The sequence below is a fragment of the Papaver somniferum genome, chromosome 7 (genome assembly GCF_003573695.1).
Source record: "Papaver somniferum cultivar HN1 chromosome 7, ASM357369v1, whole genome shotgun sequence".
Classification (NCBI taxonomy): Eukaryota; Viridiplantae; Streptophyta; class Magnoliopsida; order Ranunculales; family Papaveraceae; genus Papaver; species Papaver somniferum.
In genome coordinates, this window is record NC_039364.1 from 197091066 (window position 1) to 197163154 (window position 72089).

Here is a 72089-nt window from a genome sequence, read left to right on the forward strand (position 1 = left end):
ATCTCTTTCGATCTCATAGAATTTTTCTATCAGCTCTGGACAAGAGTCTTCAGCATAGTCTACTTTTTCTCTGAGAACTTCATTTTCCTCCCGTAGACGAGTGAGCTCAGCAGCAGTTGAAGTACTTGCAGAATTTCTGGTTGTAGGATTCCTCATCTACTCAATGCTTGACATACTCAGAAAAGTTGGTCCACCAACATCAGAGCCAAAAGGAGTAACTCTAAAGTGAGCAGAAATCCTTGAGATGAGACAAGGAAAGCCATGAGTTTTTTTTGAAGTGTGTTTCACGCTTATCATTTGATCAATAATAAGTCCACAGAAATCAATATTTATCCTTTCAACAATATAATAGATAAATTCAGTGAGACCCTTGGTCCATAAATTGTTGTCAATTTTGTTTGGCATCAAGTTTGCCACAATAAGTTTCGCAGCTATTTTGAGAAAAAATCCAGCCCCTTTAACATTGATCTTTCCATCACTCCGAGAAAGGTCTTTATTAAACAAACGGTCAGATAACACTTCTGAAGATAACCTTTCATTCTCAGGAGGAGGAAATCTAGTGCCTCCAACAGGCACATCCAGAAGGTAACCAATAATATAGCGATCAACTGTAAATGTCACGCCTCCTACAATAGTCTTGAAGGTGCAATTGGTAAAGTTTTCCTCATAGATATTACCATAGAATTGTGCAACCATCTAAAGTAATTGAAACTTAATATGACTTTCGTTATTAGTAAAGATGAACTTGGCCAAAGCGAAAGCTTACCAACACATATTTCGAGAAATAGATACGCGAGATAAACTCGGGTCGAAATAGCAAATATGTATAATCAAAGTTTATATAGCAATACGACTTTTGTCTCAAGATAGGAGATAGAGTAGATAGACTTTTGAGTGATAGATAAGTTCAAGTCTCCACATACCTTTTAGTCGATGAAGTTCCACAAGTTCCTTGAGTATTTCTTCGTCTTTGTATGATGATCGCCATGGAATCTTGAACTCAACTACACTTTTTATCCTAGTGCGAGACTTAGCTATAAGTAGACTAGAAATCAATACTTATAGTTTTGATCACTAACATTGACAAACATGCTTGAGATAGCAACGCATGCGAGTTCGACCGAGCAGTGCTCTAACAATGACTGATTCCAAGAATGTAAATCCATGTAAATATGAAATAAGGATTTACAGTGAAAAGATGTCAACATACTTTGAACACGTACAATAACTCTTATCATTTATTGTTCAAAGATATTCCTTAGTACTCAAGGAGATCATGTGCCGAAATAATTTGAGAATCTTTTAATTAAGATTTTTTGTTTTATATGCTTTAATTATCAGTAGTTAAATGCATATCTCCAGAGAATAAAAATTAGTAATGTGCATTTACTAATTGGAGATTTTTAATTGAGAGATTTTGGAAATAGTGGACAAGCTTTTATTGGAATTATGAAAAACGAATCTTGTTATTCATTGTATATCTTGAGAATATTTTCAGTTTTGGAAATTCCTTGATGTCCAAACATCCTTGGTCTATAAATACCTAAGTTTGCATTTCTAAGAAACTATCCTAAGATTCAGGCAAACTTCAATTCTTGTTATTTCTAGTGGAGCCGTCTATTTGAAGAGGACAGTATCCTAATTAGGTGAAATCTCTTACGACCGCTCGTTTAAATACTTCTGTGGGATCAAGAAGCTCTACGAGTATCTTTGGTGGGAAACTAGATAATTACAGTGTTATTAGTTTTCGATTGATTTGATCGACTAATGTTTGTTGAAACTTTGATTGCACCTAGTTTGTTTATTCTTGAGAATATTCTCTTCTGATATAAGATTCACTCAAATTGGATTGAAGTATCGACGGGATCTTTAGAATTGTTTGTATATCTAAACACATCTTATGAAAATCCATTGTTAAGAGACTCCGTTCTGTGTGTGATTGATGACAAGAGATTCAAGTGGTGTTGTGCAGATTATTTGAAGATTAAAGAAGATTTGAAGACGAAGAAGATTTCTTATTGGTTCCCATATCTTATTGTGCGCACAAACCTTGATTGGCTGGGATCCAACTAGAATCGGATTTATTCGATTGATTAGTCGCGTGAGATCGGCATCGCTTTATAGTTTCTCTTTGAGATCTATACTGATTGATTGCGAATCTATACTTAACTACTTTGGTAGTTATTGGATAGATTGATTTAACCAGGCAAAGGAGTTTATTAGATTAAACGGAAGAGCCTTTGCGTATGACTTGAGATATCTTTATCTTGAAAAGAATCAATAGAGTTGTTACCAAACATATTCGTTGTTCCTTTGCTGTTTGGAATACGATCCATAGAAATTGTACCAATGTGTGACCTTCGAAGTCGGAAGCGCACGGATACTAGGGAAACTAAGTGAACTAGGGGTTTTGGGGTCCTTGCTTTCACTACTTTAGGGGGATTGGTGGTGACAATATGGATTTTATGAAAAGGCTGCGAAATTACATGGCGAGTCATGATGCGAATGTCAAAGTAGGAGATTTCCTTTTCCATAGATTAGGAGTGGTCATTCAGAAAGGGATCGGAGCGTAGCTTGTGGCTCAGTTCCCATCCAATTTCTTGTAATTTTCTCCTTGTTTTTGTTTTCCATTCTTTTGAATAGTGATTGAGATTTATATTCATTCAATTTTAATCTAAAAAAAGGAAATGAAGATAAATAAATTAAAAAATGAAAACAAAACAAAACAAAAAGACGAAAAGATTTGCATTTAGGTTGTTATTTTTTCAATAAGGCCATGGGGAAACAAAATACATAAAGAAGTTTCAAGCAACAAGAAATTTGAGAAAGAGAGTATAAATTTTCAAGGTTCTACGAAGTTCAAGAGTTTATCATCAACAGTTGAAGCCGAAGACGAAGACCAAGAATGTGAAGAAGACGAGCCGAAGACGTTTCTATAGGATGATGTGAGAGTGGTGCTATCATTATTTACGGTCGGATGTGAAGGTGAATGATTACTCCCATCATTTCAATAGTGGTTGATTTTGTTTCTTAGAGATCATCATAAAAATATTTTTATTTTCCGCGATTTTTTGGAGTCTCCAAAAATAATTGAGAAGGTTTCCTTCCTACCATTCAACGTGTCCATGATTTCTATCTTCATTCCCTCCTGCTCACATGTGTAAGACTAGAAAAGCGGTCTTTTGAGTGCCATTATCATAAAACCCTATTGGTGAGATAGAAGTCGAAACATTCGATCAAACTCGAACATACATTCTCTCATCATGACATAGGATGACCGGTCACACTTTATTCTATTATTCGCATTTTACATGTTAATTTTCTCTTGTACTTCTGACTTCTTAACAATAGGTTGAGAACCATTATTTATTCTTAGCTCTTTGGATGTTTGGGGACGCTGGGACGCTTTGAAGATGGAGTAGGTTTTGTGGGTATACCTCTTGTAAGCCCTCACGAAACTATAACTCGTCCACTAGGGACACCTAGGGGTTTAAAGGCTTGTTGCATATGCTAAATGCAATTGAGTCCTCGACGAAGGGAGTTATAGCATTTAGTTTAATTTTGTGGTTTGCTCGAGGACTAGCAAAAGGAAAGTTTGGGGGAATTTTATAGGTAAAATCTTTTCACTAGTTAGGTACTCAAATGCTTTGCTTTTGATAGTTTTTATATCATTATGCTTTAATTTTGTTCGCTTTTGAGTTTCTTAGGTGTTTGAGGTCATCTTAACCAAAAGGAAGTGGAACTCGTTCAAATTCAGGATTTATTCTCATTATCTTGAAGAGAACGAAAATATGAAGTCAACGACGAAAGAATGAGGTCATTCCGACCTCGTATGAAGAAGTTAAGAGCACTGGAAGCGAATCAAAGTCGTTGAAAAGAGACAACAAAAATTGCTAAAGACAGACGCCTTATTCACTCGGGGCTGCCACAGTTTGAAAACTGTTAAAAATTCCTAACTTAGTCTCCCTGGGCACCACATTCTTCTTCTATTAGGCGACACTTTATTATTTCAACTCACAATCAGGGAAATACCAGGAGTTGTGGTTGAAGATTCAGTTCGTGGCTGATATGCTGGTGTTTGACAGAGGTGGTAGAGAACGTCAGGAAAATGGAGAAAATCAGATAGGTGTGTGATGCATACGAGATGGGAAGTGTTTATCAGAATCAGTGATGGAAAGATCGAGATATATCAGCTGTGGAGTATTGATTGTTTCCATTAGGAATGAATAGGTTTGTCGTAGCTTATGAATATCGACGATGGAGCATTGGTTGATGTTTTGATGGTGGATATCGACTGTTATGTTGTACTTGATAGTTGGTGGGGGTAGAATGAAGCTGTCTATTGATGGCAGAGTCGTAAACTCGAGAGATAACACATAGATTGAGTCTTTCGGCGATTAATGGAGTTTATGGAGGTTGCTGGTGATCGGAAATGGTGATGAGAAAGGAGATACTTCCATGACCGGTGATGGCTGGTGGCTGAGAATGATGTTGTTCGTGAGTGATGCCACTATAGTGCATGCTGGAAAAGATGACGGAGATGGAAGATCATGTCTCAATGATGGATGGTTAAGGTTTAGGAGAAGTGAAGTCAAACTTGGAAATAATGATTGGATATCGATGGTCGAGTCTGTGGTGAAGAGTAGGATACGATTTGTATAATGAGTTTGAGTTCCCAGAAAGTAACAAAACTGGTTTTGTTATATTATGAGAAAAGGAGGCTCGAGTAAGGAAGCCACAGAAATTCAGGATATATTATGGCTTGAAAGTTTGTATGGGTTTTACTTAGACGTAGAATAAAAGAAGAATTGACAAGAGTTTCCATGGAAACTCACGGCTAGAATAGCCGGATAATCTGGCTGTGAGTAATACAAAAGAATAGGCTGTCAGTTTCCTATTTTTGATGGTGGTTTTTAGCTTAGGGTTAAAATCGTAAAACCTTGCATCTGATGTGACGTCACTCTGTAAGGAAACAGAGCCATGAGTGTTAACCTCTCTATTGGCATATTTATTGATCCTTTCAATATATTTGCATGAAATTTATCTAGACTGGCGCATGTAGCAAAAATCCCAGATGCTCTGTAAATTTCGGCGTCTTGCCTACATTCACTTAATATAAGTTTCTTTGAATGCTTTCTATGCTATGTTCCCAGGCTGAACCCTTAATGTTGATATGACATGACAATTTATGTTCACTCGCAGCAGAGTAACACGAATTTCCAAATATCAAGGATAAGGTATTTGCATAAGGTATTCAATCAGAAAGCATGCTGCTCTTTGGCAATGAACTTAAACGAACTCTGTGTTAACACATAGAATTCAATCAATTACCCTGACGAACTTGCAAAAGTTAGGGTTTTGCGCCTTGCGCAGTATATTAGACCCGGCTTGTCGAAATTAAGCCCAGGCAAACTAGGTGATTAATCCTCCATTGATTAATAGGTGCAAAATCCTACCAAAAATCATAAAACAAGGAGGTGTGGCCATGCCTTAGGCCAAACCGGCGCCATTTTCCGTTGGCCACACCCCATGCCCAACCGGCCCTATTTCCCTCGACCAATCAGGTCACCTTAAACTCGCCACACACACATAATTCGTGGTTGGGCCCATACTTGCCGGCCCCATTTCTCATTGACCAATCAGGTCACTCTAAAGCCGCCACACTTACAATAGAACTGTAGCCATGCCCATGCTTGGCTGGTCCTCTCTTTTTCGACCAATCAGGTCGCTCTAAACTTGCCACACCCTCTTCTTGACCAATCAAATCGCTCTAAACTTTCCACCATACATAAAAGGCCAAACACACCTTGCGACGCCAACATACTATTCTGCCACAGCAACATGCCAACATGTCGTTCTGCCGCAGCAACATGCCAATGTGCCACAAATGACGCTAGTACGTGCTAATCCACTTTCTGTTCGTGGCCAATGCCATAACAGAGTCCAATTATAATTTCACGATGGAAACAAGACTTTTTCTTCAGTATCATTAGCCGAAACCCTAATTTTTGGTCATAGTCCACAACATGCCATGAGCCACTTTAGCTTTGGCCACGCCGCCAAGCCCGAGCCTTGGCCACGACGCCAAGCCCTAGCCTTGGCCACGCCGCCAAGCCCTAACTTTGGATACCGCGCCAAACCCTAGCCTTGGCTACGCCACGGCCATGCCACACGCACTAATTAGGTTTTCGACATGCCAAACCCTAATTAGGAAAAAATTGCTACGCCAACCAAGCCAAATAACGTTTCCTAGAGCGTTGAGATTGACGTGGCAACAAGGCCAACGTTGCCAGAGCCATATTTGGGTCTAAAACCAATATGCCAAAACAGCTGCCACGGCTACGCCACTGGCATGCTGCTATGCCACGGCTACGCCAGGCGTCACTATGCTAATGGCGCCACTTTCCTATACAACAAGATGTTTCCATAATCAACGGCTAGCATTCCTCATGAGATGCAATCTCAGCCATCCAAGTTCGCGACCGAACTAACGGACTTGCGGCAAGTTCCGGGAAACCAACTAGTGGACATGGCTACGCCAGGCGCCACTTACACCACCGTGCCACTGGCATACACGAGATATGCCAGTCATGCTGCAATGTCACTGCATACACCAAAAACGCCACTGTAACATTACCAGGCGCCAACAGAAAGTAGCCATAATCAACGACTACCCTTCTTCATGAGATGCAATCTCAGCCATTAAAGTTCGCTACCAAACTGACGGACTTGTGGTAAATCTTAGGCGGCCGGCCAAGGAAAGCCTAATAGCATCACATGTTATTTTCCTACGGCAAGTCTCTTGACTTTGACTTGCCACACATAGCAACCTGCTACACGTTTTCCACGAAAACACTCGAGACATCAAACATGTCACAAACTGGGGGATACTCATCAGGGTATTGGTCTGGCGGTTTACAGCGTGTGGCGTGCAATACACCTGTTATAATAAAGTGTCGTGAAGTGGTACAATTAGTGGTGATGAAAGTAACGGTGTAAACTAATTCATTTCCTTCATCATGGAAGCATAATGCCTGACGGTTACACGTTACTCTATTCTTCCACCACTCAATAGTTTCCATTTCCTACGAGACCATGGTACGTTTCAATATGACTTGTATAAATAGGTTTCACCTATTTACCACAAAACGACAAGTTTTGGTCGCAACAACACAGTATCCAGGAATCACCAAAGAACTGATAGCTTTCATTCCACAAGCCAGTTCTACTTTCAGATACAAGTCATAAACAACCACACCATCAGAATCAACGATTCTGGTCTCAACACTCTCTTCGCTTCTCTCCCTAAGACCAACCCTTCTCCTTCACTTTGTGGCCGAAGCAAGCCTGGAACGGCCATTTCTTGGTTTAGGCCGGGATTGTTCAGATTGATCTCTCGAATCAAAAGTACTCCCGCGCAGTGCATTGTTTAGGGTTTAGATTCATTTCTCATCCACACACCTGAAATTACCAAAATCAGCAGAAATGGTTTTCACCCATAAACACATATGATTGACAAGAAAATTAATAATAATCGTTGGAATTCTAAAGAATTGACAAGGGTCCATGTGCGGCTGTTACACTTAATCACACGCACAAGACTCTGTGACTCACTTTGGGATAACTTGGTGCATATTTTGGCTAATTGGATACCAGGATTCATGGCAATGGTACGTAATTTTATAATTTGCATACCTATATAAGAATTTTTCTATTCAATCTTGGATCACACTTTTGGAGACAAGAAGAAAAGCTAGGGTTTGGAGTTGCGATTGATCATCACAATTACCAGGGTTTGGTTGATTTGTTTTCCTCTATATGATGGGTTTTAAGAAATACATGAGTAACTAGACTTTCAGTTTGTTAAGGATGTAACCTATTGTGCAAGTTTTACTGCGCATAATAATTATTTGACTGTGTTCGAATAATATGATTAGTTGTTATGAATGTTTAAGTCACGAATTAAATATCTTAATAACTTGTCTACAGCTAAGAGTCTTAGGTATTTTTATCAGGAATCCTAATGAATAGTAGTAATTTGTGATTACTAGCGGTGTGAATTGTGAAGAACGTCACAAGTAGAATTTGACCTAGGTTTAATATGCCACGATTGTGTTTGTATTGCCTATGATTATCTCGTCTCAAAAACCTTAATGATTTCCTCAAGTTGAATATATTAGCAATGAGCACTAGGTTATTTGGTGAAAAATAATTCATGTATTAGCAATTGCAGTATGTGTTGGGATTAGGAGCCGTAACAAAGTATTACACCGATTGGGAAAACTTTAGAGTTATTGGTAACGAGAGAGATTAAATGATGATATTGTTGTTTGATAGAGTAACATGTGTACTGATGAAAGGCGAAATTCTTAACCAGCTTTCTCCTCTAATATTTTCTTAAACGTTTGATTGATTCAGTTTTAGTTTAAATTAATTTTGAACAGAATTCCCCCCCAGTTTACTTAAGTTTTCAACTGCGAATAACAACCCATATCTCCCCGTGGATCGAATCTCTTCTTAAAACTATACTATTTTTTATAATTGTGACGTGAAAGAACTTAAAATAATTTTTCTTGGTTGATAACCGACCATATACTAATACTTGCCAAATGTATCTCAATAACTGATCCTAAGTGCACATCTCATACCGCAACACACCGAGAATTCCCAAAGTTCACAGTTTAAAAAGAGTCATTGAATATGACAAGAAATTCTTAGTATAGTACTATGAGGACCAAACTCTAATACCAGAGCAGTTGGATGCAAGCCTGCCGTTGGCCAGCTTTCGCTGGTCTTCCGGATGTTAGTCGTAAGTTTGATGCTAGTACACCTTACAATGCACACCGTTACAGTTAATGTGTGTGGATGATCAGTCTCATTATCTACATATTGTTCCAAATGGTCTTATGAATCACCAAATATCTGGTGGGTCACTATTTAAGACCTAGAAACTCACAGTACTCGACTAAGTCTATCACGATTCCCGAAACAGTTGTCCTACTCTTACAACTGATTATTTCCATTTGAAGGAAAGTATCGTAGTCTCATTACAAAATGCTCGCTGAGGAGTTCATCACGCACAGTCCCTAGAGTATTTTCTCGGAACTTTCTTTGATATCAACTGTGATGGACCGGTTTATCACGCCTGTGCGTTCAGTCGCGGGTTGAAACTCCCGAAATAGGTCATTCATAAATGCAATGAGTGATCTTAAAACCTCAGTTCTCTCCTGGTTAAGACACCTTTTTTTTCCTTTGCAAGCATCATTCCCTAAACATAGCTTCAACATCATTCCAACTTAGCTTTGATTGGCGAATGGTTTCAAATCCATAAAGGCTAATGCTGATGTATTCTTGTATGCATCACTAGATTCCAAGTCTTTTGCAAGCATAGGGCCTGCCTTCGATTTGAAAGTAGGAAATTGCAAGCATATTCCCAGCTTTCTTACTTCGCTAAAACTTTCCTAAAATAGTAAAAACAGTTTTGAAATCCTTAAATGATGGAATCTGAAAAAATTCTGGTGACAAGTTTTAGATGAAGCATCATCTTGTTCGATGACGCATCATTGAGTATGCGTCATGCAAAAAGCACGAGTGTTACACTATCACCCCCTTTAAAGAAATTCGAGCCCGAAATTCAAAACAAAATTATTGTGGACAAACTTCATCGGTTTGGATTTCCTGAGCGTATGTCTCATACCAAATGATCAGAAATTGCAAAAGGTTACTTCAATTTTTTGTAAACAACAATTAAGACCTTATGAGCATCTTCCCATATCATTTACCTAAGAATCCTAAGAAAGTCCTAAGTACTACCGAGAATATCGATTTGGATCTCCTAAGCATGCGTCCTATACTACATACTCAGGATAACCAAAAGGATACCTCAATACAAGATCCCAATTACACGTCCCTTAATGCAACAATGATCTTCTGGGTTACCACTCTTAAGTGGGATGGTAGCTGTCATGACAACCCACATCATGACAATAACGGGTGCAGATGATTAGACCCATTATATACCTGCCTTTCCGAACAGTTTTCCAGGTCACCAACTATCAGCCAGGTCACCATTTAAGGCCTATAAACTCATATAAACAAACTAAGTCTAACACAATCCGCGTAACAGTTGGCCTACTCATCAACTGATTATTTACTTTTTAAAAGAAAATTGCATAGTTTCATTACAACATGCTCGCCAACGAGCCATAACACACAATCCACAATGTTATCTCGGAACTTGCTCTGATACCGACTGTGACAAAGTAGAATATTAAGCCCGCGCGCCCATCTGCGCAGGATGAAACTACCTGATGCGCCATTCTTATTCTAGTGACTGGGCCTTAGAGCTTCACTCGTTGGTTCATAAATACACGCCCATTTTTCCTTGAAAGCATGTTATGCGAGCAAGATGTATTGAATTAGCTTCCGTACCGTTCTAACTCACCCTTATCCTTTGAAGGGTGCAAATTCATAAAGCCTAATGCCGACGGGTTGTTACATGCAAAACTGTCTTCCAAATCGTGTCCAGGCATATGGCATTCCTTGTACTTTCAAATGCGCCATTGTAAGCCTATTTCTAGCTTCCTAACTTTGCTAAAACTTTATTAGAAAAAAAAACGGCTTCTGAATCCCTAAACGATGGAATTTAGATCTATTGTCACCAAAATTTTAAAAAAAACGGCTTCTGAATGCCATATGCCTGGACACGATTTGGAAGACAGTTTTGCATGTAACAACCCGTCGGCATTAGCCTTTATGAATTTGCACCCTTCGCAGGATACGGGTGAGTTAGAACGGTACGGAAGCTAATTCAACACATCGTGCTCGCATAACATGCTTTCAAGGAAAAATGGGCGTGTATTTATGATCTTTAGGTCGTTTTCAGTCAAAATGGACAAAGAAAAGGAATTATCTGCGGCTGAGGTGGAAATAGAAGAGCTGAAGAAAAGCCTCAAGGAGAAAGAAAGGATGGGTGAAGCGGAGGCCAGTATTCGTTCAGAGCTTGTTGCTACTCGCGCTGAGTTAGAGCAAACTCGCGGCCAAGTTTCAGCTTTCACAAGTTTGGTTCTTTTTTTCTCTTTTTCCCTCGCAGTGTGTCGTCATTCCTCTATTTCTTAGTTGTTCTGTCTGAGTCTCCCCACCCTATCTCCAGTGGGTGGTGTCCCCGAGCTGATATGGCTTCGAAATGAAAGGGAACGGCAGAAATCTCGTATTAAAGAACTTGTTCAGAAAATTAAAAGTGAAGCCAAGAAATAGGATGCTCGGGCTGAGGTATGGCGCGCAAGGCATGTTCAGATGGTCGACATGCAAAATCTGTATAACCATGACCGTGCTTTATTTAATGGTATGCTGTTGTGGACACGTGATAGTCTGCGGGAATCCCGTGAGCGTACTTCTTTGTTGGAGTCTAGGATACAACTGCTGGAAGAGGAATTACAAAAGGCTCGATCCCTCCCTTTTTTCAGGAGTTGAGGATAGTGCGATGTGTCTTATCAGAGAAAGGGACAATGCCCGTGCCGAAGCCCATGCTCTAAGCAAGGCCCTTGCCGCATCCCGCGTTGAAGTAGCTCGTCAGGCTGAGTCTGAGAGGAATCTTGAAGTGTGTATGTACAGATTGAGCAAGGGGGTATCAGAGATAAACAAAGAAGTTGACCACCTTCGTCACACGGATTCGATGAAGCAGGTAGAATTAGATGCCAGTCAATTTACTCTCACAAACCTTCAGCTATATTATAAGAAATTATCCGCAGAATATGATCATCTTGATGAAGCGCGAGATGCAGTTGTTAATGAGTATGAAGAGGCTTCGGCTTGTGTCGAAGGTATAACCCTATTCCATCGAGTGTGATTGTGTCTTTTCTGTGCTAACTCCCTGGTGTTGTCTTTTTCAGAACTCGAGGGACAACTTCGCGTTGCTAATGAAAAACTTGAAAAGGCTCAATCTTCCTTAGCGCAGCAGGAAGAACAAACTAAGCATTTTAAGAGTTTGGCGACATCCCGCGAAGAGGCCGTCGGTGCTGCTTCTAAAGAAGTGAGTCGTCTGTCTGCGTTGTTATCCCAAGCCCAACAACGGACGATAGTTATTAAGCACAAGGCTCGATGTCAATTGGATGAGGAGACGAACAAGATGCTAGAGAAGATAGAACTTGGCCTAAAGAACGAGCATGGTCTTGTGAAGAATTATCTGCGTCGTCCAGTTCCTGCTGCCTTGCCTGGCTCCTCGGGACCCGCATCTGGTGGGAGCGTCCCTTCAAGTCTTCGGAACGATCCTGCTGATGGGGCGACGTCATCTAGGTAGAGACCGCTGCATTTTGTAGAGACCGCAGCGTCATTATCCCTCTACTTTTTGTAATTATGTAAAAAGAATATTTTTTGCTAGTATCATATAAAAGGAATATTTTTTGATGTGTACTCTTCCTTGAATTGGCCCTTCACTTTTTGTAATCGTCCTTTATGAAATGGATCCTTTTCTTGATATACCTGCAATGTTGGTTTGTTTTTATTTTATGCATTGTGAAGAAAGACTCTAAAAATAAAAAAGGATTTTAAGTGTTCGGGTGCGATCCCGAAGGGAGGTACCTTCGTGATCGGCTTGAGACCTGTCTCCCCGCCGGCGAACCCTTGGCCAGAGGATCCCAGACGGTGGGGGCCGAGGCAACGTTCTAGGATATGGGGTTTAAAAAATTTACATACACCCAATCCGTCGACCCGTTGCCTTAAGATTGGTTGGGTATCTCTTTCTGCTGGGTGCCTTCCCCCTGGTCTTACACTTATGGACACTGACGGGGGAGCCCTGAGAGATTGTAGATTAACTACTTTCCCCAATATTGTCGATAGGTTTAGTGGATACATAGAAAGCTTGTTTGATTGATAGGTTGAGGCCTGCAATTCCTCGTCCAGAGATAGAAACATGTAGAGTGTTCACACTCCCTTCTTCTTCTGGTACCCTTCACGCAGTTGCAAGGCTGCGTTGCACCTATGGGAAGTATGGTTTGAGCTACTTAGCATTCCAAGGATGTCGGAGGACTTCGCCTTTCAGATTACGAAGGTAGTAGGAACCACCTCCCGCAATATCATGTATTATAAAAGGTCCTCCCCACATAGGTGCTAACTTTCCCCATCTCTTCTCTCGTTGATACTGTGGGATTGTTCTCAACACATACTGCCCTTCTACAAAATTCCGGAGCTTTACCTTTTTGTTGTACTCCCTTGCAAGTCTTCGTTGGTAATTTTCCATCTTCTGCAATGCTGCTTCCCTTCTTTCTTCTAGGTCGTCCAATCTCTCTAACATCATGTCTGTTGTGAGATTTTTCTCCCACGCTTCGGTCTTTGTGGTTGGCATGAGTATCTCTGTAGGGATGACTGCTTCAGCTCCATAAGTGAGAAGAAACGGGGATTCCCCCGTGGCGGATCTTCGTGTTGTCCTGTATGCCCATAACACATTGTGCAGCTGTTCACACCATCTCCCTTTATGCTCGTCTAATTGTTTTTTGAGTATAAGGGGGAGGGTCTTATTGGTAGCTTCCGCTTGCCCGTTGCTTTGAGGGTATATGGGGGTGGACTTGTTCTTTCTTATCTTGAAAGTATCGAAGAGCATGTCTATATTTTTCCCCTGTAATTGTTTACCATTATCAGATACAATTTCAGCGGGTATACCGAATCTGCAAATGATGTTCTGGAATATGAAAGTAAACACATCCACATCTCTGATCCTAGCCAAGGCCTTAGCCTCCACCCATTTACTGAAGTAGTCCGTGGCTACTATCAAAAATCGTCTTTTCCCTGATCCTTCGATGAAAGGCCCGACGATGTCTACGCCCCATTTTGCAAATGGCCACGGGCTATCGACGGAGTTTAACATTGTTGCCGGAGCGTGAATCTTTTTGGCGAAGCGCTGACATTCTTCACACCGTCGTGACATCCTCGCGGCATCCTGTATCATTGTCGGCCAGTAATATCCTTGCGTTTTTGCTTTGTCAGCTAGTGATCGCATGCCGCTATGATTCCCCGCGTCACCATAATGGATGTCTTTTAAAATTTGATGCCCCTCTTTCCGGGACAAGCAACGTAGTAATGGTCCAAGGAAGGATTTCTTGTACAGGACCCTATCCCGAAGATCATATCTTCCTACTTTGGAGAGTATCTTCCTAGCTTGTTTCTGATCCGCAGGTAAGCTTCCCTTTTCGAGAAAGGCATGGATCATCACTCTCCAGTCATCTTCGTTGCTGAAGTCTTCGTCTTGATTTGCTCTTGACAGGATATCTTCTTCGTCAAAGTCGTTATGGATGTCTTCTCCTACCTGGTCTTCGATATTTTCTTCCATTGTATCTTGATTGGTAGCGAAGGAGAACTGAGATGCAATCGAAGGCTCGTATACCCTTGCTATTTTAATAGATTCGGCGTTTTTATCCCTCAGCATGGATGATATATATGCTAGGGCATCCGCGTGCCTGAGGTCCCTTCTGCATAAGTGCCGGAACTTAATGTTCGGGATTTGCAATGCCAATGTTTGGACCAAGGCCATGTAAGCTGAGAGGGTGTCATCGTACACATTATACTCGAGCCCTATTTGCCGTATGACAAGCTGCGAATCACTTGTCAGCCTTACATCGGTTACCCTCATCTCTATCATTATACGGAGGGCATGTACGACAGCTTCGTATTCAACGATGTTGTTGGTATGCTCTTTGAATTCTAACCTAAGTGCCTGTATAATCCTTTCTCCGGTTGGGGTGATAATGACAATGCCTATTCCTGCTCCTTCCTTATTTTTGGATCCGTCGACGAAGACTTCCCATTGTCTTTGACTCGCAGGTTCGAGGATATCCATTGGATCCTTGTTTTCTTCCTCGGCTTCTGGTATTCCCTTAATCTCTTCGTCGTTGTCAAGGGGGAGGTCTGCTAAGAAATCCGCCAGAACTTGGGACTTTAGAGAATGTTGAATTTCATGAATGATGTTGAATTGGTCCAGATGGGTGTTCCATTTGGCTATTCGGCCCACTTTTCCCGTGCTTTTGAGGACTGCTTCCAATGGTGCTTTGCATGGGACCCTGACGAGGTGAGTTAGGAAGTAGGTTCTCAGTTTTTGAGTAGCCCGCACCAATGCGAGGATGAGCTGTTCAATCTTAGTATAGTTCCTTTCCGCAGAATTGAGGGTCTTGCTGACGTAATAGATAGGTTGTTCTATCTTTGTATTGGTTTTGACCAATATTGCGCTGACTGCGTCTTCTGTTGCTGCTATGTACAGTGCCAAAACCTCGTCAGGATCTGGCTTCTGTAGTATCGGGATTGAGGCTAGGTGTTCTTTGATTTTTTGGAATGCTTCCTCGTATTCAACGGTCCATTCGAACCTGCTCCCTTTTTTGAGAATATTGAAGAAATGTTTGCATTTGTCCGAGGACCGGGCAATAAATCTGCCCAAAGCTGCTATGGATCCATTGAGTTTCTGTACTTCCTTTAAATTCTTTGGGGACGGCATCTCTACTATGGCTTGAATCTTTGCTGGGTCTACCTCGATGCCCCTTTTTGTTACCAGATACCCGAGGAATTTCCCCGAGGTGACACCGAAAGTACATTTCTCCGGATTCACTTTCATGTGATGTTTTCTCATTGCTTCGAAGATATTCCTCAGATCCTGGTGGTGATCTTTACGCAGCTTTTTTGACGAGCATGTCGTCAACGTAGACTTCTAAGGTTCCTCCAATCCATGGCTTGAAGATAGCATCGACCATCCTTTGGTATGTTGCCCCTGCGTTTCGAAGTCCGAAGGGCATTCTAGTGTAGCAATAAAGGCCATGTGGGGTGTAGAACGTGTGTGTGGCTGATCTTCTTCTGCCAGGGCCACTTGGTTGTAGCCAGAATGTCCATCCATGAATGACAGTTCTTCATATCCTTCTACTGCTTCTACCAGCTGGTCTATGCTCGGCAGGGGATAGCTGTCCTTTGGACATGCCTTGTTGAGATTAGTAAAGTCGATGCATATTCTAACCCTCCATTTTTCTTAGGAACAATGACCATGTTGGAGATCCAGGTAGGGTACTTGACTTCCTTGATAAATCCTGCGTCTAGTAGTTTCCGAAGTTCTGTTTCTACTGCCTCATGATACTCTGGAGCTACTTTTCGTATTTTCTGCCTGAACGGGGGCGTGCCCGGTTTGATGCGTAGCTCGTGTTGGATTACTTTTGGGTCAATCCCCGGCATATCTCCTAGCTTCCAGGCGAACACATCCGCGTATTCCTTAAGTAATTTGGTTAAAGAATCTTCCCTTCCTTCGTCCATTATGGTCCCTATTTTGATCATCTTCGGGCTTTCTTCCGTTCCTATGTTGATTTCTTTTACGGGCTCCACTGGTGTGAACACAGGCTTCGGATTTCCGAGGACTGGGACGTTCTTTAATTGCTATTTAGCGTGTTTCTGTTCTTCGCTGGTTGTTGAAGTACTTGTCTCTGTGCTTAGGACATTATCATTTCGTCAAGCCCTTCCCTGTAGTTTCCTTGAGGAACAGGTCTATGGCCTTCTCTTTCGCGGTTTCTTTATTTTTTACTCTTCGGATTTTTCGCTGCTCTTCTTGCTCGTTGTTGATATGATCCTGAGTGGCCTGGCACTCTCGTAGTGACCCGATCTCCCTTGATTTCCATTACTCCCTCAGGTGTTGGAATCTGAGATATTGGTGGTACGTTGCCGCAACTCCTTTGAGTTTATGTATCCATTTTCGTCCAATAATAGCGTTGTAGGGGGAAGGGGTGTCCACCACACTGAATCGGGTTTCTAGTTTCATGGGCCCTGCGTTAACCTGCAACACGATGTCTCCCAAGGGCTTCGTGGTGCTCCATTGAATCCGTAGATGGTGTAATAAGAGGTCATTAACTGTTCATCATGGAGCTTCATCCGTTTGAATGCATCGTAAAATAGGACGTTTACGGAGCTTCCCCCGTCTATGAGGATCTTTTTGAGGTTACATCCAGCTACTGGTAGCGTTAGGACCAAGGGATCGTTATGGTCTTCCATATCTTCTTCGATATCCTCGGCATCGAAGATGATAGGAGATTCCATCCATCTTCGTGCTCGTCCACCCTATCCCATCGACCTTATACAATTCGCAGCGGTCTTCGAATTGCTTCCGTAACCTCTTTCCTATCTGGCTGTAAGTGAGGGCCCTGTGGCTTCGGAACACGAGATGGTGTTGATTGTTCGGTTTCCTTCCGGAAGTTGGACTGGTTTGGTTCGCTTGGATCTATCCTCGGTAACATCCTTTCGTACGTAATGTTTGAGCTCTCCCGCATCAATTAATTTTTGGATCATTATTTTAAGGTTCTTGCACTTTTCGGTCTGGTGTCCGTTGAAACAATGATATTCACAGTAATCTTTAGACTTCTCGGATCTCGGGGGCTGCTTTCCCTTAGACCATGGCCACTCCAGGTTTTCCCTCCCTTTGATCTCTCGTAGGATACGAGCATAGCTAGCGTTGAGTTTCGTGTAAACTTGATCTTCGAATTTTCGGTCACCTGTTCTTCGTTCATCCCTTCGTTCCTTCCTATCTTCGTGAGGTCTCTCCACTGAGCAACTCCTTTTGGCCCCATTGGTTTGTTCGCTGAATTGGTGCGGTGAGATCTCTGCGGATATGCCCTCGGGTTTTCCCGTTGAATTTCTTCAAGTCGAGCGTGCTTTTCGATAATTATTCGAAGATCTCCCTCTGTCTTAGGCACGCTTCCATGAATTTCAACAAATAGGGGACTCATTCGGTCTAATCCCCATTTGTAGCAATTGATGCTTACCACTGGGTCCACGCTCCCTATGGCTTGGCAGATCTTGTGCCATCTGTTAGTGTACTCCCTCGTGGTTTCCTTGTAGCCAATCGCTAGTGAAAAGAGCTTATCCATTCCGGTGTTTACAGTCTTGTTGTACATGTATGTTCTTAAGAATTTCTCTGCGAGTTGGTCGTATGAGTGGATGGAGTTTGGTGGCAGATTATCAAACCATGATAATGCCGATCCCTTCAGGCTTGACGGGAAGTATCTGCAGAGTACGGCGTCGTTCTGACCCCATCTAGCTAAGACACGGTTGTAGTACCGAATATGTGCAGCAGGGTCACTGGATCCATCATAGCATTCGAACGTTGGGACAGGGCATTTCAGTGGAATAGGGGTGTTGGCCAAGCGATGAGTTAAGGGCGTAGAGTTAGCTTCTCTCATGACCTCTTCTAACCTCCCCCGCCTTGTCTATTTTTTAATTGCCTGATCTCGGCCATCATCTCATCTCGTAGCTCTTCCATCGCGCGGTGGTGCCCTAAGTTCTTCTGCTCGTTACCGTCTGATCCTCCGTCGTCATAATCCGGGTCGGATACGCTACTTCCCCTAGTCGCATCTCCATTAGCCGCTATGACGACTCTACAGTCTCGGTTTGGCCCTGGTGCTTTGGAATTTGCTTCATCAAGTTGTTGGATGGTCTTCGTGCTTTGAGCAATCCGCTCCTTTAAATCTTGATTTTCTCTGGACAACAGGGCTACAGCATCTGCGTAAACCTGCTGGCTCTTCTTCAGTTCCTCAAGCTCAGCCATCAGTCGATGTGATTGGTTGGACCCCTGATTGGGAGTCCCAGCGCGTGCCACTACGGACATGGTGCCGCCTTCCTCTACGGTCTGCACTAAAGGTGGCAGAGGTTCAGCTTCGGTTGCTGGCATTTCCAAATAGGGGTGAGTGCCCCTCTGTGGTGCTAGAGCCGCCGGTATGGTTTGATTTTGATCATTTGTTGGTGGCATTCCAAAAGATGGAAGGTGCACGGGTTGGAATGTTCTGGATTCATCCACCCTTTCTCTTGGTTGATGAAGTTGATTCATAGCGCAAGTTTTGGTAGCCTCTGCAGCCTTCAGGACTACCGCAGCCGCACCGTACTTTGTTGCCGCTGCTCTGAGAGCCGCTGCCGCAACTGAATTAGCGTTCATAGGTGAAGTGATTTCCGCAGTATCTTGCCTTTGACTGGTCATTTTAGCTTTGTCTCCTTTCTGCTTGCTTCGGGTGATGACCGGGGTCGTCCTGGGTGTTTCCTTTGACGAAGCTTTGGCTTTTCCCGCTTCCTGCGTCTTTTCCATCACGGGTCCTTTTGTCGACAATGAAATCTCGCAGAAACTCGCCTTCTTTACTCACAATACGTTCTTTCTGCACAAGGAATTTCAAACAACGAAAAACGGGAATATCCGCGTGAATCGGGTTAGTTGGCGAAATATCTTCTTCTAGGAGAGGATTAATACATACGAGTTACAATACACGGGTTAAAGTTTTATTAAAAGAGATCCCTTTTTTTTTTTTTTTTAAATGCAAGTAGATCCTTTTTTTTTTTTTTTTTTTAAACTACGAAAACCCCCTGAGAGACGGGTTCGCACGAGATCTAAAGAAAAACGTAAATCCACGGATCAAAACAATAAATCTTATCGAAGATAATAGGTGGGTTTTTGAATATAATAAAGTTAACAAATGATTTATACGGTCCGAGCTAATAAATCAGAGCAATCATATGCCAATTTAAAATGAAATCACAGGACAAGATAAATCTTTTACCGGGACGAAGTCCCTGTTTCTAGCGCCAAATTGTGAGCACACAAATCACGAAGGCATCCGGATGCTCACAACCAATCATCGTAATCTAGAGTGATTTGTGATGATGATATCCTAGTGTTGATTCCTTGGCTCAAAACCTTCGGGTTTATCATAGCCTCATCTAACAACTCCCTGCGAGGCGTTTACGCACGGGATATAGGTAAAAACAAAGAAAGCAGATCGTACAAGTAAAGATCCATGGGGTTAGACAAGTATAAAGTGCTAAAATGTAAACAAGACCGAGGTTTACGTGGTTCAGCACTAAGGCCTACGTCCACGGGGTTTGTTGTTTCACTGTATTCTTCACGGTTACAAGAGTAGTCGAATGAATTTTGGGTTTACATGTTTTTATCTTCTAAAGGATTACCTTGCACTCGCAATCTCTCTCTCTTTCCCTTCCTGATTTTTCCGATCCCCTTCCTCTTGGTGGAGAGGGGGTATTTATAGGATTTAGAGTGTGGGACCCCTCTCTGGAGGCCGTTGGAACCTTATCTTCTAGTGTCTTGTGTCCATCACGCAGACGTCTGCGTTTGCCACTTGATCACGCAGAGATATCCTCGCTCGTCCCACGGGCTGATCGACACGTATACTGCTCAGAGTGTTTAATGAGGGTAGTTGAGATGCCTGCTCGTGTCAGACAAGTGTCTTCTGCCCCTGTCACGTCCGTGTCAGCTAACTTTCTCTCCACCGTTGATCTTAGCTTCTTTTGGGGATGAGATAAAGTAACTCCTTGGGGTTTATTTGGTGTTCCGTAGTGCATCGTATTTTGATGTCCTGGCCTGCATGCTTTCCACGTATTTTTCTATATACACGTGTCTGATGGTGAGATATATATATACACACCAAAAACAATAATTTGAGAACCTGCTTCATTTTTATTTATTTTTGAGAACCAGATAATTAATCCGAATAAAATCTAAAACCAAAAAAGTAAACATAAAAATCAATATAATGTAGAAATTCCTTCACATTAGAGATCCATATCTTTAATGGACCTGACAGCTTTCTGAGAGCAACCATCAAAATTCCACTTTCAAAATAGTAGGAACAACTCCATTTTCATCTTTCCTCTCTCCTTCTCCTTTCTTCTTTTCTTAATTCTGATTTCTGCACGGTTCCTACAAGAATCACAAACAAAAGAAAATGATATAAATTATAAATCAATTAGAAAACTACAAAGAAACGTAAAAATCACAAACAAAAGAAAACAGAAAGGGAGACTAGTCAAATCAGAAAAAAGGAATTTGGAGTTAAGATTTTTTTTGTTTCACGGTTCTCCGAAGAAAGAGAGATGAAAGAGCCAGAAGGGTTAAAAGTAGTTTTCATTAAATCTAAATTCAATGGACACGAATAGAGCTGTCAATTAGTAACCCGGCCCGCGGGTTGACCCTAGCCCGGCTTGTTTCAACCCGGCTCGGCTGGGTTTGTTTCCTAAACGGGCCGGGTTAGGTCTGTTATATCTGACCCTAATAGAAAATAAGTCGGGCTAGGTCTAACCCGCGGGTTACCAGCCAACCCGTTAAGTTATGATATTAACCTAGAATCGGAGGTATCGGTTACATTTTACCTGCTACCCAGGTAACCGGGTACTTCTCATAATCTTATCTAAGTTTCCCAAAGAAAGAGAAATCAGAAAACTTCTCTTAAGTTTTAGATCTGGACTGGAGGGTGGAGGCAGAGCAGAGGTATTCCGTATTTCCGTATTCGTGTTCGTGAGTTCGTCTCTTTTTCTAACTTAAAACTAAATAGGGTTGTTTTTTGATTCCGAGTTCTAGATTAGATTTTGAATCTTTGATCTTTAAGTTTACTGTTTAACTATAATGATCTTTTTTTTTGTAATTTTCTAACTCTCTTTTATTCTGTTTGACTTTCAGGGGTTAGGGTTAGGGCTTTACTCGTAATCAACTAACCAAGTTTTATCCTTTAGGTTGTTTTTTCACTTCTAAGTTATAGATTAGATTTTGATCTTTAAGTTTAACTTTAATGATTTTTTTTTTTTTAATTTTCTAACTATTTGTTTGATTTTCAGGGGTTAGGGCTTTCTTTAGACTACCGTTGAAGGAGAATAGGAAAAATTGGCCGATGATTTTACTTCTACTTTCCTAATCTAGGTGAGTAGTTCTAAGTTTTTAAATTTTAATGCATAACTTGTTTTAAGTACTGTTAGGTGTTTGTGGAAATGATTCTTAGAACCCCAATCCCCTTTTCACGAATTTGTGTCATTTATTGTTAACTCATGACTCATGAGTCATGTCTCTTAATGTCAATCTATCTCTTAATGTCAATCTATAATAAATTAATAATGCATAGCTTGCTTACGTTATGCAGCTTATGCTTGTGAATATTTATTTGAATTACAAAGGTTTACACTGATTCTGAAAATGGAAATGAACTCCATATGCAGCATGTCAGAATCAGAAAGCACATGTTTTATTTTGGCTTACATGAAAGTGTAAAAAACCATACTTTTGTTGGCTTTGCCTTTGCCAGTTTGGGATGTGTACTTGTTGGGATTTTAATTATTGACAGCTCTAGTCCCCTGTGATGTAGCTCAAGGCTTACTAATTTTGATTTTTGAATTCTTTATGTAGCTTCCTAAAATGTCAGTTGAAGAAGACCATGACGATGTCATGAGTGAAGAGGATATCACAGTAGTAGAGTCGATGACAAGTCAAGAGCATGCTTCAAAGAAAAGGAAATTTACATCAAAAGTATGGAATGATTTTGATTGGTCACGAGAAAAAGATGGTAAAGAAAAGGCTACGTGCAAGCATTGTAGTAAGGAATATGCTTATGACAGTCAGAAAGGAGGAACATCAACTATGTCAAGACATTTAAAGAAGTGCCCTAGACTGAAGATGCAAGATGTGGGGCAACTTTTGTTATCTACAAATAATGGAGAACTGGCTACTCGTGCACGCAAAATAGATCAATCAAAGTTTCGGGATTTAGTTGCAAGACTAATTATTGGTAAAAATCTCCCCTTTAATTTTGTAGAATGGACTGAATTTAGGGAGTTATGTAGTTATCTGAATGTCGATGTTGAAACCATATCAAGGAATACTACAAGGTCTGATATTCTTAAAATGCATAAGTTCCAAAAAGAAGTTATTCGCAAGAAATTACAATGTGCTCCAGGTAAAATATGTCTAACATCAGACATGTGGACCTCCGTCAACACCACTGGATACATAATTTTAACAGTACACTTTGTTGATCAAGATTGGGTATTGCAGAAGTTTCTTTTAATTTTTTCTCCACTGCCACCACCCCATACTGGTCAAGCACTTTCAGATAAGTTATTTCTGATGTTAAATGATTGGGGAATTGAAGGAAAAGTAACCAGCATCACTTTGGATAACGCTGCATCAAATACTTCATGTGTTAAGATAATGAAGAGTCGATTCATTGCAAGGAATGTTATGTCGGATACTGGGAAAAGAAACTTTCATATAAGGTGTTGTGCTCACATAATAAATCTTATTGTAAGAGATGGACTGACAGAGATTGATCCAGCAGTAATCAAGATAAGGTTAACAGTGAAGTACCTTAAAGGTTCACAAAGAAGAAAACAAAATTTCTTGGATACTGTCAGCGATTTAGGAATGTCAGTAAAGATGGGTGTTCGACAAGATGTTAAGAAAAGATGGAATTCTACTTATCTTATGTTGCAAAGTTGTATTTCGTATGAAAAAGTCTTCACTCATTTGAGGTTGGTGGACCCTGACTATGCAGAGTCTCCTAATGGGAAGAATGGGAGCAAATCAAAGTGGTCACGAAGTTTCTCAAAGTCTTTTATGACCTCACGACTCTATTCTCTGAAAACAAGTATCATACTTCTAATTTTTATTTTGATGGGGTTTGTCAGATTAAAGTATTATTAGATCAAGAGACAACTAATGACATTGAGTTCATCAAAAACATGGCGAAGAAAATGCAAGAAAAATTTGCCAAGTATTGGAAAAAATTGAGTCCAATATTGGCAATGGCAGTCGTTTTAGACCCTCGATTGAAGTTTGAATTTGTAGAGTTTACTTTAGAAAAGGTGTATCCTGTTGAGCGTGAAATGAAGAAGGAAGTTGATATTATTAGAAAAAGGATGGCGGCACTCTATAAAGAGTATCATACGGCGTCAACTTTAAGAGGTTCGACAACAACCAATGAAACTCAGAATTCGGGTACTGTAAATGGTGGGAATTTTGGACGCAATGGAAGTGCTTTTATGCAGGTGATATTTCTTTAAGTTTTAACTGCTTGAACATTTCTATAACTGTCCATATAGAACTGGTAGTTAATTGTTGAAGTTTTTTGATGCAGGAATTTGCCGCGGCAAAAAAAATGGAGGTCAACAATCTGACAAGTCAGAACTAGAACAATATCTAAGCGAGTCATCAAGATCAATGCCAATTGATTTTGACATCTTGAAGTATTGGAGAAGCCAAGAACTACGATACCCTAATCTTACAAGAATGGCAACTGATATTTTATCAATTCCTATTTCAACTGTTGCTTCGGAATCTGCATTTAGCCTTGGGGGAAGGGTACTTGACATATATCGCAGCTCCTTATCACCTGAAAGTGCCGAGGCATTGATAACAACTCGTGATTGGATATATGGAATCGGTAAGAGGCTAAGTGTCTTGAATCTTGATTGAGTAATATTTAAAATTAGTTGTAAGTCTATTTAACAATATATATGAGATTGATAATTACTTATTTTCAATTATATGTAGGAACTGCATCAACTGATGTTGAGGAAGTGAAAGATAATGATATTAGTGAGGATGTATTGGCATTTGAGCCAGCAAACAACAATGAGGCAGTAAGTTCTTATGCGTCTAATTAGTATCTGTACTTCAGCGATATAAAGCGGGTAATTATGAAAATTCTATTTATTTACATTAACACATCCTTTTGTTTAATATACTTTTTGCTGGAAATTACAGATTTATACTGGAGCATCTTGAAGTGATACACTTCTAGACACAATTACAAAGATACATGGAAAAAGAACATTTTTTGGGCACTGATTTAGGAAATATTTTGGACTTCCATATGATATCAATGTCTCATATTTTTTGTATAAATATGAAGGGAGACACTAACGATATATACTGTATATGTGACTGCATATGAGGTTTTAAGACCTTTAGGTTGTGATTCAAGATTTCAAAGTCAGTTCAGTAGACGGTAGCCGTAGCTTCAGTTCAATACTTCAGTTTGTCCACTTTTGTATATAAAAGGACAAACATAGATAATAGTTACTGTCACTTTGAGGATTCTTATATGAATCACAATCCTGGACCTATATCCTTAATTCCTTATTAATGAATATGATACTTTTTATGCAGGAATAAGGAATTGGTTGTTATTATGGTCTCCTCTTCACTAAGGTTGAAGTGTTTTAGACTTTTAGTAGGTGATACTCTGTGTCTCTGTCACTGTGGTAAACTGGTAGGCAGTAAAAATGGAAGTTTGTATTTTTTTTGGTTTTATATATGTATGTAAACAGTAAACTATGTCTATATGTATTCCACTCCACAACTTTGGTTTGGTTCATTTCAAATTTTCAATCATGACATGTGATGTTTAACTGCTGACACCATAGGCATTGAGTTGATAAAAAACCTCAACTTTCTTGGTTTAAACATAGTACGGAATAGAATGGATATTTGGTTCAGAAACACCATCAGTTAACTGATGGCATAAATTTACCAGCCAACCCGCAACCCGTCAGAGCCAACCCGTCTAGGGTTAGGGTTGGGATTTTGGGCTTGTACATGAACAGTGCTAGGACTAGGGTTGACCCTAACCCGTCCGTGGCTTGTCAAGCTAGGGCCGGGTTGACCCTAGCTTGCCCGGTTGACAGCTCTAGACACGAACCATTGAATCTTTCAAGAAACAAATCTACGGCTAATATAAAGTACAAAGTTTTCAGACTTGCTTTTAGAAACAAAGCTGATGTTTCACTCTAGTGAGAAGGACACATGGGCTTACACGTAGGACACGGTTTTGACCTTGTCTATTTACACGGTCTGTTAAGAATTATTGATTTCCTAAACCCTTCTCCTCTCGTCTAGATTACCCACCATTTTGTCATAACCAAACAAAACAAAAACATAAACATAAAGAAGCCAAATTAAATCAACTTCACAATGCTAATCATACACTAATTATCTTGCAGAAGTAAAGGGAATAACATCGCCTTTAATCAGAAAAAACTTTATACTATATTTTATTATATACGTTGATGATAAAAGCAAGAAAAACCAGCCAAAAAGACATCAAAGTAAAATAAATTTCTTAGAAAAGAAAATCCAAGTATGGAGACAGCCTTGAAAGAAAGGCTAACTGTTTTCCTGTCTCCTGATGCTTTTTTCTTCCAATGGTGGGAGTGGGTTTTCAGTTCACTCACCAAAACCCCTAATATATTCTTTGTCTCCATCATTTTTCATTACTCAAATTTCTTAACAAACCCAACTTAAGCATTTTTCATTACTGATCATTAAACCACAAATTAACCAAAAACAAGTTAAAATCTGACCAACAGTGGGGCAACTGCCCTCAACTACCGCAGTAAAAAAATAAAATTAATGAGAAATCAGACGCACAGAATTATTCATTTCTTCCTGTTCTTATCTTTTCCATTGCTGCTGGTGAAGAGTGAACCCAGACCAAATAAGTTACCAGGAATGTAAGGAGGTGGCACATTATGAGCCGGATTCATTCTACCACCATTAATACTGTTATAACCTCCATAATTCTTCTTCAACGGAGGCTTTTGACACGACGAGGATGACGAATTAGACAAAGACGAACCCGAAGAAGAAGAAGAATAAGCGGATTTTGATTTCTGTAGTTTTTGCTTTTGAGTTTCCTTTGATTTTAGGTTTGGTGCTGAACCAGTTGAATTACTTCTAGGTAAAATTGACAATGAACATATTAAACTCTTCTTATAACCATTTCCACAGCTACTACTTCTCTTAAATCCCCAAAATGATTTTGAATTGGAAGATGCCGTCGAGGAGGACGATAATGATGATTTCTCTGTTATAGTTTCCTCTTTACAATCTGGCTCAGTCGAAGAATCTGTCTCAAGTGACGAATTTGTCGAATCAGTCTCTAGAGTGGTTACAGTAGCAGCAGCAGTAGCAGGAGGAGGAGGATCATAATGGGATTGAGAATTTTGTTGAGGAGAAGGAAGTAATTTCTGTTTGAGTAAAAGAGGGAGAAGTTTACCATCGGAGAAGAGTTCATCAGCAGAAGAAGATGATTCTTGTATGAAACTATCACTACTGATACAGAAATCAAAATTAGGTTCTAAAAGTAAAGAATCATCAGATCGAAGATGCTGATGACTTTGCTGTTGATGATGAGGAGATTCGATCTGAAGAACATCATTTTGATAGAGATTATGAGAAAATGAAATTCTTGGACTCATTATAAATCCTGGACTCTCTGTACACAAATTTACAGTACCCATAATAATTATCTTCAAAATCTCTCAAATAAACCAGAGAATCACACCAACAAACTGATAATGAATTTTTCTATCACAGTGACGACCGTGTCAGGTCTACAACAAGAACGAAGGAAGTTTAATGAAGAATTTTGATGATATACTCTCTCTTTATACTTGGAAGAAAAGAACGACAGAAGATGTTTGAATTTTGAGGTAAAGAGACAGAAAATTGCAGCTTTTACTCTTTTGTCTGGTTTTTCATTTCTCTCTCTAATAAAATTCCCAGATTCCAGTTTAATAAGTCAGTGAATTGTCGAAGATCGCAATACCAAACCAAGAATTTCGTGGGAGACACTCTTTGGTTGCAGTTGATAAGAAAATTTGGTAAATGAAAACCCTAGATTGGGATTTGGTACAGAGCAAGCAGAGGAAAGGGGAAGGGAAAACTAACACTGAAGTTTGCTTGGAATGTGTATGATAAAATATCCCAACGAAAAAGTCTTATAATTAACAAACCCCTTCCTCTGTCGACCCCGTATGAATGACAAAGTCAGTACACACGTAGTGTAAGTCCACCTAAAATAGTGTAAGACTAATTAAAAGTAGCGAAATTTTTAATTGTTTAAAAGCTTGGATTCGGGATATGGTACGCGTACATGAACGTGCTCCAATGTACTAGTGTTCGTGGTGGTGCTTTAAGGATTCGGATGTACTGCGTCCAAGATCACAACAACGAGCTTGCTGGCCGACTAGAAGAAGATACCATTTTGAGAATGATTTTCTGACATCCGTCCGGATAATTGAAGTGAGCTGGAGAGCATTTCGCGTGTGAGCTGGTGGGCGGCCATTTTTATCCACTGAACTAGCAGTCTACCAAGTACCAACAAGTCATTGGTTCTATCGGCGGAAAAACTAAAAGTCTAAAACAAGACCAGTAGGGTGAGAAAATTAGTTTGATAGACCATTTACTGAATGTTCAGCTTTGCGTGCACCCAGTTCACCTAGTTGACATGAAAGCCCAACATCTGACATTAACTAAAAGAAACGGTGGAGATGGCATCCCCATGGAATGATGAAGGGAAACAGAGTATACTAGTATAGTAAGCCCCGTAAAATTCAATGAACTCCCTATAGCAGCTTTGTTAGTCATGGGCATCCGTCTTCTTGTGAACGTGGTAGTCACAAATACATGCTTTACTATAGCCCTACGGCTACGGCTACGGCCTCCATACCACATGCAAAGAAAGGGCATTGTTGGACTTCTGACACTTTCCTTTCGGGTTAACCGTTACATCTCAAATTAGTCGATACTCAAGAGTCAGATGCAATCTGACTTATTGGCTCTCTTTGGTATACGACGTCAAAAGCGAAAACTCACCTAACGCTTACGACCCATCCAAGTCATTTTTATGTGCCAAGTCCACAGTCCACACAACAAATGCAAGACCATTTTTCAGTTCTTTCTTTATTTTGCTTCAAGGGCCATTTACAAAATGTTCATACTTTTGTAATTGGATTACAAAATGATCATACTTTGGCCTACATAACTATTTGGTAAAATAACACTGTTAATCTTCTGCAAAATGCCCTCTATCCTAACTCAAGCTATTTAACTGCAGTTAACCCATCTCACCAACCATCTCAATTTCTGCATCAAACACCATCGTTTCTGGCAATTTAGCTCAATACCACAAAGCAACAACTCCATTCACCAACCAGTTCATGGCACAATTAATCCTTGCATGCAAATCAACTCATACAAATTCTCCACTGCAATCTTATAAACTCAGCAACACACATTCTTCCAGCCTCCCTACATTCAATCCTACCATTCATCTATCATTTTATTCAACAACAATTTCTCATCTCTTGCTTCCACCTGCAGTTATGCATTCGCAATTCAATAGCAGCATTCATAAAGAGACATCAAGCATCCATTCAGTCACAACAACCAAATGATGAAAACCAATCGAAATCTCTTGATATTTTGTTCATCGCCATTTTTGTAGAGACTTTAGATAGAGAAAAGGCCGAGAAGAAAATGATATCCTAATGAAAACCCTAAACTGTTACAGAATCCGATTTACTTGGACTAATCTTTCCCGTATAAGTCATCCTCGAGATTAACACTAATAAGATCCGTAGTCTCTGATCTACTGTGGTTAGGTTAAGGACAGAAATGTAAAAAAAGACCGTGACTTTAACTCTGACTTTGTGGGACTCAGCGACTTAACACCCGTTTTAACGAAAGTGTGATTCTTTTGTTAATTGATTGTAACAGTATGACCAATTTGTAAATCGGGTCCCAATTGTAGGATTGTTTTATATATTTCCCTTGCTTTAACACGAAGACCAATAAAATTGCTTTAATAAAAAGACCAAGCAACAAGCAAAAATGAAAAAAGAAATTTCGAAAGTTAGATGTGTCGATATAATTGTCCCTCAACGTCCGTGTTTGGACTTTAGAGGTGTTTAAGCATTCTGGCGTACTAATGTTATCCTTGCCTTGCTTGCGGGATAACAATTATCCTTAAATATACCAACAAGCTTGCGACCAAGTCATTTAACCTTGCCCTCATACAATTAGAGCATCTCCAATGTTAGGGGTGGAGGTCATAAAATGACATGCCACATAGGATTTAATACCTTTTTAACTAAAAATTCATCTCCAATGATAGGGTGGAGGTTAATTGAAGATGATGACATGGCTGCCATCTCATAAAAAAGGGTAAACCAGAATGTCATATTTTCACCTTCTATATGACCCCAGGTCCAATGACACATCATCATTTCTTATTCCAAAAAATTATTTTTCCGTAGAAAATACTAATATCCGGTGATAATCTCAAAGCCCCGTATCTTCTTCTTCCTTTCCTATCAATTTTTTTTTCACTGTTAACAATCACCTTCGCTACAGAACTACGGATATTGAAGCTTTTAGGTAAGGTAAAATCTTGATCATGTTTTTCTATATTCATTCTTTTCCATGCTTGATTAATTTGTTAACTTCCTTGTTTAATCTAATGGCTAGCTTAAACATGTACTCCATCATGTTCATTTAACTTAAAAGAAATTCAGAAGCGATCTGGTTCGTCACTTCTACATCATTTCAAAGCTTCATCTTTCAAACTACCACTTGCGAGTAAGTTTTTGTCTGTGTATTTTCCTCTTTTTTTTTGGAAACTAAAACTTTCAATTACTATACACTTTTCCATGTATAATCGTCTGCAAAGATTGTCATACAATGATAACCATTCATGAAATCTCAGAATTGATGGATATTCATTCTATCTTATAATTTATTTGATCTAATTTGAAACACTTAGCATTTTGTATAGAATGCTCAATCATTGTTTGATAAAATGCATCATAGAAGTGCCTCGAAATTGATTGTAATTTAGATCAATTTAATTGTTGATCAGATTAAGTTAAGCGAGAAATAATAATCTCATCTTGGATTTCACCAGTTTCTTCTTTTTGTTTTTACATTTCCACTGATAAATTTCCTTTTTTTGATTAAGTGTCATCAAAGAAGTATAATATGCAACCAAACAAAATTATTAATCAAATTTGAATCCAAGATTTCACAGTTGGTAGGCTAGACAATGATAAATGTGGTATAGTCAGTATATGGTAAAAAATTTATCTTTTTATATATGTACTGTTGGAAAATGATTAATAAAAATTTATTTTTAACGGTTTTAATAAAAATAATAGTTTATTGTTTTCTTTGGTGAATGAAAAACTTATTAGTCCCACATTGTGGAGTTTTCACTTCTTAAATTGTTTTATTCCATTATATAAAGAAATTCACTACTTTTGTAAAATCTATGGGAAAGGGGTTGCTCTATATTTTAGAGGGACCCCTAAGGAAAAATATTTTATAGCGTTTTTTAAGAGTTCACGATTTTCCTTAACGGTTTTTTCGGAGTTTCCAAGCTCAAGTTGAGCATCTACTACATATGCTAGTAGTAGGTGTAGTAGGGTGTTTTATCCTGGAGATATCCGTCCTGTGAGGGCTATAGCATCACTCTTGAGTGTAGCCGGGCACTAATGTCTTAAGGGCAACGTGTTGAACACGTGACTCACTCTGTTTTTCCAAAGTTTTGCCTTATTGCTGTTGTGGAGATATGAGAAGCTCGTTCGTTTCGTCAATCGATCAATTCCATTATAAAGGAGCTAAGTATCAATAACTTTTCCTTATTTGATATTTTTTTTATTTTGATTATTGCACCCAACATGAACTGTATCAGTAAAGCCTGCCATACCTTTGATTTCCTAATGCTTAATTTAACCTTTGCAGGAACCATTAGCCATCAAACAACAGGGTCTGAGAGCAGTTGGCTGTTATGGATGTGTTACCAATTGAGTGTAGTTGTTTACCAATGACACACTGGTAGATGTATTCTGCACAAGAGTGAGGAATATGAACCATAGTAGATGATAGTGGTGATGATCTTTATCTGAACCAATACAATTTTTGCTTTCAATCAATCTCAAACACCTTCAACTGGCTTTGCAAAAGCAACCGGCTTTGCAAAAGTGAGGAATAGGAACCGGTGACGATTTTGGAGATTTATATAATTTTTTTTTCCGTTGGGTTAAATTTGCCTCCAATTTTTTATCCGACCAATGTTTCGAGAGAAATTTGCCTCCAGATGATTTTTTACTTTCCAATATTTTGAGATATTTTACACGTCTAAGAATTGTAGGATAATAGATCTTGGTATTGGAGATGAAAATTGAGGTGGAAAATTTAAATTTTAATTGTTTAAGCCACCTAGGAATGACCTCCCGCAAAAAGGTATTATTAAGAGCTTCACGTAGGATGACGTCCACCCCTAACATTGGAGATGCTCTCAGGTTAATCGAGCGCGTTTGGTGAATATATAGGTGCTGAATTTAGGTGGGACAATTCATAGGTGTATTCAACACCTATGAATTCATGAATGTACAAATTGGGGGGACTAAACTCTCGGAAAGAAAGAGGGAGGACTAAACTTTTGAATTATGAGGACTAAATGTGAAACATAAAGAAAATTGGCAGATTACAAATTTTTAAGAATTTCGAGGTAGCTCATCCTTGTTCCGTCACTCAACCACATATATATAGGAACTTTGGAAGTGAAGTACGGCGGAGAGGTTGTGACTTGGGACTTGAAGCTGTGCAAATTTGGTAAGCAATCTCCCACAACATAAAATCAAACATCGACATAATTTTCGAACAACAGATCAATGGTGAAAATAGATCACATTGTCTTTTTTCTTTTCAACTTTTTTTTTAGAAGTCATTTGGGTTGCTGTGCAAGTGTCGTACAAAATACGAGTTAATACTACAAAAGTGATACCGTCCTGTGACATGTTTTTGGCGATCAACAAGGATCAAGGCTGATATAGGGGTTACGAGATTTTACAAGGTAACTAGAACTAACAGTCCCTTCCATCATATACAATTACTAGTAATCCCCGTAAAATTCAATAACTCCTTATAGCAACTTCAAAGTCACGACCAGCTTGTGAACGTGGTGGTTGCAAATACATGCTCTACCACAGCCTACGGGTAACCGTTAACATCTCAAACTTGATTTAGTCAGTACTTCAACAGTCAATGAAATCTGATTTATTTGGCTGTGTTTGACATACGACGTCAACAGCGAAAACCCACCTAACGCTAATGATCCAAGTCATTTTTCGATGACCAAGTCCACAGTCCACACAATAAATGTAAGACCATTTTCCCCCTGAAATGTGAGACCAAGACCAGTAAAAAGCAACAAAAAAGAAACAAAAATACAGTATCTAACTTTAAATTTTCGATACACATCGAGTTTGGACTTAGGAGGTGCTTTAAGGATTCCATTGTACCGTCTCTAACTCCAAGATCCCAACGAGCTTGCTAGCAGATCATTTACCCTTGCCTTCCTATAATTAGGTCAGATGGGGTGCATGTTTGCGAATCTGTTGGTGTAGAAATCAGCCTAAGTAGGTCGCCGGTGACAAACTACACACTAATGGCATGTTCAAACAAGCAGCCGATAGACTCCAAAATGAGCTCGGAACAACAAATGAGGATGTTTTTAGTGACACGAAGATAGATTTCGTACATCTTTTATAGGCTATTAGAAGAAAATACGTTTCGCCGAGTACGTTTTGGAAGCTATTTCTACGACCAAGAGGGTGATGCTACGTTGACCGGGATAAATCCCGTGGTTATCACCGGGTGGAGATCGAATGGCTGCGAAGGGGAGCGTGCTTAGCATCAGGAGGGTAAAGGCTCATGTGGGTCCCGTAACTCTCTCACCTCTCCTCACACGGGTTTGGCTGTGGGATCTCCTCCGGGTAAACCAAGCATTACTCGACCAAGAGTCTCTTTATCTTATTCCAACCAAACTCTTATCTTGTTTTCGAGAGCGACCAGGCGACCAGCAATTACGGTAACCTTTATGATGATGGAAACGTCCCTAGCCCCTTGGAAGCAGATTCTGAATGCATGGCCAATGTCAAGGCCGGCCCTGATGGTGAAGCAAGGAAAGCATAAATTCCGTTAAAATCGGATGTGTCAAGCGTTTTTCACTCGTGGAAAGGGGCTCGGATCCTCTGTTTCTAAATTGTGCCTGTCTCTCTGTCCCCACGTATAAGAAAATGCCACGTGTGTTTTCACTTAAACATATCTAACAGCCATTTAACTCTGTTAATATTATCGAAATATGAAAGGATACCAACACCTTCAGAGGAATTGCGAAAGAATGAGAATCATATCTCTGTTACTATAATAGCCTAAATACTTTTTCTTGGCAAAAACTATGGAAAATTAAGGTTATTCCGAGAATTAAATTATTTGTTTGGAAATTAGCACATAAAGCTCTTCCAACAAACTTAAGACTAGGAGCACACATAATAAGGACGTGAGCACAATTTGTCCGCTGTGCGACTCTCAGGATCAAGAATCAGAATAACACCTCTTTCGGTTTTGTCCCTTTGCTAGGGCTATCTGGTTTGGTCTATCTCTAGAAATAGTGAATACTAGAATTGTCGCGGATTCAATAATAAATTGGATACAGGAGTGGATCACGGACCAAGATCTTTCCCAGTGGTCAGATAAAATCGCAACCATTTCTTGGTTTATTTGGAAGTACAGATGTTCGGTGGTGTTCGACAAAATAATCCCAAGCCCGAATCAACTTATAGAGCAAATCAATAATTTCTTGAACCAGAATCCTCAAGGAATCAAACAAATACAAATGAAGAACAAAGGAAGAAATATCCCAAAGGAAAATTGGTCGAAACTAAAGACGAATTGGATCATATTTACTGATGCAGCTTTCAGAAAAGAAGACTCAACTATGGGGTACGCCTTTTTGATTTACTCAGTAGACAACAAATCTTTCGTGCATATTGCAGCGGATTCGGAGTGGGCCTCCTCAGCATTCCATGCAGAAGCAAAAGCTTTGTTAAAAGCCTCAACCTGGTTAAGCGAAAACATCTTATCCACTGTTTCGATAGCAACAGACTGCAAAGTTCTAGAAGATTCGATCAACAAGATTTGCAAAGATTCTCCTTGGAGCGCAGACAACACCATTCAGGAAACTATGGCCATTCTTGAAGCTCTTCCACAAGCCCAGGTAAAGTATATAAACAGGAAATACAACTATGCAGCGGATTACATAGCCAAGGAAGCTCGGTCAAAGCATCTTAGGCACATGTCTTCCAATATTCAACAAAAAGTTTCAAAATCCAGTGTTATTTCCAATGTTTTTGACAAAAATGAGATTTTAAATCTCTTGTACTCTATTATTTGGTTAATAAATCTCGTCTTTTCATCAAAAAAAAAAAAAAATCTCTGTTACGGGTTCAACCTCTCACCAAAGAAATTCATATTAAGTAATATGGAAAATATTTAATTTGATTTCATAAAAGGAAGAAAAAAATTAATGTGATTTCAGAAAAGAAAAAAAATTGATGAATTAAAATCAAACGATAAAAGATCGTATCAGCTCATAAAAGAATCAAACCGAAAAATGATGAATGATTCAGGATATAACAAATGATCCAAACCCTAATATTGATTAACTCCGTTAACTAAGATATTTATTGATGACAAGTGGCGTGTTTTAATTGGTAGGGACAGAGGTACAGGCATCACTTAGAGACAGAGGATCTGAGCCCCGTGGAAAGGGATCCACCTAGGAGGTTCAACTCTTACGGGATGAAATTTCTTGACGTTTCTGGAAAAATTTTGAGCGACCTTTGGATCGGGTAAAACGCGAGTTAATCAGTTGTTACGTTGGGAGTTTCAACGAGGATTGTTGGCACCGACTCCAAATTTGAGATTTTCCATTTTGAATTCAAAAGTCATTGAAACGCGACTAAACGAGAGAACCTTTGATTGATATCGTTTGTTGGTTTCATTGTTCATGACAAACACAAGGTCTTCATCTTCCCGGACATCTCATTGGGCAAGTGTTGTGGCTTATAGTGTTGAGTTACCAAAGTAGCTATGTGATCTAAATCAGCCGGCCATAGAAAAAGTTTTTAGATGCTAGTAAAACAAAAACCTTGTGGTGTACAAAAAGGTCTACTCCACGCTACAAAACATATTGCTCGTTAGACAATAGTGTCAGGCGTTTTAGTGATGTCCATTTCTCAAGGTATGAGTCTTATGACCTACTGTGTAGTGTGACACAGTCAGAATAAGTGGTCGTCACAAACCTTAATGACAGTGTTGGTCGTCTTAGAACCCCACCACGTGTATTTTGGTGGTTACTGCATCTACGGATTCTACGCATTAGTAGCTCGTAAAAAAGAAAAGGGCAAATTAATAAAGTGTCCTGTTTCAAACCATATATTTAATAAACCGGTCACACAAATTAAATTTTTTATAAACTGACATTTCTGTTAAGTATAACACTTGGACCCACCAATTTAGTCAGAGGTTTTGACAAAGTCCAACTCGTCCTATAAAATTACCACCATAGCCTTATCCAAATAAGAGACAGGAATGGTGTTATCTTCTCCCATTTCTTCCTGTCTCTTTTTCTCTCTCGATTTTTTTCTCCGTTCTTCTCCTTCATCCTTCTTTTCTGCTGAAAATTGATTGCAACTGAATATTAAAGAAGATGATGAAACTGGACTGATTCAATACCTATATGTTAAAGAAGATATCTAGTGAATATTAGGGTTTTAGAGAGGGGTTTTGATTTTGTGGAGATGAGGTACAAAGCGGGTTTAATTCAGAGGAAAACAAAAGTTAGGGTTTCCTAAAGAATTCCGAATAGAATTAGAAAAGGAAATTGGTGATGGTATTTATTCGAGTATTGATTCAACTCATAAAACTAGGTAAGTTAAATTCGGGGTTTTGTAATTGATTTGTTGTTTTATATGAAATTGAGCTAATTGAATCACAATTAATGATTGGGTTTGGTTCTGATTGGAGTGAAAATGGTTGCATGAGGTTAAATTTTGATTTCACAGGGAATTAGGGTTCATAGTATAGATGAAGTTGAATTCTTCTTATGATGCATATATGTAATTGTTAGGTTCAATGGACGTGCTATGTTGGAGGAGACAATCTTAAGTTGCAGGAATGGAGTTGGTGAGGAATTAAATGTTGGAGTTGGATTTCAGGTGTGTGCAGCTGTATAATGGTTAAGGTTCTGGTGGTGAAGTTGCTAGCGGATACTGTAATGTTGTTGTTGTAGCTTTAGATAATAATGAGAAGGTGTTGGTAGTCACTGGCAAGGATATAAAATGGATAGTTGCTAACCAAGAAATAACCAGTCTATGATAAGTTGCTTGACTTGAGCTAAAGTTATAGGTGATTTTGATCTGAGATGATGGCTCAAATGGTGTTGTTGTTAAATCATTTTGCAGCTGAAATGAAATTGCAGGTGCAATTGTAATTGGTGGTTTTTACAGGGAGAAAATGAGAAGTGACTGCAGTTGTTAGATCATTTTGCAATTGTGCATAGATTGTTGTGATCATGAAGCTGTTGTAGGTCTTCCAGGTTCAACAGAATACATATATCAATGAGTTTTATTTGTTTCTAGTGTTGCTTGTAGAGAATGACATAGAGATATGGAAGGAACGAGCTAAGAGGGTGAGCTGTGAACTTATTGGAAGTTGAGTGCTGTCCTGATTATGCAGTTTCCAGCAAGGGTTCAAAGAAGTAAGTCATGAAACAAATGGGAGAGATGGTGAACACTAATGGGTTGGTGCAGATGGCAATCAAGAGTAAGATGAATACAAGCTGAAATGAAGATGTTGTGATGACGTAAATTACAGGAAGAAGAAGATTGGGAGATCTTCTTGAAACTGAAATGACATCTGTGCTATAGTTAGCTTCGATTTCAGTTAAGTTGAGAAGGAGAGTAGGAGGATGGCTTGTTTGAATGGGTCTTGGTTGAGGAGAAATGGAGTAGTTCTGGTGGGAAAGTATGAAAATGCTCCAATTTTGAGTTTTTCAGTGATTCAATTAATGGAGAATAACACTTGAGATTTTTTTGGATTGATTTTTTTTTATCTTGTTAATTTCACATACCGAGATTGTAATGTTTTTCATGCTGATTTTGTATTGATGAATCTATTTAATTTCATTATGGGTTAATTTGTGTATTTGGTCGATTATGATTCTTCATGATGATTTTTATTGGGTTCAATTTGGAGGAGAACACGTTACAGTTTTGTGAAGAAGAAGATGAACTGGTCATGGTTAACTAGGTAGTAACTCAGTCTCTTGGTATGATTTTGACTAGGTCGGGTTAGCTCATGAGAGGAGTAAAATGTCTTTTATTAAGGAGGTTAACTGACACGTATGCATTTAACAGCCGTTACCCATTTTCTGAAAAAAACGGGATGGAAAATGTCAATGTCGGCCAGTTTATAAAAACATTCAGAAAAACGGCCATTTTCTGAAATAGATTACCAAAACATGGCTACTTTATTAAAAAGCCCAAAAGAAAACAGAACTTTTTTTCTTTTTCTTGTACAGTCGGTTAGGCATACCGCCTACCGCTCACTCACACAAAAGAGGGCCCATCGGTGGGATTTACAGGGGACCAGTATTGTGGGGCCAACACAAGGGAATCTGTTTGTTTGTTTGGCTTTTTTTTTCTTTTTTATTTGCTACAAGAAAAAAAGAAAAAAAAACTAAAGAGCAGAAAAATCGTCTTGAATACAAGATGAGATACAAGAGGGGGTTGGAGGAGAACCACTACATATTCGAATGGTGATTTAAAGCATAGTTAGCTAGTTTCGAGTGGTGATTTAAAGCATAGTTAGCTAGAGTGTGGGCGGTATTATTCCCATCTCTTTTGTTGAAAACAAATTTAACTTCAGGCACTTTCCTAGCTTTGGCTCTGATTTGGAGGATTAGCTCCCGTAATTTCCAAGGGATATGAGTATTCTCTTCAGTCAACATCATGATCACTTTTCCCGCATCGTTCTCAATTATCACTCTTTGCAATCTAGTGACAACTGTAAACTCGGTAGCCAATAGGACAACTCTAGTTTCTGTTTCAATTGGGCTCAGTACCTCGTGCGACTTTGTTCCGCAACCTTTGAAATGTATTGCATAGTGTCTGGCCACTACAGCCCATCTAGCCTTGTGATTGTAAAAGGCGGCATCCACATTTAATTTTGTCTAATTGACTTCGGGTGGTTTCCGCTTCTCTGCAATTTTCCCAGGATGAGTAATAAGATTTTGTTCTTCCTCCGGCAGTATTGGAACGGAGTAGTGAAACCAGAAAGCAGATTCTTTGATGATACTCTGAATAGAGTTATTCTTTCCGTTAAAAACTTTGTCATTTCTGTTTTTTCAAAGAGCCCACATCACATAGCTTCCCATTTTAAAGACCTCATAGTTCCCTTTCTCCGCTAACCAACTAGCAATAATTTGTTTGCAGCTCAGATGGCGGTATCTTTCAGTTCTGCATCCTAGCTGGGATCCAAAGAAAGTTGTAGCAGCTACTGGACATTGGAAAAATATGTGCTCTAGGACTTCAACAACAACACCACATAATTTGCATTCTCGGTTAATGCCAATGATGTGTTTCCCGAGGTTCTTGAATATAGCCAGACCCTCATGAAGTACTCTCCAGATAAACATTAGGATTTTAGGGGCTAAGTCTTTTATGTTCCAGAAATGTTTCCAGGGGAAAGAATCACTATGAGCATTAGAAGAGCTAGGTTGTGTCTCTTTGATGGTTTTTATGAAGGATTTACAAGAGAACGTACCGTTTGGGTGAGGTTTCCAGAGTAATTTGTCTTCAACGTATTCCTCGTCATCCGGTAGATACATGTTTAGGATATGTGTAGTAAAATCGTCTTGGAAGAGTTGATTTATCATTTATTCATTCCATCTGGTGGGTCTCTGCAGAGTTAGGTCTGAGACTTTGTTTATGTTTCCCAAGGAAATGTGTTCTCTCAATACAAGCCTGCTATTTGGCAAGTTTATGAGCCACGGGTCATTTATAATATGAATGTTGTCACCATGACTTATACTCCATAAGAAGATGTTCTTTATGTCTTCTCTGCATTCAATAATTGCTTTCCAAGTGGAGGAGTTTCTCGAGTTGGCTGGGGATTCCCAAAAAAGATTTATTCATGAAGTACTTTGCCTTTATTATAGATCCCCATTCAAAATTCTGATCTTCAATAATTCTCCAGGCTAGCTTTGCAATTTGTGCTCTATTGAGGTGAGTTAAAGACCTTACACCCAAGCCTCCGTACTCTTTATCATCACAGAATATGTTCCAGTTTATAAAATGCATCTTTCTGGTGCTGTGATTGTGCCCCCACCAGAAATTTTGAATAATTCTATCAAACTTCGAGATAACAGCCTTCGGAAGAAAAGAAGTGGCCTTGTAATACGCTGGTATTAGACCCAGCACATGTTTTATCAGCACCATCTTCCCTGCATGATTGAGATGAATTCGTTTCTATCCGGCAAGTTTGTTTATAAATTTGTCTTCAAGGAAGTCAAAAGATTTAATTTGATGAGCAGACTTTAGAAGTTGAAAACCCAAATATTGATCATTACTCTGCATTGTTTTTTACTCCCAATTTAACATCAACCGCATTTCTTCTCTCGCTTTTGACACCTTTGCTGAAAAGAATTGACGATTTCTCCAGATTTGCTTGCTGCCTGACTATTTCGCATACACGGACAAAATATCTTGCAAGATCTAGATTGTTCTATTGTCAAGCGTGCCGAAGGAGAATAAGTCATCAGCTAACATAAGATGGGTGATAGGTGGGGCCCACCCGTTGACTCTATAGCCATTGTAGATACAACTTTCTTCCATTTTTCTTGTCATCCAAGATAAGCCCTGAGCACATAAAATGAAGAGGTAGGGAGAGAGAGGGCATCCCTGTCTTATCCCTCTCTCGCTAGAAAAGTGCCCCTCCGAGGAGCCATTTACAATAATAGAAAAAGAAGCCGTAGTGACACAGTTCATAATAAGTTTGTAAGTGTCACCAGTAACGCCATAAGCTCTAAGACATTAGCCAAGGAATCTCCAGGAAACTCTATCATAGGCTTTGATGATATCAATTTTAAGTGCAAAGGCGTCTAAGACAAAGTTGGAATGATTTATGGAGTGAATAAGTTCCTTGGCCGTTAAAACATTGTCAAGAATAAGCCTACCTGGCACGAACGCCTACTATGTTTTATCCACTAGATTATCTAATATTGGTTTTAGTCTTTGGGAAATAATCTTTACCATTATTTTATAAAGGATGTTGCATAAGGCGATGAGTCTGTACTCAATGGGTCTCGAAGGATTTTTGACTTTTGGAATCAGGACAATGTTTGTATGATTCATACCGCTAGGTAAACTAGCAGAAGCAAAGCAATGTGTAATAAGAGAAGTTACCTCATCGCCAACTTTGTCCAAACATTTTTTGTAGAAGATATGAGGCATGCCGTCAGGACCGGGAGATTTGAGGGACCCCATGATTTTGAGAACTTTCCAAGTTTCTTCTTGAGTTGAAATGACACTTAAAGTTTTATTCTCATTGTCATAAATTTTTTTCTCAGAGCTGAAGTTGATTGACACCAGGTTGTCTTGATTGTCCGCTTGGAAATTGCTTGAAAAGTGATTAATGAGCAGCTTTGAAATATTATCATGGCCAAAAACCCAAGTGTTATTGTTAGTCTGCAAAGCTTCTATGAAATTTTTCTTTCTCCGTTGCTTTACTGACATGTGAAAAATTTGAGTATTTCTGTCCACATTGGGAATCCAATTGTTTTTCTTTCTTTGCTGACAGAATTTCCTTTCAACTTCCATCAGGTCTTCAATCTTCCTCTTCAAGTTGTCTTCATCATTTCTGATGTCTCTTGTATGAACTAGTTTCTGTAATTCAACTAGTTCTTTCTTAGCCTCTTCAACTGCTTTAGTGACATTCCCAAAAGATTTCTTACCCCAAGCAGTCAGACTATTTCCAGTATCCTTGCTCTTTTCCAGAGTATTACCAGAAGTGTAATCCCAGGATTTACGAACTTCATCTTGAAACTCTAGGTGATCTATCCAGAAGTACTCGAATATATTCCCTGGTTTCCTCCTTTTTCAAATCCTGTGTAGGTTGAGATAAATAGAGGAGTGATCACTGCCAAGTCTTGGTAAATGAAACACTGCAGCTTCAAGAAAATTCAACCACCAGTTAGGTGAGCATAATACTCTGTCGAGTCTGGCATAGATCAGAGTTGACATTTGTCGATGGTGGTTTTTAGACAAGGGGTAAAATCGTAAAACCTTACGCATAGCATGACGTCACCGGTGACGTTAAACACATTTATTAGAACATTTAATGCACTTATGTAAAAAATTACCAGGGTATCTTTTTTCAAATGCTAAACTAGGGTTTCGACACACAAAACCCTAAGTCGCACAATTGCTGCGCATCATGGCAACTATGCCAAAACCAAAGCCGCACAATCGCTGCGCATCATGGAGACTATGCCAAAACCAAAGCCGCACAATCGCTGCGCATCATGAAAACCATGCCAAAACCAAGCCGCACGATCATTGCGCATCATGAAAACTATGCCAAAACCAAAGCCGCACAATCGCTGCGCATCATGGCAACCATGCCAAAACCAAGCCGCAAGATCGCTGCACATCAGGGAAACTATGCCAAAACCAAAGCCGCACAATCATTGCGCTTCACGGCAACCGTGCCAAATTCGAGATACACAATCATTGCGCCACACGCGCCGTTGGCACATGCCAAGCGACGCTTGCGACCTAGCATGCCAAGACGTACAAACCTAAGGCCAAGCCGCCACACGCTCCATTGGCACATGCCAAGCGACGCTTGCGACTTAGCATGCCAAGCCGTGCAAACCTAGGGCCAAGCTACCACACGCGCCATTGGCACATGCCAACCGACGCTTGCGACCTAGCATGCCAAGACGTGCAAACCTAGGGCCAAGCCGCCACACGCGCCATTGGCACACGCCAAGCGATGCTTGCGACCTAGCATGCCAAGCCGTGAAAACCTAGAGCCAAGCCGCCACACGCGCCATTGGCACATGCCAAGCGACGCTTGCGACCTAGCATGCCAAGCCGTGCAAACCTAGAGCCAAGCCGCCACACGCTCCATTGGCACATGCCAAGCGACACTTGCGACCTAGCATGCCAAGCCGTGCAAACCTAGGGCCAAGCCGCCACACGCGCCATTGGCACATGCCAAGCGACGCTTGCGACATAACATGCCAAGCCGTGCAAACCTAGGGCCAAGCCGCCACACGCGCCATTGGCACATGCCAAGCGACGCTTGCGACCTAGCATGCCTAGACGTGCAAACCTAGTGCCAAGCCGCCACACGCGCCATTGGCACATGCCAAGCGACCCTTGCAACCTAGCATGCCAAGTCGTGCAAACCTAGTTCCAAGCCACCACACGCGCCATTGGCACCTGCCAAGCGACCCTTGCAACCTAGCATGTCAAGCCGTGCAAACCAAGGCCAAAGCCGCTACGCGCGCCATTGGCACATGCCATGCAACACTTGCATTTTGGCATTGCCACCTGCAACCGATGCGCAACCTATAGCCAAGGAATTCCACACAATCCATTGGCATATGCCATGCAACCTTGCACTTTGGCATGCCACGCCTACATCAAAGGCCATGATTCCTCTCAAGATGTAAAATCTCGACCGTCTAAGGTTGCCACTGATCCAGAACATCTCTCAAGCTCAACTTATCAAATACCAGCGACATGCTACACATTTTCCACGAAAACACTCGAGACATCAATACATGTCACAAACTGGGGGATGCTCTTTAGGGTTTTGGTTTGGCGGTTTACAATGTGCGGCATACACAAATGCCCGTTTCAAGACAGTGTATTAAGAATAAAACGGTTAGTAAATGCAGGAAGTAATGGTGAAACACTCTTTGATTATGGAACATCAATTCCATCAAATTCCATCAATACCAGGCGTTACCACCTCTTCCCATTTAACTCATCCGTTTCTTTTTCTTACGAGGCCAGAGTACGTTTCACTTAGACTTGTATAAATATGTCTTACCTATTTCCACCAAGACAACAAGTTTTTGGTCAGGAGAAATACAATACTTAGAAATGCAACTTTGCTAGTTTTCCCAAAAGCTTTCACCTTCTGATACAAGTCAAGTACTACTCTTCCAGAACTTTTCTGGTCTCAACACTCTCTTCGCTGCCCTCCCTAAACCAACCCTTCTCCTCCTCTTTGTGACCGAAGCAAATCCGGAACGACCATTTCTTGGTTTAGGCCGGAGTTGTACAGATTGATCTCTCGAATCTAAAGTACTCATGTGCAGTACATTTTTTTAGGGTTTATATTTGTTTCTCATTCACCTACCGAAATTACCAAAATCGGCAGAAACGATTTCCACCCATAAACAATTGGCGACCACAGTGGGAGATTGATCTTTCGGTTACAATGTTAGTTTTCAATCCTCGATCTCATACTTCGATCCAGACATCAGGACGACAGAAGCAAGCGATCTGTTCAGGGATCCACAACTTGACTACCAGACAACCTAGTTACCAGTCGCAAACCACAAGAGACGATTGGGGACTTCACAGAAACCGAAAGCAAACGATCCAGTCATCAAGTGACTCAAAACGACTGGGGACTTTCCACAATCGCGGCGGTGCTTCCCACAAAACTCGATCTTACACACTGAGGATCCCTTTTTCATCAGGATATCCCGGAAATCGAGTAAGTCTTGCCTAGACAGAATATATGGTTTACAATTTCAAGTTTTCACGGGAATGATAAAACCGATAGCCATGTTATGTTTCATCCCATGTCATCTACCAACACGCAACATTCACGATTCCATATCTTCCCTGGGATGATCGTATCACTTACAATCATAACCAAAAAATGACATCATCCTAAAACGGTTCATCCCGAATAATAACCCAAAACCCCCATAAGTAACACTTGTTTGTCAACCCAGAAATCCAGAAAATCAAAACCATAAGCCAGGTGTTTCATTTGCCTTTCGGAAAAAAAAACAGAAGAATTTCAGAAGACAGAATTGCATCCAAAGGAATCCATTCAACGGTGGTTTTCTCTTCTCGAAGAAAACGTCCTTCGTCATTTGGAGGACCGCCTGTTTCAGATCCAACTCTATGTACAGCCTTCCAACCTCCGCCTCTTATTTCTTGACCACGTCTGCAGAAGGACCTTCGGTTACCTCGGCCTGCAACCTCGTATCTCAGAGAAACCCTAACGCCCAGTCTTCGTGGAATCAGTTGCATGCCCATGTGTACCTACCTTGCATCATAACGATTACCAGTCACTATTCATGAGGTAGCTGACGCTACCACGGTAATATTCGAAGAGAAGAACAATATTTCTACAAATTTATGGAAGGCATACCTATGGCTAGGGTTTGCACCTACACAAGAAACACTAGAGTACATACCTGGAATATGCTGGCCCACTTTACTGCTACCGCGCCACGCCAAGACAGCGCCCACGCCGGAACCATCGCCCACGCCAAGCCAGCGCCTTGCCAACCCAGCGCTCGTTTCAACAAGATCCAGCGCTAACAACTTGCATCTTCCCAGGGCCAGCAGCTTGCATATTTTCCAGCGCGCCGACAGCTTGCGTCCTTCCAGCACCGGCCACTTGCGTCTTCCAGCGCTGACAGCTTGCGTCCTTCCGATACCGGCAGCTTGCATCTTTTCCAGCACGCCGACAGCTTGCGTCCTTCCAGCACCGGCAACTTGCGTCTTCCAGCGCTGACAGCTTGCGTCCTTCCGATACCGGCAGCTTACATCTTTCTAGCGCCGGTAGCTTGCATCTTTACAGCGACTTGCATCTTTACAGCAGCTTGTATCCTTCCAGTGCTGGAAGCTTGCATCCTTCTATCGTTGCATTTGAACGCCCCGTAGGGAATCAACAATTCGATTTCATCACACGTAAAGATCAGGAACGACTTCTCCAAAATCGAAGCAAGGAAAATCATCAAACCCCTTGGGTTCACGAAGATTCTCTTCCTGTCAAGAGACGCATGATTTCTGGGGACTTCGCCCCACAAAACCGTGCGGTCCATGATGAAACATTTATGTGAGATTTTATGTTTCCCCAAGGCACAACGTCAAGACATATTCGCAGCCCTCAACCGCAACGCACCAAGGAAGCAGCCGTTTCCAACCAGAAAAGTCGTTCCCAAGCCCCAACCTCTCCTGGAAAGCACGGTTGATAGATGGAAATGGGGACTCCACCATTGTTCGCCTGAAGGGTGTCCAGTTTCACAGCCCACTGATTAATGCAGCCGCTCCGCTTCAATGTTCACCCGACAGCTGCTTCGCTTCAATGCTCGCTCCAGCAGCTGCTCTGCTTCAGCGTTTGCTCCATAAGCCGCCCTAGGATCCGAAGCCGAAGCTTTAGGGTTTTGCTTATTAAGTTTCGACATCCTCTCCAAGAGCCGAAGCTGCTTCAACGCCGCTTCTTCCTGCAAAAGGTCGTACCACCACGCTCCCCATGTCAAGGATCATGGTCATAGCCAGCCAATCTTCGTAGTCATGGACACCTTTTAATCCATCTCGCCAAAACTCGTGAGCATGGAAAGTTTGCTCGCTTAAGCATCCATCCAATCCTTTTACTTCCACGGAAGCCCATACAATTCCTGCCAACCTACTTTGTTACCACGACAATGTAGTCTCTTCTGATTACATCTCCTACCAAGAACTGTTGTCGCTCATTCGTTGATACCAGCCAGAGCTTCACCACAGCAGCAATTACTACAAAGATGGAAACATGTAAACCATACTTGAGGACCGAGGATATACACAAAATACCTTCACTTTCAAAGCTCAGAAGACACAGTCAACCAAAAGCCGTACCCACAACAAGGTCATCTACTCTTCAAGGGTGCAGCGTAAGAATATAATCACATCTCTGTCTAGAAGACGCCTTCAACACTTTACGAGGCCGCGGAGGATCCCAAGCCTGCACTATCCAGAATATTTCATCATGTAATTTCTGAGCATCTCAGTGTCACATCCAGAAGAGTATGATAGGCTTATATCGAATCCTGTGGACGGGGATTCAAGGCGATGTAGTGAAAGTAGGTTACGCATGGGGACTACCAGCATGAGATGCTTTCACTCCTCTCAACCAGGTTATTACTGATTTCAACATCATCACTGTCAAGGTTTTACGAGCCGCGGGGATTTCTCAACATGAAGCCGTACATGTGCATCGAAGACTCCAAAAGCACGCCAGAAGGTTACATTAACATATTCATCCATGCCATCATATCAAACCTAAGTATAACTGGGGACTTCTCACCGCATCCCATTCCGTACGATAATCCAAGATTCAGAAGATGGTTCGAAGGATGTAGCTTGGAATAAAGTACCGGGAGACTTGATAGCAGCACATCGGCAATGAAACGTCTCCCTATTTCATCCAGGGGTGCCAGAAGTTTTAGACCATGCAAGCATTCACAAAACATCATCATCACGATCAAAAGGTCCACTTAACAACCTAAGGTCGAGGATGGACCGATGACGCAACCACAATATCCAAGATTATCCCTGACGTGATCGTTTCCGAGAATATATTTCATCCATCCGTCCCAAGAATACAGCGGAGTTTGGGTAAACTTTTGGAATCCACTGGAGAGACATTGCAGACGAAAACACGGATCCAGACGAACAACAGAAAAACAGAAGAGGGTCGATACCTCTTTTCATGCGGATAGAGTTTTTAGAGATTGAACAGAATGAAGATTCCTTCTTGCTCCCTGAACGGGAATAGGTGACTTGCACGCGACTATGCCACCCCGGGCCCGCAACATCCCTCCTGACTTCTTCCTGATTTTCACTGTCGAGCCGTTTTCACCTCCTAAGCGAGCTCGAAACCTAAATATTCCCTCTTAGAGAGATAGAGAATTTTGTTTTGTGTTCGATAAAGGGGCGGACCGTCAAAATAAGAGTCCGTGCGCGGATTCTACAGCGATTCTAGTAAAGGGAGCTAATTAGGGTTTCGGCGTCTCAAACCCTAAACCGCAAGCGCTTCCCTTGCAAGCGCTTCCCTTACCAGAGTCATGCCTTTCCAAGCGCTTTACAGAGCGGCCCACACCCGTTCCATGCCCGTCAGTGCTAATGGGTCCCATTCATGCCAAGTCAATGCTAGCAGCTCCGCCTCGCGTCCAAAGCCTAGCCCTGAAGACACCCAATCATACCGGGATTCGTGCAAAGCTACCAGATGCAAGGATTGCAGATTCTACTTACATCTCGAAAAAGGTCAGATAAATATCCTCGGCCCTCTTTCATGACTTGCTGTCTCAGTTCTATCTTCGTCTGTCACCATCTTATGCTTACCTCGCAACAAGGCCCCTGTTCCAAGCTAAGCATGGGACTTAATGTTGATGGTGGTTTTTAGACAAGGGGTAAAATCGTAAAACCTTACACATAGCATGACGTCACCGGTGACGTTAAACACATTTATTATAACTTTTAATGCACTTATGTAAAAAATTACCAGGGTATCTTTTTTCAAATGCTAAACTAAGGTTTCGACACACAAAACCCTAAGCCGCACAATCACTGCGCATAATGGCACCTATGCCAAAACCAAAGCCGCACAATCACTGCGCATCATGGCGACTATGCTAAAACCAAAGCCGCACAATCGCTGCGCATCATGGCAACCATGCCAAAACCAAGCCGCACGATCGCTGCGCATCATGGCAACTATGCCAAAACTAAAGCCACACAATCGATGTGCATCATGGAAACCATGCCAAAACCAAGCCGCACGATCGCTGCGCATCATGACAACTATGCCAAAACCAAAGCCGCACAATCATTGCGCTTCACGGAAACTGTGCCAAATTCGAGATGCACAATCATTGTGCCACACGCACCGTTGCCACATGCCAAGCGACGCTTGCGACCTAGCATGCCAAGCCGTGCAAACCTAGGGCCAAGCCGCCACACGTGCCATTGGCACATGCCAAGCGACGATTGCGACCTAGCATGCCAAGCCGTGCAAACCTAGGGCCAAGCCGCCACACGCGCCATTGGCACATGCCAAGCGACACTTGCGACCTAGCATGCCAAGTCGTGCAAACCTAGGGACAAGCCGTCACACGTGCCATTGGCACATGCCAAGCGACGCTTGCGACTTGACATGCCAAGCCGTGCAAACCTAGGGCCAAGCCGCCACACGCGCCATTGGCACATGCCAAGCGACGCTTGCGACCTGGCATGCCAAGCCGTGCAAACCTAGGGCCAATCCGCCACACGCGCCATTGGCACATGCCAAGCGACGCTTGCGACCTAACATGCCAAGCCGTGCAAACCTAGGGCCAAGCCGCCACACGCGCTATTGGCACATGCCAAGCGACGCTTGCGACCTAGCATGCCAAGCCGTGCAAACCTAGGGCCAAGCCGCCACACGCGCCATTGGCACATGCCAAGCGACGCTTGTGACCTAGCATGCCTAGCCGTGAAAACCTAGGGCCAAACCGCCACACGCGCCAGTGGCACATGTCAAGCGACGCTTGCGACCTAGCATGCCTAGCCGTGCAAACCTAGGGCCAAGCCGCCACACGCGCCATTGGCACATTCCAAGTGACCCTTGAAACCTAGCATGTCAAGCCGTGCAAACCTAGGCCAAAGCCGCTACGTGCGCCATTGGCACATGCCATGCAACACTTGCATTTTGGCATTGCCACTGCACCCGATGCGCAACCTATAGCCAAGGCCTTCCACAAAATCCATTGGCACATGCCATGCAACCCTTGCACTTTGGCATGCCGCGCCTACATCAAAGGCCACGATTCCTCTCAAGATGCAAAATCTCGACCGTCGAAGGTCGCCACTGAGCCAGCACATCTCTCAAGCTCAACTTATCAAACACCAGCGACATGCTACACGTTTTCCACGAAAACACTCGTAACATCAATACATTTCACAAACTGGGGGATGCTCTTTAGGGTTTTGGTTTGGCGATTTACAGCGTGCGGCATACATAAATGCCCGTTTCAAGACAGTGTATTAAGAATAAAATGGTTAGTAAATGCAGGAAGTAATGGTGAAACGCTCTTTCATTATGGAACATGAATTCCATCAAATTCCATCAATACCAGGCGTTACCACCTCTTCCCATTTAACTCATCCGTTTCTTTTTCTTACGAGGCCAGAGTATGTTCCACTTAGACTTGTATAAATAGGTCTTACCTATTTCCACCAAGACAACAAGTTTTTGGTCAGGAGAAATACAATACTCAGAAAGGAAACTTTGCTAGATTTGCCAAAAGATTTCACCTTCTGATACAAGTCAAGTACTACTCTTCCAGAACTGTTCTGGTCTCAACACTCTCTTCGATTCCCTCCCTAAACCATCCCTTCTCCTCCTCTTTGTGACCGAAGCAAATCCGGAACGACCATTCCTTGGTTTAGGCCGGATTTGTACAGATTGATCTCTCGAATCTAAAGTACTCCCTTGCAGTACATTTGTTTAGGGTTTAGCTTTGTTTCTCACTCACCTACCGAAATTACCAAAATCGGCAGAAACGATTTTCACCCATAAACAACATTATAACACTATTTGTTCAAGTAAATTAACGATGGACCGTAATATCCCATATCTATTAAACCTTTATCTTGGATCATTCTATTGAATTCTTTGTTTTGATAATTATTATCCATTCTGCCACCACTCTTCTCCTTCATGGACTTTATTGAGTTGAGATCACCAATTATGCTGTAGGGGTTAGCTAAGACATCTATATAATCAGATAAAGAAGACCAGAATCTATTTCTTTCACTTCTGACAGCAGGACCATACACACATAATAAATCCCAGGTAGGTGTCATAATCTGACTAATTTGGGGCAATGAATTAAGTTAATGTTACTCTTTATTATGTTTATCTTCATAGAATCATGCCAAAGAAGGATTAGACCAACTTTACTACCCACAGAAAGAACCACAAAATGCTGAATGAAATTTATCTTAGAGATTGGATTATTAACTTTACAATTATCTAGTTTAGTTTCAGACAAGAAAGCAATCCTAGGGTTACATGCTTTAAAGAAGGAATTTAGGTGACGAATTTTCGAGGGATTCCCTAACCCTTGACAATTCCAAGAGTAAACTAACATTGAGCTTGTGGATGGTTTAGGGCATCCACCACACCTATATTTCCAAAATCGGTCATTGAAATTTTTGTTTTTGAAGAAGGATTCACCTGATCAATGTCCATCGATGAAGGAGAACGTTTTTTTCCTATTGAGATTATCTCTTCCTCCTCTTTTTCCTGCGGAGCAATTTCCTTCCTTGTTCTAGCTTCTCTTTTGCATTGGCCTTTCTTCTTCTTTCCCGCTTTCCTAATTTCCTCATTGTTGGAATTATTTTGACTGTCATCATTCTCAAACTCAGTAATACTGCTTGGGAGATTTTGAGAAACAACAACCAAATTAGGGTTCATTGCTTCTAGAATAGAGATGCAGTAGTCTGATTCGTTGTTTTCTCTCAAGTTTCAACGGTTTTACTCACTGGGTTTTGGACTGGGTTGTCTGCGATACATTCTCTTTCCCTTGGGCTTGAGAGATAGTTTGAGTAGTGATATTGCGTATAGTCATTTGGTGACGAATCGCTGGCTCACTCCGGGGTTCAATCTCCACCCTTGATTCTACGGCAGTGATAGAGCCCGTGACTTCTGCAATTGCATGAGTTTGTTGGGAAGCAGTGTTGGCAGTATGCACTTCTGTTTGTGATCGGCTACACGTGTTGTGATCCTCCCTGTCTCCATTGCCGACAAATTGTCTGTTAGCTGAAATTTTTTGAAAAAGCGGGGGTCTAACAGCAACACCCAATATTTCGCTTAGCAATCTGTATGGACAAACTCTAATATACTTTTAAGAGAATCAACAAGACTCAATAAATTAAAAGTATATGAACGAGTTTATATCTCTATTGATTTGATATACTCAAGCAGGAACTGCGAGTTCTAATCAAATACAAGGAATAACTCGGATGGTACCAAAGACCAATATCCGAGGATCAATCAATGACAATCAACAACCAAGGGTTGGATTACTCTAATTGACGATCTAACGCACAACCTGTATTATTTCAATTATAAAGATAAAACAATATAATGCGGAAATTGAAATAACACAGACACCAAAAATTTTGTTAACGAGGAAACCGCACATGCAGAAAACCCCGGGACCTAGTCCAGATTAAACACACACTGTATTAAGCCGCTACAGACACTAGCCTACTCCAAGCTAACTTCGGACTGGACTGTAGTTGAACCCCAATCAGTCTCCCACTGATCCAAGGTACAGTTGTACTCCCTACGCCTTTGATCCCAGCAGAATACTGCGCACTTGATTCCCTTAGCTGATCTCACCCACAAATAAGAGTTCCTACGACCCAAAGTCGAAGACTTGATGATAAACAAATCTGTCTCACACAGACAAGTCTATCGAAGGATTAATCTGTCTCCCACATATAAACCCTAAAGGGTTTTGTTCCGTCTTTTGATAATAATCAAGGTGAACAGGAACCAATTGATAATCTGGTCTTATATTCCCGAAGAACAGCCTAGAGTTATCAATCACCTCAGAACAATCTTAATTGTATGGTAGCGAAACAAGATGTTGCGGAATCACAAACAATGAGACGAATATGTTTGTGATTACTTTTTATATATTGCCTATCAGAGATATCAATCTCAAGCCAATCAATATGATTGTACTCGTACGATAGAAGATGCAAGATCAGATCACACAACTAGATAAAGTAGTATCGGTCTGGCTTCACAATCCCAATGAAGTCTTTAAGTCGTTAACCTGGTTTTAGAAGAAGAAAACCAAAGGTAAAAGGAGAAACGACTCTAGCATGCAAACTAGTATCACACGTAAGGTGTGGGAATTAGTTTTGCATTGATGCTAGATGTCCCCTTATATAGTTTTTCAAATCAGGGTTTGCCATTAAGTTACCTTGGTAACAAAGCAATCAATATCCACCGTTAGATGAAAACCTGATTTAGATTCAAGCTAATATATCTCAACCGTTAGATCGAAAACTTAGCTTGTTACACACAATTGAAATGCACGCTTCTAGGTTTGTTAACCGTACCCAAACATATGCACTTGTTGGTTCAACAATAGTTAACCAAAAGGTTAGCCATATGAGCATTTCATATCAACCATGTTCTTCTTCACCATAACTAGTTCACATGACTCAAATGAACTATTTAGAGAGTTGTTCAATTGCAAGGAAATCTTATGTAACTACACAAGACACAATTGAAGCAAAGATGATTTCATTCACTTGAATCGGTTCATGAACTTTTATATCCACGGTTTGTAAATTGCATTCCTTAGTCTTTTTAAGTTTAAATTCAGAAATCATCTTCAGATATATAACCTTCTTAAGTTCGCAGACTTGGTTCGCGGACTTAAGTTACTGTGCAGAGTTTACAAACTCCAGCAGAAATTCTCGGGATGAGAACTTCGCCGGTTTGCAGACTGGGTTCGCGGACTTAGCTTCACGCACTAGTTTGTCAACTCCAGCAGAAATTCTCGGGTTTGAGGACTTCGGCAGTCCGCGGACTGAGTTTGCGGACTTGGCTCACGCCATTCTTCCGGTTCTCTTGATCAACAAAGTTCGCAAAATTTGGTTCAAGGAATGGGACTTATACATAAATGTATTTCCACAACAATGCTTATGTCCAACATTGGTTATGTAATCTAAACTCTCATTTCAATCATTGAAACATTCTTAGAGGACGTTATGTAGTTGTTACACCATTTATCGGGTGATTTAAACATATCATGACTTTCGTCACTAGGTAAAGATAAACTTGGTTGAAGCGAAAATCTTACCAATACATATTTCGAGATATAGATAGGCGAGATATACTCGGCTCGAAATACCAAATGTGTATAATCAAAGTCTATATATAGCATACGACTTTTTGTCTCAAGAAGTAGGAGATAGAATAGATAGACTTTTGAGTGATGGATAAGTTCAAGTCTTCACATACCTTTTTGTCGAGAAGTTCCACCGGTTCCTCGAGTAGTTCTTCTTCTTGTATGATGAATCTCCATGAAGTCCTTGAGCTCAACTACACTTTCTATCCTAGTCCGAGACTTAGCTATAAGAGACTAGAAATCAAGACTTATAGTTTTGATCACTAACATTGACAAACATGCTTGAGATAGCAACGCATGCGAGTTCCACCGAGCAATGCTCTAACAATCTCCCCCTTTGTCAATTTTAGTGACAAAACTATCAATACATATGGAATACAAAAAAGATAATGAAACTTTAGTAGATCCTATTCCACATGTCTAATCTTCAACTTTCCTCGAAATCTTCGTCATTTCCAAGTACTCCAATGATCCTAAAGGTTGTAAGTTTAGCATCACCGTTGTTGAAGATCCGTAGCTATAACAATGAGAAAACATAATTCTCGATCACTGTTATACAATGTCATAGTATTATTACATAGTGTCAAAGTTAAATTGTATCACAACTTCAATAATAGTACTATGGTGATATGTATCACTCCCCCTTAGTCAACACTCCACCTCACATGGAAACCACTCCCCCTTACACAATGATCCGAAAACCATATGTACATGTAGTGTGAACTACATATTAATTCTCCCTCTTTTTGTTAATAAAATTGGAAAAGGTATAAGAACGTGATCATAATGAAATTTCCGTAAGAGACATTTCATGACTAAAAGAAAAAATACATACCAACTAATTTAGATGCAATCATAAACCCGAAGCTAAATGCATTCATCAAGGAGTTTAAAGATATAAGATAACCCCTCTAAAATTTCACAGCCGCACACCCCTCATATGACCATTAAGCACAAGTTCAAAAGAATTATCCCCCATTTGATGTCATTCCCGAAAGAACAACAACGAGCGACCTTAATTTCAAAAGAAAAGAAGGATTTTTATTGGACGCCAAAACCATAAGAATGATTTTTCTATCCAAAAACTCAATCAAATTAATCACAAGTAAACCCATGATTAATTTAATCGGAATACGCAACCAAATTAAACACAAAAGTGATCAATTTAATTGACTGTGCTCAACATAAGTAAACTTACGGAGCTACGACTAAGTTTAACCATAAGGAATGATTAGCTTAACCGTTCATATACTCAACACAAGAAAAACTTATGGAGTAATAACTAAATTACCAAACAAGATGATTAATTTAGTTCATAATGCTCGACATATAGTACCTTACGGAGCAACAACAAAGCCAATCAAAAATAATCAACTTGGTTGTTTAGTGCTCAACATAAGACACATTACGGAGCCTCACAGTATTACATAAAATATGGATCAGGAAAGATCAATACTGTGGAATACACAAAGATTCATTCTATCTTCCATCACTATTCACATAACGACATTCAATAGACATAATCCTTGCAAACAAAATATTTTAACCTATCTTCCATCAAAGATTGACAATATAGGCTTAACTTTTTGTATTTGTCAAAAGTCCATTCATTCTTTAACCAATACATGAATATCGATCACAAACGACTTTACTTTTGACAAAGTATGTGACAAACATAGTTCACGGATGTAAACACCAATATCCCATAACAAGTTGCAATATAAAAAATCATAAAGATTAAGTACTGCAAAAACATCATCCTCCAAATACTTTTAGAATTTTAAACCAAAAACCTAAAAAAAAAGAACAAGAAGATGAAAAATAATAGTTATGTGTAGTTACAATCATTGCTATTCAAGCACTAGTTATTCTTCTAACTAAACCAAAAAGAAGACATACTAGGCAAACATAAATAACCTCAGTTTTCCTTGATGATTTCATACCTTTGGAATGGTCAATCGAAATACGAATCACTGATATCCTTGATCTTGTTGACCGTAGACACACCATGTTCATGAGTTAGAACGTTAGTTTTTCGATCAACAATGCGAGCAAAATGTCGAGCCTTAGCACAGTAAAGAATAACTTTCTTCTGATTCCTGATCAAGATATTCTGAGTACCAAGGATTTTTGCCTGTCCATCAATGAGTTGGTTTATCTGCAGTTGAAGGTTAGCAAGTTCGTTCTTTACTTCATTCTGAACGAGAATTAAATCCTTGACAGATTCTCCAATCCAAGAGTTATACTCTTTCCTTTCAAGCATCTTATTCAGAATAAATTCTTGACCAGAATCACATCCTTTGAGGTCATCCTCTACAATAGGGTTAACTTCTTCTTTGGGAACAGTTTCCATCGAGTTCCTTTCTGAAGATTAATGAACGCATATATAAGATACATATATGTTCACGTGTACACCCTAGATAGAAACCCTAGAGTTCCTTGAGGAGATATGGACGCTCGTGGACAAAGCCAACGCCAAAATAAATTGACCCAACCAGGAACACTGCACACTGTGTTGCTTTCAAAAAGTCTCCATCCCCAAAAGATCACAGTGATAAAAGAAAGAAATACTAGAAACTTACATAAGATATCATACAAACTGATGAAAATCATCTAAATACTTGATCATCTCTCAAAGATCATCCTTGTATCTCTCAAGTTAGATACAAGAATGGAAATTTCTGCTACTAGGTAGCAGAGGGAGACATAGTCTCACCATAGGTTCTGAGAAAATAGTTGTGATTTCCACCAGGATATCTGATCTCAGCATTTCTTGTCTTTCCTTGGCAGTTTCCAAATTTAGGGAAATATTTCACATCCCTTCCTGGAAGCACAGGAGAAGAAACTGTTAGAGCATAGCTCGGTCGACCTCGCATGTGTTGCTATCTCAAGCATGTTTGTCAATGTTAGTGATCAAAACTATGAGTCTTGATTTCTAGCTACATATCTAAGTCTTGGACTAGGATAGAAAAGTGTAGTTGAGCTCAAGGACTTCATGGCGATTCATCATACAACGACGAAGATCTATACAAGGAACCGTGGAACTTCATCAACAAAAAGGTATGTGGAGACTTGAACTTATCTATCACTCAAAAGCCTATCTATTTTATCTCCTACTTCTTATGAGACAAAAGTCTTATGCTATATAGACTAGATCATACACATTTGACATTTCGAGCTGAGCATTCATTTCTTATCTTTATCTCGAAATCATGTGTTGGTAAATCGTTTCGCTTTGATCAAGTTTATCTTCACCTAGTGACGAAAGTCATGAAAAGTTTCAATCACTCTGAGAATTGCTCTGACGTGAATCGGTCTGTGAATAACGGCTACATAGCGTCCTCTGAGAATTTCTCAATGATTGGAATGAGAGTTTAGCTTACATAACCATGTATTCCTTGAACTGAAGTTTTCGAACTTTGTTGATCAAGAGAAATCGGGAGATTGTGGAATTGGCTTGCCAAGTCCGCGAACCCAGTCCGCAGACTCAGTCCGCGAACTGTCGGAAGTTCTCGACCGAGAATTTCTGCTGGATTTTCCAAAACTCGTTTGTGTGCTAAGTCCGCCAACCCAGTCCGCGAACTGGTGGAAGTTCTCTTTCCGAGAATTTTTGCTGAGTTTGGAAAACTCAACCTGTTTACTTAAGTCCGCGAACTTGTTTGTGAACTTAAGAGGTTATGATCTAAAGATGTGCTCTGAACATGAAACATTAAATTACTAAGGAATACTTTATGCAAACCGTGGCTATAATGTTTATGATCCGATTCAATCGAATCGAATCATCTTTGTTTCAATTGTGTCTTGTGTAGTTACATAAGATCCCATAGCGATTGAACAACTCTTTAACTAGTTCATTTGAGTCAATTGAACTAGTTATGGTGAAGAAGAACAAGGTTAATATGAAATGCTCATATGGTTAACCTTTTTGGTTACTATGTTGAACCAACATACACGTACACGTTTGGGCATGGTTTTCGCAAACCCAGTAAACGTCTACCCAAGTGTGTGTGACAAGCTAAGTTTTCGATCTAACGGTTGAGAAATATTAGCTTGAATCTAAATTAGGTTTTCATCTAACGGTGAATATGGATTGCTTTGTAACTAAGGCAAAACCCTGATTTGAAGGCTATACAAAGGAGACATCTAGATTTGAGCAAAACTAATCCCCACACGTCTGTGTAATACTAGTGCACTTGCTAGAGTCGATTCTCCTTTAACCTTTGGTTTTCTTTTCTAAAACCAGGTTAACGACTTAAAGACTTCATTGGGATTATGAAGCCAGACCGATACTATTTTTATCGTAGTTGTGTGATCTGATCTTGCATCTTCTATCGTACGAGTACAATCGATTGATTGGCTTGAGATCGTGAGAGTTCTCCGATAGGCAAGATAAAGAAATCACAAACATCTTCGTCTCACTGTTTGTGATTCCTCGACAAAACGCATGTGTAGTCAAGAAGGATTGTAGAGAGGTGATTGATTAATCTAGGCTGTTCTTCGAGAATATAAGACAGGATTATCAATTGCTTCATGTTGACCTTGATTTTGTATCTTAAGACGGAACAAAACCTAGGGTTTATCTGTGGGAGACAGATTTATCCTTTGGTAGACTTTTCTGTGTGAGACAAATCTGTTTATTATCAAGTCTGTGATATTGGGTTGCAACAACTCTTGGTTGTGGGTGAGATCAGCTAAGGGAATCAAGTGCGCAGTATCCTGCTAGGATCAGAGGCGTAGGAGTACAACTGTACCTTGGATTGGTGGGAGACTGATTGGGTTTCAACTATAGTCCAGTCCGAAGTTAGCTTGGAGTAGGCTAGTGTCTGTAGCGGCTTAATACAGTGTGTATTCAATCTGGACTAGGTACCGGGGTTTTTCTGCATTTGTGGTTTCCTCGTTAACAAAATTTCTGGTGTTTGTGTTATTTATTTTCCGCATTATATTTTATATAATAGAAATAATACAGGTTGTGCGTTCGTGATCATCAATTGGAAATCCAACCTTTGGTTGTTGATTGATATTGATTGATCCTTGGACATTGGTCTTTGGTACCGTCCAAGTTATCTCTCTTTGATAAAGACTCGCAGATTTCTATTTGCTTGAGTAAAGATCAAATCGAGAGATTGAGATATAAACTCTTTGATATATCTTTTTGTTGATTGATTCTGACTGTCTAGTTGATTCTCATAAAAAGTATATTGGAGTTTGTCCATACAGATTGCTAAGCGAAATATTGGGTGGTGTTGTTAGACCCCCGCTTTTTCAATTGGTATCAGAGCATGCAAATGCGTTAAACCTATTAAGTTTGTGTTTGTTCGTTCCATATAAATTTCCCTATGGGAAATTTCTTTGGAAAACTTGCTCCTGGCATCTGTAACGCACGCCAGAATTCCTTAAAGATTATTCAAAGATTGTTATGGTTAAAACCTCTGGGTTCTCATGATAATCTTACTTCATCTAAAAGGGGAGATTTAGATGTCAAGAAGCAATCTGAAGGAAAAAATAAAAAGAAGGAAAAAGTTCAATACGCTCAAGGATATGGAACCTCACTAGATTAACTCTTGATCTCTATAAGGAATACTATCGTGATGGATCAATTGATAAAGATCTGTTTAAAGCGTTCGAAGGCGTTTTTAAATTCTTAGAAAAACATAATTCTGTTAAGTCTAAGAATCGTTCCGGAAAGGGTGTTGGTCGTGATACAACTGTTAATACTGAACAACCCAGAAATCGGAAATATAATTCTTCTATCCCGAACCAACGAAGGATAGAAAGCTCCAGCTTCCCTGACTATCATCATTATTTTGATTATACTACAGGGACTGTTCACACTTATCAACCAGACGTGTCGCACGAGAACTCCTCTGCGCATTATGCCTCTTGGTAACAAGACTAGATTTTCCCCATTTGTACATATCTTGAAGTGGGGAAAGAAATGGATTGAGTTGTGTACAGTTGTGTTGTTGATTGGTTAACCTTCTATTGCTTCTGTTTTCTTCCACTTTTATGTTGGTTGTTTACCTCTAATGTGGAAAGGGCTAAGATTTTTCCTTAAAGTCTTGTGAATCACGATTCATGTACATCCAAAACCCATGAATGAGGGATATATATATGTTGGTGGTCCGCGAACCTTCGTTTCTCTCATCTTCCGTACGCGTACGTGAACTAGGGTTTGTGCTTCTCCACCATTAAAGCTTCTTTGAAGAAATCAAAAGGAAGGGTGTTTGAGGTTCTCTTCAAGTAAGTAATTTCCTCTTGTATATCTCTTTATGATGATTTCTAGAAGCATGAAAATAAGTTCTAAAAGCTCAAAATCCTCTAGATTGAATCCTCCTTGTGATCAAAATTCTCTTAGAATTAGGTTTGTGAATGATTCTTGTGCTAGAACTTTTGATAGGATTGCTTCCAAAGGTTTTATTCTAGAAAAGAAATTGGAAACCTTTAGTGGACATGAAGAGGATTTAGTTTGTTTCATAGAATTCAATCTTGGGAATATCTTTAATGGCCTTGGTGAAGGTTTTGATTCTCTAACAAGGATTTTCTATGCCAAAATTCATGATGTTGATTTTAAGAAGATGGAATTCAAATCCATGATAAATAGAGAAATGCTTCTTGTTAATAGAGATTTAATTTCAAGGGTCACCGAAATACCGTTGGGCAACGTACGGTTACCTAGACCAAGTGATGAACGTCCTTCATATGATGATATCTCTATTGGACTTTGTGGAAAGAAGGTTGTTTGGAGTCAAGGAAAGTTTCCTACTAATGATCTTAGTATTGCTTTAATGGCGTTTGGAAAACTTGATATCTCTAACCTTTGTCCCTCCACAGTTGAGAATTTTTGGTGGAATTATGAGTTTGCGGAATTGGTCTTCTTCCTTGCATCCGGCAATAAAAATCTTGATATTTGTGGTTTTATCATCTTTCAAATGATGACGATGACTTCTCACATCAAGATGTTAGGCTATCCTTGTTTGATGAGCCAAATTTTCCGTGATCGTGGACTTGATTTTATTGGAAATTCTCTTGGGGTTCCCAAACTTGTTCGTCCATGTACCTTTCGGCGTATAAGGAAAAATGTTCGCAAGCGACAAAGAGGTACTCCTCTTGATGTTGAAGACCCTACCACATTGAGGCTTATTCAAAAAGTTTACAAGGGTGTATGCAAGGTAAATTCAAGATTAAAGTGCTTAAAATATCAAGTGTCGTTAATTGGAACCAAGTGTCCCGAGCTCAAGGAAGAGTTGGATTCAATTCAAGCTACTTGGAAATTGTCCAATGATGAAGGTGATGAGTAATACATCTTCTTATTTGCCTAGTATGTCTTCTTTTTGGATTAGTTGGAAGAATAACTAGTGTTTTGAATAGCGATGATTGTGACTACACATAGCTATTTTTGTTTTCATCTTCTAATGACTTTTTTTAAGTTTATTGGTTATTAAATTTTAAAAATATTTGGAGGATGATGTTATTGCAGTATTGATCTTTATGATTTTGTGATATTGCAATTTGTTTATGGGATATGTATTGTTTGCGTCCGTGAACTTGAAGGTCCCGTATGCGCTCAAAAGTAAAGTCGTTCATGAATTAGTATTCGTATTGATGAAAGGACGAATAGACTTTTGACAAATACAAAAGTTATGCCTATGCAGTCATGTATTTGATGGAAAATAGGATAAAATCTTTTGTTTGACAAGGATAAAATATATTATATCGTTATGATGGAAAATATAATAGATCCTTGTATGTTATCCACGGTACTGATCTTCATTTATCCTTTTTGTTATGTTTTACCGTGAAGGCTCCATTGTGTGTCTTATGTTGAGCACCTTACAACTAAGTCGATTTACCTTGGCTTTGTTGGTTGTTCCGTAAGATACTAAATGTTGAGCCTTAGGAACTAAATTAATCAACCAATTTGGTTTTTTAGTTTGTACTCCATAAGTTTTTTTTCTTATGTCGAGTACATGTACGGTTAAGGTTGTCATATTCTACGATGAACTTAGTCGGGGTTCCATAAGTTCTCTTATGTTGAACCCAAAATAATTAAATTGATTACTTCGGTGATTAGTTTGGTTGTTTGTATTCCAATTATATTAATTATAAGTTCTCTTGTAATTAGTCTAGTTGAGTTTTCATATATTCCGCAAATTCTTGTGTTGAGTATATGAACGGTTATACTAATCATGTTCTATTGGTTGATGTAGTCGTTTATTCCATAAGGTTTTCCTTATGTTGAGTATGTGAACGATTAAGTTAGTCATCTCTGTATGATTACCTTAGTCGTAGCTCCGTAAGTTTACTTATGTTGAACACTTTCAATTAAATTGATCACTTTTGTGGTTTGATTTAGTTGCGTATTCCAATTGAATTAATCATGGGTTTACTTGTGATTAATTTGGTTGAGTTTTGGATATAGAAAATCATTTCTATGGTTTTTGGTGTCCAATTCAAAATCCTTATTTTCTTTCGAAATTAAGGTCGCTCTTGTTGTTCTTTCGGGAATGACATCAAGTGGGGGAAAGTTCTTTTGAACTTGTGCTTAATGGTAATGTCTTACGGGGTGTGCGGCTGTGGAATTTTATAAGGGTTATCTTGTATCTTAAAACTCCTTGATGAATGCATTTAGCTTCGGCTTTATGATTGCATCTAAATTAAGTTGGTATGTATTTTTCTTCTAGTATATGAAATGTCTCTTGTGGAAATTTCATTATGATCTCGTTCTTGTACCTTTGCCAATTTTATTGACAAAAAGGGGGAGAAATAATGTAGCTCACACTACAAATACATATGGTTTTCGGATCATTGTGTAAGGGGGAGTGGTTTCCATGATCGAGATGGAGTATTGACTAAGGGGGAGTGATACATATCACCATAATATTATTTTTAAAGTCGTGATACAATTGGATTTTGATGTTACATAGTAATATTATGTCACTGTATAATAATGATCGAGAATCTTGATTTCTCTCATTGTTATAGCTACGGATCTTCAACAACGGTGATGATAAACTTACAACCTTTGGTATCATTGGAGTACTTGGAAGGACGAAGATTTCAGGGAACGTTGAAGATTAGACTATGGAATAGGAGCCACTAAAGTTTATCTTTTTTTGTATTCCATATGTATTAATAGTTTTGTCACTAAAATTGACAAAGGGGGAGATTGTTAGAGCATAGCTCGGTCGACCTCGCATGCTTTGCTATCTCAAGCATGTTTGTCAATGTTAGTGATCAAAACTATGAGTCTTGATTTCTATCCTACATAGCTAAGTCTCGGACTAGGATAGAAAAGTGTAGTTGAGCTCAAGGACTTCATGGCGATTCATCATATAACGACGAAGATCTATACAAGGAACCGTGGAACTTCATCAACAAAAAGGTATGTGGAGACTTGAACTTATCTATCACTCAAAAGTCTATCTATTTTATCTCATACTTCTTATGAGATAAAAGTCGTATGCTATATAGACTAGATCATATACATTTGACATTTCGAGTTGAGCATTCATTGCTTATCTTTATCTCGAAATCATGTGTTGGTAAAGCGTTTCGCTTTGATAAAGTTTATCTTCACCTAGTGTCGAAAGTCATGAAAAGTTTCAATCACTCTGAAAATTGCTCTGACGTGAATCGGTCTGTGAATAACGGCTAGATAGCATCCTCTGAGAATGTCCCAATGATTGGAATGAGATTTTAGATTAGATAACCATGTATTCCTTAAACCGAAGTTTTCGAACTTTGTTGATCAAGAGAAATCGGGAGAATTGTGGAATTGGCTTTCCAAGTCCGCGAACCCAGTCCGCAGACTCAGTCCGCGAACTGTCGGAAATTCTCGACCGAGAATTTCTGCTGGATTTTCCAAAACTCGTTTGTGTGCTAAGTACGCGAACTGGCGGAAGTTTTCTTTCCGAGAATTTCTGCTGAGTTTGGAAAACTCACCCGGTCTACGTAAGTCCGCGAACTTGTTTGTGAACTTAAGAGGTTATGATATAAAGATGTGCTCTGAACATGAAACATTAAATTACTAAGGAATGCTTTATGCAAACCGTGGATATAATGTTTATGAGCCGATTCAATCGAATCGAATCATCTTTGTTTCAATTGTGTCTTGTGTAGGTACATAAGATCTCATAGCAATTGAACAACTCTTAACTAGTTCATTTGAGTCAATTGAACTAGTTATGGTGAAGAAGAACAAGGTTAATATGAAATGCTCATATGGTTAACTTTTTTGGTTACTATGTTGAACTAACATACACATACACGTTTGGGCATGGTTTTCGCAAACCCAGTAAACGTCTACCCAAGTGTGTGCGACAAGCTAAGTTTTCGATTTAACGGTTGAGAAATATTAGCTTGAATATAAATCAGGTTTTCATCTAACAGTGAATATGGATTGCTTTGTAACTAAGGCAAAACCCTGATTTGAAGGCTATATAAAGGAGACATTCAGCTTTGAGCAAAACTAATCCCCACAAGTCTATGTGATACTAGTGCGCTCGCTAGAGTTGATTCTCCTTTATACTTTGGTTTTCTTCTATAAAACCAGGTTAACGATTTAAAGACTTCATTGGGATTGTGAATCCAGACCGATACTACTTTTATCGTAGTTGTGTGATCTAATCTTGCATCTTCTATCGTACGAGTACAATCGATTGATTGGCTTGAGATCGTGAGAGTTCTCCGATAGGCAAGATAAAGAAGTCACAAACATCTTCGTCTCACTGTTTGGGATTCCTCGACAAACCTCCTGTGTATTCAGGAAGGATTGTAGAGAGGTGATTGATTAATCTAGGCTGTTCTTCGGGAATATAAGACCGGATTATCAATTGGTTCACCTTGATTTTATATCTTAAGACGGAACAAAACCTAGGGTTTATCTGTGGGAGACAGATTTATCCTTTGATAGACTTTTCTGTGTGAGACAGATTTGTTTATTATCAAGTCTGTGATTTTGGGTTGCAACAACTCTTGTTTGTGGGCGAGATCAGCTAAGGGAATCAAGTGTGCAGTATCCTGCTGGGATCAGATGCGTAGGAGTACAACTGTACCTTGGATCAGTGGGAGACTTATTGGGGTTCAACTATAGTCCAGTCCGAAGTTATCTTGGAGTAGGCTAGTGTCTGTAGCGGCTTAATACAATGTTTATTCAATCTGGACTAGGTTCCGGGGTTTTTCTGCATTTGCGGTTTCCTCGTTAACAAAATTTCTGGTGTATGTGTTATTTCTTTTCCGCATTATATTTTATATAACTGAAATAATACAGGTTGTGTGTTCGTGATCATCAATTGGAAATCCAACCTTTGGTTGTTGATTGATATTGATTGATCCTTGGACATCGGTCTTTGGTACCGTCCAAGTTATCTCTCTTTGATAAAGACTCGCAGATTTCTATTTGCTTGAGTAAAGATCAAATCGAGAGATTGAGATATAAACTCTTTGATATATCTTTTTATTGATTTAGTCTGACTGTCTAGTTGATTCTCATAAAATTATATTGGAGTTTGTCCATACAGATTGCTAAGTGAAATATTGGGTGGTGTTGTTAGACCCCCCACTTTTTCAGAACCTTTCTGATTACAAAATCTAGGACCTCTAGAGATTGGTTTTAGGGAATTTTCCGAAATGGGTCTCCGTACTCTAGACTTAGATTTACCAGAGTTGTTCTTATAGGCACAGGACATGCTTTTATTAGTAGCACAAGAATTTATACCACTGGAATACACCAAAGTCCTGTAATGATTTCTAGGAAAAAGATCATTTTTATAAGATGCCTGGTTTCCTGTGAGCAAGAGGTTCACTGCAGTAGTCGTTTGACTATTTACTCCATTGACAGTGGAAAAAAGAAAATTGTGAAGTTTAGAAATTTGTTTCTTCCTGGCAAAACAACGGATAACATAGTGATTTCCTTTTCCACAGAAGGTACAGGTTCGTGGAGAAGACGCAACAGTTGGCATATGTTTTAACTTTTCAGCCCTGTGAGAAGATTGTAAGTTATATAAACTTTTCTCGACACAATCTTCTTTTGGAGGATATTTTTTCATATACTGTATGTCAAGAGAAACAATTGAAACAGAAGAATTTTTCCTTAAGACAGAGTTTTCATTTTCCAATATCATACACTGTTTATGGGCTAGTGAAAGTGATGCTTCTAGCTTCTCTTTCTCAACACGAAATCTATCAAGATCAGATGAATGCGTCTTGATCAAACATTTTTTTATCTAATTGAGCCTTCTTTTATAATCTATTCAAGATCACAAATCTTTTCATGCTGTAGATTATTTTCTTGAAGAAGTTTCTCAATATCCTTAGAGAGTGACTCTATGATGTTATAGAGTACACGTTCTCGATCAATAGACTTTTCAAATTCATCGATGAGTTGATCATGATTCTGAAGATCAACAAACTCAGTAGAATTTTTTGAAATTCTGGTGAGCTCCATTTCAGCTTTTTCCATTGTGTCCAATGTCTCATTGGAGGAAGAGTGGTCAACACAAGATGAGACAGTCTTCCTACCCCGGGATTCGGAAGAATCAACTAAGGAATAATCCTTTGAGGTATTTCCGAGACACTTGACATAGTTGAAAGATTCAGGAGGCATTTTGGTATGCGTAAGAGATTCTGTCCTCAGACTCAGATTGCTACAAACACATACTTGTAAGGTCTTGAAGGTGTTTGCCTGCTCTGATACCAATTGAAAAAGCGGGGGTCTAACAACACCACCCTATATTTCGCTTAGCAATCTGTATGGACAAACTCGAATATACTTTTAAGAGAATCAACAAGACTCAATCAATTAAAAGTATATCAACGAGTTTATATCTTTCTCTTGATTTGATTTACTCAAGCAAGAACTGTGAGTTATAATCAAATACAAGGAATAACTCGGATGGTACCAAAGACCAATATCCGAGGATCAATCAATGACAATCAACAACCAAAGGTTGGATTACTCTAATTGATGATCTAACGCACAACCTGTGTTATTTCAATTATAAAGATAAAATAATATAATGCGGAAATTGAAATAACACAGACACCAGAAATTTTGTTAACGAGGAAACCGCAAATGCAGAAAAACCCCGGGACCTAGTCCAGATTGAACACACACTGTATTAAGCCACTACAGACACTAGCCTACTCCAATCTAACTTCGGACTAAACTGTAGTTGAACCCCAATCAGTCTCCCACCGATCCAAGGTACAGTTGTACTCCCTACGCCTCTGATCCTAGCAGGATACTGCGCACTTGATTCCCTTAGATGATCTCACCCACAACTAAGAGTTTCTACGACCCAAAGTCGAAAACTTGATGATAAACAAATCTGTCTCACACGGACAAGTTTATTGAAGGATTAATCTGTCTCCCACAGATAAACCCTAAAAGGTTTTGTTCTGTCTTTTGATAATAATCAAGGTGAACATGAACCAATTGATAATCCAGTCTTATATTTCCGAAGAACTGCCTAGAGTTATCAATTACCTCACAACAATCTTAATTGTATGGTAGCAAAACAAGATGTTTCGAAATCACAAACAATGAGACGAAGATGTTTGTGATTACTTTTTATATCTTGCCTATCGGAGATATCAATCTCAAGCCAGTCAATATGATTGTACTCGTACGATTGAAGATGCAAGATCAGATCACACAACTACGATAAAGTAGTATCGGTCTGGCTTCACAATCCCAATGAAGTCTCTAAGTCGTTAACCTGGTTTTAGAAGAAGAAAACCAAAGGTTAAAGGAGAAACGACTCTAGCACGCAAACTAGTATCACACGTAAGGTGTGGGGATTAGTCTTGCATTGATGCTAGATGTCCCCTTATATAATCTTTCAAATCAGGGTTTGCCATTAAGTTACCTTGGTAACAAAGCAACCAATATCCACCGTTAGATGAAAACCTGATTTAGATTCAAGCTAATATTTCTCAACCTTTAGATCGAAAACTTAGCTTGTTACACACAATTGAAATGCACACTTCTAGGTTTGTTAACCGTACCCAAACGTATGCACTTGTTGGTTCAACAATAGTTAACCAAAGGTTAACCATATGAGCATTTCATATCAACCATGTTCTTCTTCACCATAACTAGTTCACATGACTCAAATGAACTAGTTAGAGAGTTGTTCAATTGCAAGGAAATCTTATGTAACTACACAAGACACAATTGAAGCAAAGATGATTTGATTCATTTGAATCGGTTCATGAACTTTTATAGCCACGGTTTGCAAACTGCATTCCTTAGTCTTTTTAAGTTTAAGTTCAGAAATCATCTTCAGATATATAACCTTCTTAAGTTCGTAAACTTGGTTCGCGGACTTAAGTTACCGGGCAGAGTTTACAAACTCCAGCAGAAATTCTCGGGATGATAACTTCGCCGGTTCGCGCACTGGGTTCGTGGACTTAGCTTCATGCACTAGTTTGTCAACTCCAGCATAAATTCTCGGGTTTGAGAACTTCGGCAGTTCACGTACTGAGTTCGCGAACTTGGCTCACGCCATTCTTCCGGTTCTCTTGATCAACAAAGTTCGCAAACTTTGGTTCAAGGAATATGACTTATACATAAATGTGTTTCTACAACAATGCTTATGTCTACCATTGGTTATGTAATCTAAACTCTCATTCCAATCATTGAAACATTCTTATAGGACGTTATATAGTTGTTATACCATTTCTCGCCAAAACAATTTTCAAAGTAATTGAAACATATCATGACTTTCGTCACTAGGTAAAGATAAACTTGGTCGAAGCGAAAATATTACCAACATATATTTTGAGATATAGATAGGCGAGATATACTCGTCTCGAAATACTAAATGTGTATAATCATAGTCTATATATAGCATACGATTTTTTGTCTCAAGAAGTAGGAGATAGAATAGATAAACTTTTGAGTGATAGATAAGTTCAAGTCTTCACATACCTTTTTGTCGAGAAGTTCCACCGGTTCCTTGAGTAGTTCTTCTTCTTGTATGATAAATCACCATGAAGTCCTTGAGCTCAACTACATTTTCTATCCTAGTCCGAGACTTAGCTATAGTAGACTAGAAATCAAGACTTATAGTTTTGATCACTAACATTGACAAACATGCTTGAGATAGCAATGAATGCGAGTTCGACCGAGCAATGCTCTAACAATTTTGATGGTTTTGGACGGACGAGTTGCACATCTTTGCCGGAATTACTATCGGTGAAACTGTAGCGTTATCTCTGTTCTTGAAATCAACTCTAATCTCATCAGAATATTTAGATAATCTTGGATCTTCCATTTTGTCACTGAATTCTTCTGAAGATAATTTCAATCTTTCAAAACTTTTTGATAGAACAAGACATTGCTTCTTAACATGACCAAATAAACCACAATAGTAGCATAATCTAGGTAGTTTCTCGCATATGAATTTAGCCGTTCGAACTTTCTTTGTTGCAAGGGTAACCTTCATCTCTTTTGGGAGAGTTTTGGTGATATCGATTTTAACTCTAACCCTAGCATGGTTCCCCCATTTAGCTGCATATTTATCTGATATTTCATGAGGGGTTCCGAATCTCTTTTCCATATTATAAATCTTCTTGTTGTTTAGCATACTGATTGGTAACCCATGTATTTGTATCCAAAACGAGACATATTTGAATTTGTACTCCTCTGGAAGAAGATCTCCATCACATCTCTCCATCACCATTAACTCGTTGTTTAGAGCCCAAGGGGAATTCTTCAGAGTAACTTCCATATCGCATAGATTTTCAAATATGGCTTTATAAATGTTGCTTCCTAGATCTTCTATAAAGAACTCGCCTGAAAGTCTCCATGATTTTGTTAACATCTCTGTAAGTATAGAGAAAGCATATCCTCTCCCTTTAACAAATTTGAAAACTAAACATCTTTTCCATTCTGGTAAAGATTCCTCAGGTGATTCTCCATCTTCGTACTCTAGGTCATTATTATTCTCCAGCAGATTTGACATTCGATTAATAATATCTTCAAAATCATGGGGTTGAGAAGATATAGACGCCATGAGAAAAAGAAATTAGAAAATAGGACTTGTGATTAAAGTAGTACGAAGTAAGGAATAAAACTTGGACTGAGACAAGCAATAAACATCGATACTAAGACACACATCCAGATAGAGAAATAAGAATCATCACCACGGATGAGAAGAAGACACAGAATAATAAGAATCAACTAAAAAGTTGAGATGGAGAATCAACAGAGACTTGAGATGGAGAATCACCAAGGCTGGTGAGATCAAGATATTTTGCCAGAAGTCAAAACACCGCGGCCAGGGTCAAGCCGAGTTAAAATTATTTTTCCCCAAGGGAGTCTGTGAGGAGGTGGTTTTATTGGTGTCCGTTTGAGTGGTACACCAAGAATTTTTGTTTCTTTTATGAATAACTATTAAATTTCCTACATACGACAGGCACGAGAAAGACTAGACATATACTCACGCAGGACACAAGCAAACACAAGTTGTCACAACATACAAAAATGCTAGTTGTACGAACACACAAAAGATCAATCAGATCTTTTGGTATGGAGATATATCAAGAAAGTATTTTAGTTCTTAGAAAACTCTTGGTCTATTTAGGATTTAGATGTCGACATTATTCTTGTAAATAATTAGAGATGAAGTCCTTTCCTTGTATAGCTTCATTCTCCTTTATTATCGTTGTAAACAACTGTATAAACGTATGTACATGCAGTAGCCAAACCACTTAAGAAATAACATTACCATTTCTCTTTATGGTAACAGAGAAATCCTGTTCATCATCAAAAAAAAAAATTCCCCTCATTTTTTTTTATTTTTTTTTTGCTTTCAAGATTAAAAATGTCGTCCAATACCTCCAATGATGGAATTCCTCAAACCCCACCAAGTGCTTCTACAGTTATCACACAATTATTATCCGGTGACAAATATTCGCTGGGTTCGAAGTATGACGATAGCTTTATGGGTGAAAGGAAAGTTCGGGTTCGTTGACGGATCTCTTACCAAACCAACTTCCTCTAACGACTTGCACGCTTGGAAAGATCTAACGACTTGGTCGGCAATTGGATTATGAACTCGGTGACACCATAAATCAAGGCTAGTATCATGTATAATGATGATTCTCAACCTATTTGGAAAGATTTGCGAGATCGATTTTCGCACACTAATGCGCCCAAAATATTTCATCTCAAAAAGGCCATCATGTCTCTAAGACAAGATGCTGTAACAATCTCTGAATATTACACTCAGTTGAAATCTATGTGGGATGAACTTAGTTCGCTCACTCCTATTGAACCATGTATTTGTGGTAACGAAAAGTATATGGTAAGTAAACTTCATTAATATCGAGTCATGGAATATTTACAAGGTCTCCATGACCGTTTTTCATCCGTTCGTAGTCATATCTTATTGATGGACCTTTTCCCTGTTATTGGCAAGATGAAAATGCGGGGGTCTAACAACCACACCCAACAATTCGTTTGGTAGTCTGAGAGGACTTACTCCAATACACTTTCTAGAGAATCAACTAGACAGTCAGACTCAATCTAGAATAAAGTATATCAAAGAGTTTAATATCTCTAACTCTTAATTCAATTCGCAATCAGCAAATAGAAATATGCGAGCCCGATTGAATAAGAGGAGTAACTTGAACGGTACCAAAGACCAATGTTCAAGTGTCAATCAATGTAAATCAACAACCCAATGTTGGATATTCTAATTGATTGATCTTAACGCACAACCTGTGATATTTCAATTATATAACAAAATATAATGTGGAAAAGAAATAACACGGACACCAGAATTTTGTTAACGAGAAAACCGGAAATGCAGAAAACCCCCGGGACCTAGTCCAGTTTGAACACCATAATGTATTGTGCTGCTACAGACACTAGCCTAATACTTATTAACTTCGGACTAGACTGTAGTTGAACCCTAATCAATCTCACCCTGATTCAAGGTACAATTGCGCTTCTTAAGTCTCTGATCCCAGCAGGATACAACGCACTTGATTCCCTTAATTGATCTCACCCACAACCAAGAGTTGCTACGACCCAAAGTCGAAGACTTTATAGACAAATCTGTCACACACAGAAAAGTCTATAGGATTGAATAAATCTGTCTCACACAGAAATACCCAAGAATTTTTGTTCTGTATTTTGATAAATCAAGGTGAACATGAACCAATTGATAAACCAGACTTATATTCCCGAAGAACAACCTAGTATTATCAATCACCTCACAATAAACTTAATATACTAGCGAAACAAGTTATTGTGGAATCACAAACGATGAGACGAAGTTTGTTTGTGATTACTTTTCTATCTTGCCTATCGGAGATATAAAATCTCAAGACAATTATTTCAATTGCACTCAACACAATAGAAACAGCAAGATTAGATCACGCAACTACAAAGATAATAGTTGGGTCTGGCTTCACAATTACAATGAAGTCTTCAAGTCGTTAACCTACAGGGTCTCTAGAAGAAACCTAAGGTTAAAGGAGAATCGACTCTAGTTATGCAACTAGTAACACACATGAGGTGTGGGGATTAGGTTTCCCAGTTGCTAGATTTCTCCTTTATATAGTTTTCAAATCAGGGTTTTCAATCCAAGTTACCTTGGTAACAAAGCATTCAATATT

General features: G+C 39.6%; 2 protein-coding genes across 2 annotated transcripts; one reads left to right on the plus strand and one right to left on the minus strand.

Moving 5' to 3' along the window:
- The first annotated feature begins 22192 nt into the window (after positions 1-22192).
- Positions 22193-23465, plus strand: LOC113295771 (zinc finger BED domain-containing protein RICESLEEPER 2-like). Its single transcript, XM_026544096.1, has 2 exons — positions 22193-23372; positions 23461-23465. Exons 1-2 carry the CDS (start codon positions 22193-22195, stop codon positions 23463-23465), a joined length of 1185 nt encoding a protein of 394 aa, XP_026399881.1.
- A 2318-nt stretch (positions 23466-25783) lies between these two features.
- Positions 25784-27833, minus strand: LOC113299337 (probable membrane-associated kinase regulator 1). Its single transcript, XM_026548352.1, has one exon. The coding sequence runs from the start codon at positions 27073-27075 to the stop codon at positions 26212-26214; it is 864 nt and encodes a 287-aa protein (XP_026404137.1). The 5' UTR covers positions 27076-27833; the 3' UTR covers positions 25784-26211.
- Positions 27834-72089: the final 44256 nt, after the last annotated feature.

Bases quoted from the DNA above. Each gene is read 5' to 3' on its own strand.
- LOC113299337 (XM_026548352.1), bottom strand. From the start codon at position 27,075: ATGGGTACTGTAAATTTGTGTACAGAGAGTCCAGGATTTATAATGAGT.
- LOC113295771 (XM_026544096.1), top strand. From the start codon at position 22,193: ATGTCAGTTGAAGAAGACCATGACGATGTCATGAGTGAAGAGGATATC.